The sequence below is a fragment of the Dendrobates tinctorius genome, unplaced genomic scaffold (genome assembly GCF_039654945.1).
Source record: "Dendrobates tinctorius isolate UK_male_01 unplaced genomic scaffold, ASM3965494v1 ptg000082l, whole genome shotgun sequence".
NCBI classification, from domain to species: Eukaryota; Metazoa; Chordata; class Amphibia; order Anura; family Dendrobatidae; genus Dendrobates; species Dendrobates tinctorius.
This window is the reverse complement of record NW_027361750.1, coordinates 20,649,542-20,721,630: the sequence shown is the minus strand read 5'-3', so window position 1 is coordinate 20,721,630 and position 72,089 is coordinate 20,649,542. Positions and strand designations below refer to the sequence as shown.

General features: G+C 44.0%; 1 protein-coding gene and 1 long non-coding RNA gene across 2 annotated transcripts; one reads left to right on the top strand and one right to left on the bottom strand.

Moving 5' to 3' along the window:
• Positions 1-2,744: 2,744 nt before the first annotated feature.
• LOC141097041 (uncharacterized) lies at positions 2,745-11,592 on the top strand. The gene is made up of 3 exons (XR_012233838.1): positions 2,745-2,856; positions 8,162-8,310; positions 10,499-11,592. It is a non-coding gene; the product is annotated as an uncharacterized lncRNA (long non-coding RNA).
• A 32,103-nt stretch (positions 11,593-43,695) lies between these two features.
• CYP7A1 (cytochrome P450 family 7 subfamily A member 1) lies at positions 43,696-49,465 on the bottom strand. Its single transcript, XM_073584001.1, has 6 exons — positions 49,202-49,465; positions 48,549-48,789; positions 45,783-46,387; positions 45,543-45,670; positions 45,268-45,446; positions 43,696-44,781 (listed from the first exon to the last, which is right to left on the bottom strand). Exons 1-6 carry the CDS (start codon positions 49,279-49,281, stop codon positions 44,485-44,487), a joined length of 1,530 nt encoding a protein of 509 aa, XP_073440102.1. The 5' UTR covers positions 49,282-49,465; the 3' UTR covers positions 43,696-44,484.
• Positions 49,466-72,089: the final 22,624 nt, after the last annotated feature.

Sequence of the window (72,089 nt, the reverse complement as noted above, 5' to 3'; positions counted from 1 at the left end):
CTGGTACGGCCCAGAGGGAAGTAAAGTCCTGGCCGGACACTGTTAAAGGGACTGTCCGACAAATCTTGGCCAGACTGAAGAACACTTTGATACCCGCACTGCAACAGAGATAAAATTGAGAGTGCAGGACAGTATACGGGACTACTCCCTTAATCTTCAGGAGGCACTACGGATCGTAAAGCAGGTTGACCCTGAGAGTGTGCAAGATGAAGATAGATTACTAACAGAGCAGTTCATAGAGGGACTCCAGTCTAATAACCAAAGGACACAGCTGCGCATAATGGCCCTACAAAATCCTGAATTGGACTTTGCACACTTTAAGGATAGAGCCATACGGGTGCTACTTGAACTGAATCCTAGCAGCACAGAGCCCTCTAAGCATCCTGCAATTACATACCAGCAGGAGACAGCATCCTTTCCAAAGACCTCTATTGAGACTGACAAGCCATCCCAAGATGATGATTCTGCTGCAGACTTACAGTGGGGAAAAAAAGTATTTAGTCAGTCAGCAATAGTGCAAGTTCCACCACTTAAAAAGATGAGAGGCGTCTGTAATTTACATCATAGGTAGACCTCAACTATGGGAGACAAACTGAGAAAAAAAAATCCAGAAAATCACATTGTCTGTTTTTTTTTCATTTTATTTGCATATTATGGTGGAAAATAAGTATTTGGTCAGAAACAAGCAATCAAGATTTCTGGCTCTCACAGACCTGTAACTTCTTCTTTAAGAGTCTCCTCTTTCCTCCACTCATTACCTGTAGTAATGGCACCTGTTTAAACTTGTTATCAGTATAAAAAGACACCTGTGCACACCCTCAAACAGTCTAACTCAAAACTCCACTATGGTGAAGACCAAAGAGCTGTCAAAGGACACCAAAAACAAAATTGTAGCCCTGCACCAGGCTGGGAAGACTGAATCTGCAATAGCCAACCAGCTTGGAGTGAAGAAATCAACTGTGGGAGCAATAATTAGAAAATGGAAGACATACAAGACCACTGATAATCTCCCTCGATCTGGTGCTCCACGCAAAATCCCACCCTGTGGGGTCAGAATGATCACAAGAACGGTGAGCAAAAATCCCAGAACCACGCGGGGGGGACCTAGTGAATGAACTGCAGAGAGCTGGGACCAATGTAACAAGGCCTACCATAAGTAACACACTACGCCACCATGGACTCAGATCCTGCAGTGCCAGACGTGTCCCACTGCTTAAGCCTGTACATGTCCGGGCCCGTCTGAAGTTTGCTAGAGAGCATTTGGATGATCCAGAGGAGTTTTGGGAGAATGTCCTATGGTCTGATGAAACCAAACTGGAACTGTTTGGTAGAAACACAACTTGTCGTGTTTGGAGGAAAAAGAATACTGAGTTGCATCCATCAAACACCATACCTACTGTAAAGCATGGTGGTGGAAACATCATGCTTTGGGGCTGTTTCTCTGCAAAGGGGCCAGGACGACTGATACGGGTACATGAAAGAATGAATGGGGCCATGTATCGTGAGATTTTGAGTGCAAACCTCCTTCCATCAGCAAGGGCATTGAAGATGAAACGTGGCTGGGTCTTTCAACATGACAATGATCCAAAGCACACCGCCAGGGCAACGAAGGAGTGGCTTCGTAAGAAGCATTTCAAGGTCCTGGAGTGGCCTAGCCAGTCTCCAGATCTCAACCCTATAGAAAACCTTTGGAGGGAGTTGAAAGTCCGTGTTGCCAAGCGAAAAGCCAAAAACATCACTGCTCTAGAGGAGATCTGCATGGAGGAATGGGCCAACATAACAACAACAGTGTGTGGCAACCTTGTGAAGACTTACAGAAAACGTTTGACCTCTGTCATTGCCAACAAAGGATATATCACAAAGTATTGAGATGAAATTTTGTTTCTGACCAAATACTTATTTTCCACCATAATATGCAAATAAAATGAAAAAAAAACAGACAATGTGATTTTCTGGATTTTTTTTCTCAGTTTGTCTCCCATAGTTGAGGTCTACCTATGATGTAAATTACAGACGCCTCTCATCTTTTTAAGTGGTGGAACTTGCACTATTGCTGACTGACTAAATACTTTTTTTCCCCACTGTACGTCTCCAAGTCAAGGAACTAACCAAAAGTGTGGCTGCACTCACAAAAACTGTGCAATCCCTGCAAGTGACTCTGAAGAAGATCCAGCTGGCCTCCAGTCCAGATGACATCCCGTGGCGACAACAGAGGAGAATCCCACCGACCAGAGGGAAAGACAGCTATCGTTACGACGAGGACGGACAGCCCATCTGTCGCCGCTGCAACAAGGAGGGACACCTAGCAAGATACTGTCATTTAAACAAGCAACCCCTGGGGCAAAGGGCCAACCCTCAGGAGTAAGACGACCAGGCCCACCAAATTGGCGAGACAAGTACGTAGGAGGACGACCAGTCTTGTCTGTTGTGATTGACGGTTTTCCGATGAACGTTTTACTGGACACCGGCTCCAAGGTGATACCATATGTTCTTTTTAAGCAGTACTGGGCAGATTCAGACATTACTCATAGCCCAGATAAAGACCTTACGATTTTTGCCAGCAATGGTCAGCCCTTGCCTCAGATGGGATATAAAGAGGTGACCATCAAGATTGGCCGAGTAGAATTGCAATCGCAAGGTTTGATAATAGTTGATATTGACAAACGAGAATGCCATCCTATGATCACTTTAGGCACTAATGTAATTGAAAATTGTCTTGGAGAAATTATTGCTTTGTTACAACAGGTAGCCGAGACCGCCAGCTCCAGTCAGCAATGAGTTCTGCAAAAGGAGATCAGAGCCCTGATGCAGAGACACCAGGTAGAGCTGTCTGGTGGAGAAGTCGGCAGTGTCAGAGTAAGTGATCCTTTTCCCATTGCAGTACCTCCCAGAATTGAAATGTTAATTTGGTGTCGGGCAGCAATAGGCCTAAGGGGTCAAGATTACCAAGCCCGGGTAGAACCCACGTACTCTGATAGTAGGCCCACTATCCTGACAGCCAGAGTGGTAATTGATGTCTGCAAGGGGAGAGTACAGATATGCATCTTAAATTGTGGGGAGAGAGAGGTCCAGTTACCCCGGTATGCCACCCTTGCTAAATTGTTAACTGTCAGTAACAATGCAATCGAGACACTAGAACCCTTGCTTCCATCTGACAAGGTGGAAGAGAATGGCTCTGAAGGGCAGCAGGAGGATTGGTGTCAGCAGCTACACGTAGGCACTGACTCCACCCCTTCGCACCAAAAGCATGGGGCTTACCGGCTGGCTCGAGAATTTGAAAGGGTCTTCAGCAAGCATCCTCTAGACTTTGGGCAGGCAAAAGGGGTCCAACATCATATCCCCACCGGAGATCATCCACCCATTAAAGAGAGACACCGGCCTGTACCCCCAGCACACTATCAATATGCCAAGAGTATGTTACGGGAGATGAAGGAGGCTGGGGTAATCAGAGATAGTTGTAACCCCTGGGCAGTGCCATTAGTCCTCGTTAAGAAGAAAGATGGTACTATGAGAATGTGTGTAGATTACAGGCGGATTAACAGCATTACACATAAAGACGCTTACCCATTGCCTAGAATTGAGGAATCACTAGCAGCACTGAGAACTGCTAATTATTTCTCTACCTTAGATCTCACCAGTGGGTATTGGCAGTTTCCTGTGGCAGAGGCAGACAAAGAGAAGACAGCATTTACAACACCAATGGGCCTCTGCAAGTTTAACTACATATCCGTTTGGGCTCAGCAATGTGCCAGGAACATTTCAGCGGTTAATGGAATGCTGCCTTGGACATAAAAACTTTGAAACCATTCTGCTGTACCTGGATGACATCATCGTCTTCTCCAAAACCTACGAAGACCATTTGAAGCACTTGGCCAAGGTATTTGAAGCCCTGTCAAACTTTGGCCTGAAAATAAAACCGTCCAAATGTCACCTCTTGAAACCCAAGGTGCAGTACCTAGGCCGTGTGGTGAGCGCAGAATGTGTTGCACCCGATCCTGACAAAGTCACCGTTATCCGTGACTGGCAAAGACCCAGCACTATTCATGAAGTGAGGCAATTTCTTGGGCTAGTAGGCTACTACCGAAGATTTATCAAGGACTTCACCAAGATAGCAGCACCGTTGCAAGATCTTCTAGTGGGCCAATCCAAGAAGGCCAAGAACAAAAATCTTCCATTCGAGTGGAACAAAAGGATAGAAGAGTCCTTCACCAAGTTGAAATTGGCCCTCACGGGAGATGAGGTCCTGGCCTACCCTGACTATGACCAACCATTTGTACTTTCCATTGACGCCAGCAACGTGGGATTGGGAGCAGTGCTGTCACAAGTGCAGAAAGGCAGAGAGAGAGTGATTGCCTACGCCAGCAGGAAGCTTCGTCCCACTGAGAGGAACCCCGACAACTACAGTTCCTTTAAGCTGGAGTTCCTTGCCATAGTCTGGGCGGTAACAGAGCACTTCAAGCACTACTTGGCTTCAGCAAAGTTCACCATCTACATGGACAATAATCCACTAACCCACCTTGAAATGGCAAAGCTCGGGGCACTTGAGCAGCGATGGATGGCCTGGCTGTCCAACTACGAGTTCACCATCAAGTACCGAGCAGGACATAAGAACGCTAATGCAGATGCGCTGTCCCGGATGCCCAATTCACCAGATGGGGGAGAAGATCCAAAAGAACTAGAAGAAATCGAGTTACCTGCCTTCCACCGTCCAACTGCAGCCCAGCGCTCTCAAGGAGTGAGGAATAAGCGTTTTGTCATACGAGAGGTAACGCTGAATCCATTATGAGTGGGCAGAGACACAAGACAGTGACCCAGCTGTTGGCCTCGTAAAGGAGTGGCTGGCACAAGCTGATGCACACCCTGGTCCAGATGACCGACAGGAAGCACAGCAACTATGGAAGGAGAGAGGCAAGCTGTTTATCTATGAGGGTAAACTGTGACGGAGGAACATCAACTCGCGCACACACGAACTGGTCTGGCAGGTGGTAGTCCCGAAGAGGGATGCGCCAATGGTCTTGGAGGTGTACCACAATGGAGCAGGACTCTTCGGTTTGAAGAAGTTGGAGGTCCTACTTCGCGAAAGGTTCTACTGGGTTGGTATGAGGACAGCCATTGAGAAGAGGTACCGAGAATGTGGCCCATGCAACCTGCGCAGAAAAGACTGAAACAGCCAGCGAGCCCCATTACAGCCGATCATCACAAAACAGTCGCTTGAACTGGTAGCCTTGGATTACATGAAGTTAACTCCAAGTAGAAATGGCTACACCTATGCTTTGACCATCGTGGACCATTACTCAAGGTTCTTGGTAGTCGTGCCTGTTAAAGACCAAACAGCAAAAACAGCAGCCAAGGCATTTCGGCAGCACTTTTGTCGACCACACGGATACCCTGAACAAGTGCTCACCGACCAAGGTCCAGCCTTTGAGGCAGAAGTGTTCCAGGAGTTCTGTAACATGTACGGTTGCAAGAAAATCAGAACGACGCCATACCATCCACAGACAAATGGCATGTGTGAGAAGATGAACCAGGTGGTAATTGACTTATTGAAAACCTTACCTCTGTAAGAACGAAACCAGTGGCCAGAGAAATTGCCAGATCTGGTAGATCTATATAATCATATACCGGTAAACTCCACAAAGTTCACTCCGGTCTACTTGATGAGAGCAAGACCTGGCAAGTTACCCATTGATTTAGACATGGGAGTCTTAACACCAGAGACAACATCACCAAATGCAGACTGGGATACAGAGTGGCAGCAACAATACCGCAAAGTGCAAGAATGTGTGGAGAAAAGTTTGTCCTAAGCAAGACAGAGGCAGGAAAGAAATTACAACCAACACGCTCCTGCAGTTCCCTTGGCACCAGGTGAACAAGTACTCAAAAGAAAGACGTGTTCACAAACTAGATGACCAGTGGGAGGCAGAGCCATACACCGTGATACCTTCAGACTTTAATAACACCAAAGTATGAATCATCAGTAAAGATAGAGGAGAAACCTTAGAAGCAGTCTCAAGAGATCATCTAAAGATGTGTCCTGATCAATTGAAGGACAAGAAAGAAGCCCAAGACACTCCACAGCCCATAGTAGAGGTAGAAGAAAAGATTCAAACTATACTTGGAGAATTTCCTCGGACGTGGACACAAGTAAATCAGTTCTAACCTTTCATCAGCCTACTGCACCAGATGAAGAAGAGACTCATAATGAAATGGCTCCAGTAACAGATACCACATCTGCAGAGGAATGCGGAAATCTGTCCCCTGCTAACAGCGAATCTGACAATCTCATGGTGAGTCTAGGAGTAGAGAGAAGGCAGTCTAGAATACCTATCTTACACAAGTTTACTTATAGCGTAGTGACTAATGTACCAATAGTAGACATCAGAGAACAGGTCAGGTCATCAGAAATACCTATACTGCGTAGATCCACTCGTAGTACTAGAGGTCAGATCCCTGCGCGTTACAGAGATTACATAATGTAAATAAAGCAATAAGAATGCATAGTTGTAATCGTTAAGCATGAGAGCCTACAGAGACTTACTGTATGAACCTTTTTAAGCATTCGTAATAACTAGTTAAAGGACAATTGGGCCACAGGACTATGTGTGGTCAGAGCTGCATTTGTAAATAGTTTCTCCAAAAAGGCCTTGAAAGTAAGCCGCCGGCGTGGCCGAAAAACAGGCCCATCTACAGAGTGCCCTGTAGCCACGCCCAGGGACGACACACAAAGTGGGTTAAGGCGGTTCCCACCAACTAAACTCCAGGTACAAGCACAAAGATAATTCCAGGACAGCAGCGTAAGGACTGGTCGCTGCAGTAACTGTGCTATTGTTTCTTTTTCTTGTCTGGGTTTTTGATAATTTTTACATTTTTAAGACTTTGTAGATTTTCATTAATTGTTGTTAACAATTCTTGTTATGTTTCCTAAGTCCAGGAGTACTGAACTTAACTGGGGGGGATGTGACACCCCAGAGTCCAGTTGTCACAGTGACATTGCCTCCCTCTAAGAGGTGAAGTCATGCTTGGAGGCAGAAAGGGGACCCCCATGCCGGGTAACAGAGACTACTTCTCCACCTGTGCCGGATCCCTTCCCAGGTAAGCTGAATTCGGACTGTAAGACGGACCCCCATTTGACACATAATTTTTTTTTTCCCTATTTTCCTACTGAAAATTGGGGTGCGTCTTATGGTCCTGTGCGTCTTATAGTCCGAAAAATACGGTATATGGTAATTCAATTTATCCCATATGTCTTCATAATATCTTTACTGTGTATTTCCACAGCATTCCCTTTGGGACAAATGGATTTTCAGGCATGGGACAAAACGTGGCTGACAAAATTGGAACAGGTGTTCAGCGAGGATATAACCTTGGTTTCTAATTTTAATTCTTATTCTGGTGACATAGATGAACTCATTGTTAGGCTTAAGGACCTTTTAAATAAACGTACACGTTGGTGGTGGAACAAGTCTTTCTTGGAACGTTATATCTCTAAGGTGTTAATTCCGAGGGGTTTACGGGTGCAAGTTTTTCCCTCATTCACTCTGGATGATGAATTTAAGGGCCAATGGGAGGAAACAGCTAATATATGTTCTAAAGGATTCATGCAATTATTAAAGTCAAACGAGACTGCCAATAAAGGTATTGAAAGTGAGATCACGAATATCCAGGAATCATTGGCTAAACAGATGACAGCTGAAGCTATGTCCAAATTAAACAGCCTATTGGATGTAGACTTCCAAAAGTGGGAGAAAGAGATCGTTCAAGTGAAAACAAAGAAGTATCAGAGGGATTTAAATGATTATAAAGCCAATAAAGTATATAGGTGGCGAAGAACCTCTGGAAAAAATCATAAGGGACAATCACTACAAAATAGATCGAATTCTATTTCCTCTGCTTCATCCATGGATGATGACTCCATGCTGGGAGCAAGTGGGGGTATAAAATGGAATGAAAGATTTGCATCAATGAGATTGGCAAACCCTCCTAAGGGTAAAAATGCTAATAAAAGGAAAATCACCCCACCTCAATCCATGGAGAAAAAAAGCAAGAATAGTTTAGCGGTAATAAATTTGTCCTTACATATTCTATCTGAAGCTCAGTGTGAGGTACTTAAATTGGGTTTGACATTTGTCCCTAATAACAACTTTTATTTTTTTCACTACAGTGAAGGATCTCTTTCACTTCTCTAGAAAATTGATTTTAAAAACCTTCACTCCAAGAATGATTCTAGCATGGACCTTAATAGTAGGGCGGAACAAGAGGCCTTACGTATCCTTGAAGAGCTTTTGAACGAGGGTCCCGAGACCTCTGCAGGTAATTTTCCCACATGTATTCTACCGAAGTCCACCACGTTTCCTCCCCTATCTTTGTGTCCCCAAGTGGAGATTTTTTGCAAATTAGTCATGCAGGATCTCAGGATGATTCCAACTAATAGGATACATGACAATCTAACGGGGGGCCCAGAGAAAGGCTTTGGCTGAGTTGAGATCATTAACTGATGTTGTTTTTAAGCCTGCTGATAAGGGGGGAAACGTGGTGGTATGGCCAACTAGGATGCATTAGCAGGAGGTTTTCACTCAATTGAAGAACAAGGAGGCTTATCAAATGTTGTTCTTCAATCCTGTTTCTTCCTTTCAAAAAGAGTTACATTCGATTATGGATGGGGCGCTCTCTCGAGGAGTGATCACCAAAAAGGTCTTTGATAGTTTATTTACCCAGTTTCCGGTGATACCAACATTATATTTATTGCCTAAAATACACAAGGATCCAGTGGTTCCGCCGGGGCGTCCTATTGTCTCTGGCTTGGGAGGGCTTTGCGACCCCATTTGCAAATTTATTGATCATTGCTTGCATCCTTTGGTTGAGACGCTCCCCTCCCACGTCAGAGACACTACTGACGTCCTCCGGAGACTGGATGGTTTGATTTTGGAGCCCAACATGTGGTTGGTCACGGCGGACGTCGAGTTCTTATATACTTGTATTGCGCACAGGTGTGACTTGAGGGCGGCTGAATTTTACCTTAGCACAAGTAATCTGGATGTTTCACTTCAACTTTTGATTTTGGAATTGCTCAGGTTTATTTTGACAAAAAACTTTTTCACTTTTAAAGATCATTTTTTTCTTCAGAAGAGAGGTGCCGCCATGAGCGCGGCGTGTGCGCCGTCGTACGCTAACCTCTTTTTTGGTTTTTGGGAGAGGGAGGTTTTCGGCAACGGCGCATGCGCAGCGTCCTCGGTACAGGCTTGGTATAGATATATCGATGACCTTCTGATTATTTGGCAGGGTTCAAATGAAAGCCTTTGCAATTGTATGCAATATTTGAACAACAATGGTTATAACATCAAACTGACCTATAAATGTCATAAACAGGAGGTTGATTTTTTTAGACATCCAGATTCTTGTGGATAGCGAAGGTAGGGTGCAAACTGATGTTTTTCATAAGAAGACATCTGTGAACGCCCTCCTACATGCTTCGTCCGCCCACACGCCATCCACTGTGCAGGCCATCCCTACAGGCCAGTTTCTGCGGATCAGACGCCTCTATTCTACAGATGAGCATTTTGAAAAGCAGGCCCTGGACCTTCAGGATAGATTCCACACACGTGGATATAGCAAACGGTGTGTTAAGCGTGGCTACCAAAGGGCTAAGGTGTCCAGCCGTGGCCAGCTTCTGTCGGGCTTGGGTAGATCTAGAGACGAACCATTCCAGATTCATTTTATTTCCACATATAATAACAGATGGAACAGTATTCGTAAAATCCTTAATAAGCACTGGTCTGTACTTAAAACAGAACCGGTTTTGGTTAAATTACTCCCCGAGAGACCCCTCATGACAGCAAGGAGAGCAGTAATTTGAGGGACATTTTGGTTAAAAGCCACTATGTGACTAAAACCTCCCTCCCCTTTTACACTGGGAAGCCCTGCCAGGGATGTTTTCCATGCGGGTCGTGTCTGGCGTGTCAAAATGTGGTTCGTGCCAAGGATTTTAGTACATCCGATGGTAAAAAAATCTTCCACATTAGAGAATATATTCCATGTAGCAGTGATTTCGTAATATATTACGCCACTTGCCCCTGTGGGCTAATATATGTGGGGCTGACTTCCAGGGAATTGCATGTCCGTATCAGGGAGCACGTCAGAGACATCAAGGGGGCCCAATCAGTGGATGATATAGCGTTCTTGAAAACTATTCCTCGCCATTTCAGGCTGTGTCATGCATGGGTTCCGGATCTCCTCAAGGTCCGTGGAATTGACCATATACATGGAGGCATTAGGGGAGGAGATCTGAAGCGTAGACTGGTACAGCTTGAATGTAAATGGATTATTAGACTAAACACTGACCCCGTTTGGTCTTAATGAAAAATTAAGCTTTTCTTCCTATTTGTGATGTTTTCTTTTGGCCCTTTACCTGATTCAATGATCTTTTAATTATTGTCACTGGAATATTTAATTCATTTATTTTAACCTGTGTGTTTTGTGTTTGTATTTTATTTTTCTGTAGCGGATGTCATTATGCATATAACATGTGCCTTCGTATTCCTTTTAAAACCGCCATGACATCTATTCATCTGATCAACCATCATGGATCCTGTGACCTATTATTCTGGGGACGTGTGATGATTTTATTTTTGGGCGTGCAATATGTATGAAGATCGTTGGGCATGCAACAGTGTATAATATGCATTATGGACTTATTTGTCTAATGGGGTTAAATGATTGTAACATATAATTGTGATGCTACAACTTTGTTGGGTGCTATATTGATTTATGATCTGGTTTCGCATTAAATACCCTTTGCCCTTTGATTTGCCCAAAAACAATATGGTGGTTCAGGGATCCTGCATTGGAGGATCATGGACTTCCTTCATACCGCGAGTAGCGCATGGTGGCGGCCTTCCCTCCAGCGTGCGACGCCAACAGCATCTCTAAGGGGCATTGTTCTTTATCAATCGCCTCGTGACGCCGGAAGTGACATCACGGACTCAGGGGATGCTCCGCCCCCATACACTCGGGAGACGCGGTCAGAAGCTCCATGATCTTGCGGCAGCGATTTGCTGTCAGCAGTTATGGCAGGGTATTTAAGGAGGGCATAATGGACAAAATGCGCACTGCCTCCCGAGGAAGCCACAGCGAAACAAGCGTCAGGGCATCGGTGCGCTGGAGGGGTTCTTTCATAGGTAAGAATATGGGGTTTAATTAGGGCGCAGGGGTTTGTGGCTCATGACTTACATTGTTTCTATTGTCTATGGGACTTATGATTTGCGTTCATGGCTGCCAAACTCCGTTGTCACGCTGATGTTATACATCATATATGATATGGATACATAGTCATTTACTTATCTTTTATCCTTCCCCATATTTTGTATGAGATCATAGGGTATATGGATCGCTAGTGTTTGCACTATACACTTTATTATTCAATTATAATTTTTTATGCATATTTTTGGTCTCATGTGTTACTGATACCCTTCAGTGCTTCAAGGTTATACGCTGCCCGCCTGTTCTTTCGTATGCTATTTATTGTGAGCACTTATTCTGAATTTTGTATTCACATGTGTGTTGTACTTTAATAAAGACAATTTGTATAATTTTTAAGGTTGTCTTGGAAAAAGTTTTTGACTTTTTCTATATTATAGTTAATAGGATTCAAAAAAAGCTCTCTCATTTTTCTTCATGGTTTACATTATATTTCATTGTTAGTATCATAAATTCACAGATGTACTGCCCTATATTCAAATAAAAGATGCTTCTCAGTGTTCTTGGTAGATGTGCGTTTTTTTTGTCATGCATTAAATCAAGGAGACATTCATTCTAGGGCCCAAAGGGACATTCATTCTATGTTCAGGGGGTTTCCCAGTTGTACACCTATCTCTTATTCCTTGCAGTGACCTTGGAGTCAGAGAAGCGTCCAGGCGTCTTCTCCATGTTGTCCCCATTCCTTTTGAGCGCTGTTTCCATCCATTTCAAGGATTTACCTGTCTCCCCAGCTTTACTGATAGGGTCTTCCGGAAAAATGCTCGAGTTTCCAATTGACTTCCATTATACTCGTTAGTCGATTTGTACCCATCTGAGTGTCTGACATGCTCGATTTGAGTACCGAGCACTCAAGCATTTTAGTCCTCGCTCATCACTAATAATGCCCTCTGCTTCCTCTCTACTAGTATGTTTGCTGGATGCGAAGGAAGCCAATTGGGACCTGCGTTTGAAAGTACTACTGGCCAAAATGCTCGTGCCAGTGGTGGCGATTCTGCTGCTGCTAGCAGCTCCCTCATTCTTAGTGCAATGTTTTTTTTTTTTCTTTTACACTACCCTGCCCATTCTCATTGCCACTTTTTCTTTTACCATGCATTTTGCACAATATTGTAATTAAATTTTTACAATCATTTCGGCCCCAATTATTCAACCATCGTCAAAAAGGACATGTCAAGAAATGGTAGGTAGGTAGCTACAAATACAAAAAGCAAAATGTGTCAGCATACCGCAGTATTGGTGTGTTGTGTGTAGTTGTCAAACGACTAGTAAAGTAGGAGTACAAAACAAACACGCACAGTTAAATGTCTGCCTTTTTAAAACATTTTCTTTTTACTTTTGACAAGATAGGTATTGCTAGATAGGGGCACAATCAAAAAGCCAGCAGCAGTACGCTGACTGTACTGACTAATAAAACAAATGTGCAAAACAATTGCTTGAGAAATGCACACTTTGTGTGGTTTAAAGATGCAGTAAAATGTCTGGATTTGGGGGAATTTTCTTTTGTATTTCTTAAAACATTTATCAATGCACAAGAAATTGAAAAATTCAGTACAGGCACTTATGCCTGGCAAGCACACCATCTCTGACTGACACTGATTTAATTTCTTTTTCCTGAAAAACAAAATTGTGTTGGCTTGCTTTTGCTTGTTAGTACATTATGAATGAAAACCAGACAGACTCCAGATAACTAAGAGAACATTCCCACAATCTCTCCATTTCAGAAACCTTAATTTGATTTCCTTGGCTTATCTCTAGGAGACATCACCCCTTCCACCTCATGAACAAATGTCCTGTTGTAATATCTCTTAAATGTCGTACTCTTGTCTTATTAATTCATTTGTCCTGCCTGAAGAAGGAGCCTCTGTACTCTGAAAGCTTGCAAATATATTTTTTCTGGTTAGCCAATAGAGGTATCACTCCAAGAATACTTTTGTCATTTGTGGACATAAAAGTACTTACATCGACTATTCAAGATAGAAATTTATAGAGCAAGCAGTAACCCCCATTAACTATAATTAGACACTTTTACATTGCCCATTAAATATAAATAAATTAGAAACCATTACATTAAAAATTCCTGACCTGTGTCCTCTCTCTACCTCCAATTGATTATAAGACCCTGTATTGTCCTCTCTCCCATCCTCAATGCTTATTAAGGCTATGTGCCCACATAGGCAGAAAATTTCTGCATGAAAACCGGACTCCTTCCCAGAAAACGCACGTTTTTTTCCACGCATTTTTTGTGCGTTTTCCGCACTTTTTTGCACAAAAAAGTGCGTTTTTTTCTGCGCGTCCCCAGTCTCATAGAAAATAGCTAAAAACGCAGACTTTTCTGCAAAATTAATGAGCATGCTGCATTTTTTTACCGCGATGCGTATTTTTCGCGGAAAAAAACGCATCAATATGCACAAAAAGTGCAGAATGCATTAAAATGAATGGGATGCTTCTTTTAAGCGATTTTTAAGTGTTTTTGCCAGTGAAAACGCTTAAAAAACGCAAAAAAATGCTTACGTGGGCACACAGCCTAAGATCCTGTATTTTCATCTGCCCCATTGCACCAATTGATTATAAGACCCTGTATTGTCCCCTCTCCCATACTAAATTCAAAAGACCCTGTGCTTTCTTCTTCCTCCATTCCGCCAATTCATAGCAAAAACCCTGTATTGTGCTCTCTCTCCTAATTCATTAAAAGATTTTATATTGTCCTCTCTCCAAACCCCAATTTAATATAAGATACTGTCTTCTTCTCTCTTACCCCCCAATTTATTATAAGACCCCCTCTTTATGCCTACTATGTTAAAAAAAGAAGTACTTACATCTCCAGACAATCACCCACATTGCCGCTTATATCTTCTGCTGACAGAGCACCTGCTAGATGACACACGCAAACGGAATGATGATGTCATCGTGCCATCTGAGACAAAAAGAAAGCTTTGTACAACAAGCTAAAAAGGACTTCCTGTAGCTCTGTTGATACCTTTTACTGCTGGCTGTGGATCTGCAGAAACACTCCCAGCCCGGTAGTGAGCTAATGCCGAAATAGACTATAACAAGGGCACTCTGACCTGGCATCCCAGGTTGGCCTCATTGTATTCCAACTGCACAGCTGGCATAGGTCCACCTCTCACTCTAGGTACCTGTGCAGCTGAAACGGCTGCACCAGTGGTATGTCCTTCCCTGGTACCATGACAGGTGGTATTATATCCGCATTGTGATAGTAGGTAATAATTGAGTACTTGACAGGCACTGCATTGAAAATTATTAGTATTATACAGCCATCTCTTAACTTAAAATATTAATTTGTTCCAGGAAGACCATTGTAAGTTACAAATGTGGTAACTTGAGACCATAATTCTATGTAAAACTGAGCTTTGATTTCAAAGCCCCCAAAATAGTAACTCAAAATAGGAAAAATTGAAGATTGAGCACATAACTAATAAAAAAAAAAGTGTTTGGAGCATTTTATTGCAATTGATATGGTTGCTGTTAATATTTGGAAGTGGATAATAAATTCAACTATATGACTGAAGGTGCTGGCACTCTTGAAATTGTTCCAGAAAATGAATTCTTTCTCCATGAAAATTATTGAAATTACATGTTTTGCAATACACATGTTTATTTCCTTTGCGTTTCACACAAAACCCCAAAAATGGACAGGTCAAAATTGTTGCCACCTTTCCAAAATTGTGGGTAGACAACTTTGTTTCAAACATGTGATGCTTATTCAAACTCACCTGTGGCAAGTAACAAGTGTGGGTAATATGAAGTTCATACTTGAAATCAGATAAAAAGGGAAAACGATGGCTCAGTCTTTGCATTGTGGGTATGTGTGTGCCACCCTAAGCATGGAGAAGAAGAGAACTGTCTGAGGACTTGAAAACCAAAATTTTTGAACAATATCAACAGTCTCAATGATACAAGTCCATCTCCAGAGATCTTGATGTTCCTTTGTTCATGATGCACCACAAAATGACACTGTAGCTAATCTCCCTGCTGTGCACAGCAGAGAAAAATTGATGTAAGGTAGCAGGATAGTCTGGATGGTGGATAAGTACCCCCAATCAAGTTCCAAAGAAATTCTAGCTGTCCTGCAGTCTCAGGGTGCATCAATGTCAGCACAAACTATCCATCAACATTTGAATGAAATGAAACACTATGGCAGGAGACCCAGGAGGATACAACTGCTGACAAAGAGACACAAAAAAGCTGGACTGCAGTATGCCAAAATGTATGTGAATAAACCAAAATCTTTCTGGGAAAGTGTCTTATGGACAGATGAGATCAAGATAGAGCTTTATGATAATGCACAACATTTTACAGTTTACCAAAAACGTAATGAGGCCTACAAATAAAAGAACACAGTACCTGCAGTCAAATATAGTGGAGTTTCAAAGATGTTTTGGGGTTGTATTGCTGTCTTTGGCATTGGAAGCCATGACTGTGTGCAAGGTATCATGAAATTTCAAGATTGTCAAAGGAGTTTGGGTTGCAATGTAATGCCTAGTGTCAGAAAGATGGGTTTGCGTCCTAGATCATAGGTCTTCAAGCAGGACAATGACCCCAAACATACTTCAAGAAGCACCCAGAAATGGATAGAAACAAAGCGCTGGAGTGTTCTGAAGTGGCCATAAATTAGTCTGGATCTAAATCCCATTGAACACCTGTGGAGAGATCTTAAAATTGCTATCGAGAGAAGACACCCTATAAATATGAGAGACCTGGAGCAGTTTGCCAAAGAAGAGTGGTCCAAAATTCCAGTTGAGAGGGGTATGAAGCTTATTGATGGTTATAGGAAGTGATTGATTGCAGTTATTTATTCCAAAGGGTGTGCAACCAAATATTAAGTTGAGGGTGCCAACAATTTTGTCCGGCACATTTTGGGGGTTTTGTGTCAAATTATATCCAATTTGCCTTTTTTTCCTCTTTTTTTATGTTATTCCAATACACACAAAGGAAATAAACGTGTTTAGCAAAACATGTGTAATTGCAATCATTTTCTGTGAGAAATACTTCATTTTCTGGAACAGTTTTAAGGGTGCCATGACTGTATAATTAGTATTATGTGTCTTAATATTTTGGAGACTATAATGTGCAATAATTTAACTGCTATTTTGATATTGTTGGATGTTATTGGGCACATCCTCCCCAAAGTAAAATGAAGTAAATCTATGTTGCTTCTTTCTTCATTTTCAGTACACACATTTCGGTGCACTACATTTTGACACTGGACAATTGGAAATATACAGTTTTTGTTTTACTTGGTAATTTGCATATCACGTGTATTACACTGGGGGGTTAATAGAATAAAGGATGCAGTGAAAAACATTGCTAGTTGGGTCTGTGGAAATATGGGAAAGGATGTAACTGGTTCTTTTAATTGCATATTCATAGCCTTGACGACATCAATCAGCTGAGACATGTACTGAGTATAAGCAATTAATGTTTGTAGAAGATAGAATGCAGTAGGATTGCATAAGTAGCAATATTTGCAAAAAAAAAAACTTTATTCAGATTACAAATGTCATTTAAAGTTTTTTTTTAATCAGAAAATTAACAGATTAGCTTTAGGATAGGCCATCAATTGTAACGGGAGTGGTGGAACCACTGTGCCGTGGTCCAAGGAGAGCCTGGAGGGTCATGACTAGGTGAGTGCCAGAATCTTCACTAGAGCCCCTGATGGTGGGGTTGGCTTGGCTCCTGGTGGACACCTGATGGACAGACCACGGATGCACGGCAGCTGACCCCCCAGGGACAGGTAGCTGGAATAGCTCAGAAGGAGAATACAGCTAATACAGGCAGGCACGGCAGGAATACAGGAACTACAGATGCAGATGGGTATGGCTCATATACAGATTGGCACGGCAGGTGCAGGCGAGTCTGGCTCATATACAGATTGTCACGGCAGGTGCAGGCGGGTACAACTGATATAAAGTGTTATAAGTTTGTACTAACGTTCTATGAAGCCCGATGAGGTGAGTCAGAAATGAAGACAAACATGATATATCACAGTTCAAGATGTATACATCTATTGCAGAGATATAAACTTCAGATGAAAGATGCAAACTGCGACTCTACAGTAAGCAGGCAGAAGACAGTCTCAAAGTGTGCAGATGTAGTAACACAGACCGATGGTGCGAGTACCAGTCCAGCAATGCGGGGTCCAGGGCCCAGAGCCTGGGCCGGCTGCTAAAGGAGAGCAGACCATAGCGGAGGTGGGTGCAGAGCGGGTGTAAAGCAATAGAGTCCTTCCGTGGTGCGTAGATCCAAAAGCAGGCAGGGTATCCCAAAGATTAGAAGAAGCAAGCAGGTTTCAGGTCCTTCCAGCTTGGCAGCAAGTAAGGAACAAGATACAAAAGCAAGGCATAGTGTGCAGAGTTCCCTTATGTATACAGCAGACAGGAAACAAGGAGTATCAGACAGGAAACAAGATGGCCCCCGTGAAGCCAGCAACTCCATTTTGGGTAAAGGCAGAATCCAACCGAACTAAGGGCAAGAGCAGACAAAACAGGTACACCGTCCCAGTCCTTACATTACTCTCCTCTTTAAAGATGTCCTCTGGACGATCTTATATCTGGTTTATTGGGGTATCTGCTGTGGAACTGTCTGATCAGACGAGAAGGGTGAATATTCTCCAGAGGTTCCCAGGAATTCTCTTCAGACGAGTACCCTTGAAATTTTACCAGATACTGGAGTCGTCCCCTATGAATCCGGGAATCGATGATCTTCTCCACGATGAATTCCTCCTGCCCGTCAATGAGAATTGGATCAGGAGGACCAGATGTGCGCCCGTAGAAAGGATTTGCCACTACCGGTTTAAGCAGAGAAACGTGAAAGACAAGATGTATCTTTAAAGAATTAGGCAACTTGAGTTGGCAGGCTACAGAACTCACTATGCTGCTGATTTTGTACGGACCAACATATTTCTGCCCCAGTTAAGATGTTGGGACCTTGAGTTTCAAGTTCTTTTTTGAAAGCCAAACCATGTCTCCTATCTTGTATGTGGGTACTGGCTTACGGAATCTGTCTGCTTCTATCTGCTTCTATCGGAAGTCGAGGAGGAATACTGGGATGATAGCCGTTATTAGCAAAGAATGGAGACATTATGGTGGATGCACTCTGTGAGTTATTATAGGTGAATTCAGCCAACGGGAGCAAACTCACCCAGTCATCTTGCAGGTGACACACATAGCAGTGCAGATACTGCTCCAAAGTCTGGTTGGTCCGTTCCGTTTGGCCGTTAGACTGCAGATGGAAAGCAGATGACAAATTTACCTTGATGTCCATAGCAGAACAAAGATTTTGCCAAAATTTAGAAGTAAATTGAACAGCTCGATCAGATATTACTTCATCCGGAACTCCATGTAATCGGAAAGGTCCGTTGTCTGTTAGGCCGTCGGTAACCCGGTACTGGGAATGAAATGAGCAGCTTTGGTTAATCGGTCAACCACTACTAGAATCGTGTTCTTTCCTTGGGATGTTGGCAACGCTACAATAAAGTCCATTAAGATAGACCCCCAGGGACGAGATGGAATAGGAAGAGGTTGCAATAGTTCAGTACGAGAGGAGCGAGGGACTTTTGTTCTAGCACATACCTCACATGATGACATGTACAGTTGAAAGTCTTTCTGGAAAGTCGGCCACCAAAAGAAGCGAGACACAAATTCTTGAGTTTTCTGAATTCCTCTATGACCGGCGATCTTAGAGTCATGCATTAGTTTTAATACTCTTAATTTTACTGTTTCCAGGACATACAGACGTTGTCTTTGAAACCAAAGGCCATTTTTCAAGGTTAAATTTACCTGAGTAGGTGGTTGAATCAGCAGTGAATCTGTGGTGTAGGCCTCCTTTATATCCTTTAATAGGTCTTGATTGTACAGCACACTTACGAAGTTTCGTTCTGACAGTATGGTCCTTGGAGGTGAAGCCGAGGTTACGTCATCCGAATGATTCCTGGACAGAGCATCGGCCTTCCCATTGCGAGAACCTGGTCTTTAGGAAATAATTAAATCAAACTGATTAAGAAATAGATTACACCGAGCTTGTCTGGGTTTTAGACACCTTGCCAAACTCATGAATTCAAGGTTTCGGTGATCTGTGAGCACAACAGTCTGTTGAGAGGCCCCCTGTAGCAGATGCCTCCATTCTTTAAATGCAGTTATAATCGCCAACAACTGTTTGTTCCCAGCGTCGTCATTTTTTTCTGCAGGTGACAACTTTTGGGAGAGAAAAGCACAAGGGTGTAGAAGATCTTTCTCACCTGTTCTTTGTGAGAGTATGGCCCCTATAGCACAGTCCGAGGCATCCACTTCCACTATGAAGGCCCGATCTGGGTCCGGATGCACAAGGATAGGGACCGAAGTAAATTTAACCTTCAATTTAGAGAATGCCAGTTGTGCCTGTGGTGACCAAATAAGCGGCGTCTTCTTCCGGGTCAATTGAGTAATGGGTGCGATAATCTCTGAAAAGTTTTTAATGAACTGCCTGTAAAAATTGGTGAATCCAATGAATCGTTGAACCTCCTTCACAGACCTGGGAATTGGCCACTCTTGAATGGCTTGCGTCTTGCTTGCATCCATGCTGAGACCCTGGGGAGAAATAACATACCCCAAAAATTGTATTTCCGTTTTGTGAAACTCACATTTCTCCAGTTTGATGTATAACTGATTTTGCCGTAAACGATCCAGAAACATTCTCACGTGCTGCTGGTGCTCTTCGATATTGCTGGAAAAAATGAAAATGTCATCCAAATAAATCACAACAAAAATATTGAGTATATCCCTAAAAATCTCATTTGCCAGATGTTGGAATGTAGCTGGTGCATTGCGCAGGCCAATAGACATAACAAGATACTCAAAATGTCCATAACGTGACCGGAAGGCTGTTTTCCACTCGTCCCCGGGACGAATCCGTACTAAATTGTAAGCACCACGGAGATCTAATTTTGTGAAGATCTTGGCATGTCGTACCCTCTCGAGTAATTCGGGAATTAGTGGAAGCGGGTAAGAGTTCCTGATTGTAACTTTGTTAAGTTCACGGTAATCGATACGTGGTTGAAGAGAACCATCCTTCTTTTTGACAAAGAAGATTGGAGCACGTGCTGGGGAGGAAGATGGTCGGATAAATCCCTTTGCTAGGTTCTCGTCAATATACTCTTTGAGGGCTTTCCATTCTGGCCCAGACAAGGGATAAATATTCCCAAATGGAATTGCGGCACCGGGAAGCAGTTCCACAGGGCAATCGTATTGCCAATGTGGTGGCAATTTGTCTGCATTCTTTTTATCGCATACATCTTGATATTCAATTGGTAATTCTAACTCAACTGTGACGGCTGACCTGAGTGAAGTTAATTCTCCAGATGGTGTCTGTTTACTTGGAATCTGCAATTCCTTCGTCCTCCAATCGATAGTGGGATTTTGCCCTTGTAACCATGGTAACCCTAGAATTATAGGAAAGTGAGGGGAGGAAATTAGCAAAATGACAGTTTTTCAGAATGACCCTCCCCCATTCGAATCTTCAGAGGTGTTGTTTGAAAGTCTATTGGTCCGGACACCAATGGGGACCCATCTACGGTGACCGTCTCTTCTGCGAGTGTATACCATGTTTTTTAGCGAATGCAATGTCCATGCAATTGCCGCTAGCCCCAGAATCAATCATGGCCTTACTAGTAATCCAACCGGATTGCACCCAGATCTCAATGGGAATAGTATAAAGTGTGTCCTTTCTGGCCTCGCCTGAGATCGCCGTAGCACTTATTGGAAATACTTCCCCACCCACAGGTGATGATGCTTCTGAACAAGAATCAGAGAAAACTGGGGTCTCGTCTGGCATCACTTCTCTACAAGTATTTGACTAGGAGCAAACAGAAGATACATCGGAAAAGTCACATTCAATTACCGCAGCTGCGGACTTGTGATTTTTTCCAGGACAGACCAAGATGTAGTGACCCGCTTTTCCACAGTAGAAGCATAAATTTTCTCTGAAGCGATGTTCCTTGCGTGCATCAATGGTACTCCTCCGAACCGCATCAATCTGCATAGGTTCAGACTCTGCCGGAGTAGACGGCTTGTTTTGAGTTTCCCTGGAGGAAGATGGGAGGAATATGGGATTATTATGATTGGCCTCCGCCCACCTCTCTTGCCGGCGTTCCGTGAGACGAATATCTATCCGGATACAATGATTTATCAAGTCAGTCAAATTAGCAGGTGATTCACCCCGAGCCAGTTCATCTTTAATAGTAGCAGACAAACCCCTCCTGAACATTGCATATTTTGCTGAGTCACACCATGTAGTGTCCAGCACCCACCTCCGAAATTCCATAGCATATTCCACCACAGGACGCTTTCCTTGATGAAGTGTTAATAATGCAGCTTCTGCCGTGACATTTCGGTTGGGATCATCGAACATCTGACACATGGCAGCAATAAAGTCATTTAGAGAATTCAAACATGCATCATTGGTTTCAATCAGATGATTAGCCCAGGCTAAAGCTTTGTTCGTCAGCAGCATTATCATGGTTAACACCTTGTCCCGTTAAGTTGCAAACTGAGCCGCACAAGCAGAAAAATACAACTGAGGCTACTTTCACACTTGTGTTTTTTTGCTGTGCATTTTTTGAGCACACAAACGCATGAAAAACGCATCATGCATTTGTGTGCGTTTTTTGCGGGTTTTAGTGCGTTTTTTTAAAAACGCATACTTTTTTTTGCACATACGTGCGCATTACAATGCGCACGTATGCGCACCCATAGACTATAATGGGTGTTTTACTGTAAAAAAAACGCATTGCGTGTGCATGTGCTTTTTTGGGGCAGGTCGGACGCACAAAAAATGCAACAGGATGCATTTTGTGCGCCCGAGCGCACACTACAAAAAAATGCATGCGCGTAAAAACGCATGTGTATGCGCACCTATGCGCAGCCATGTAAAAGATAGGGGAAAAAGACGCAAGTGTGAAACCAGCTTGCCACTGGTTCAGAAACCGACAGAATTTCTCTCTTTCTCCACCAAACCTGAATGGTGGGAGTTTGGGAAAAACCGGACCTGGAGCTGAAGTTGGAATGGGGGCTGGAACCGCAGCTGCAGCTGTAGTCTCCACATTTGAGAGGTGAGACGCTATAGCCTGGATAGAAGTATCAGCCACATTTGCATTGTGATTAGTTTGGGACTCTAATGCCCCCAGCTTAGTCTTAATTGTCTGAAGCTCCCCATGCAATCCTGTGACAAATGAGCACAGCTTTTTCACCCGTGTCTCCATCGTATCTGACCCAGTGAGCACCATCTTTGGGGCTTGTGCATTCTGTTATAAGTTTGTACTAACGTTCTATGAAGCCCGATGACGTGGGTCAGAAATGAAGACAAACACAGTATATCACAGTTCAAGATGTATATATCTATTGCAGAGATATAAACTTCAGATGAGAGATGCAAACTACGTCTATACTAGAGTTGAGCGAAACGAGTCGGTCATATTCAAAAGTCGGCGACTTTCGCTGAAGTCGGGTTTCATGAAACGAAACCCGACCATAGCGTGAGGTCGGCCACGAGGTCGGCGACCAGAGCGCCAAAGTCGCATTTCAAAAGATGTTTTCAGCGCCCTTTTCCAGCCAATGATGGAGGATGCACACTGTGGGCAACACGATGACATAGGCATCGGTCACCACCATCTTTGAGAAGGGCATGCAAGTGATTGGCTGGCTTTGTGTGGCGTCACAGGGGCTATAAAAGGGGGTGAACGCCGACCGCCATCTTACTTATGCCGATCTTAGCATAGGGAGAGCTGCTGCTGCTGATTCTGTAGGGAGAGCATTAGGCAGGGAGGAAGAACCAAAAGAACTGTTTCTGCTGTTAGCGATTTCCACTTACAACACAACACTTTGTGTGCAGTGACAGGGGAGGCTCTATTTTTCTGCATCAGCTCTGTTGGTTATTAGGCTGCCTTATAAGGCTCCCTGATAACTGCATTGCTGTTTGCACACTGCTGTGCAAACTGCTTTTTTAAAAGCAAAAATACTTTTCTTCCTCTTTTCTGCAGTTACCAAGCGTTCATTTTTCCACCCTTTTGTGTGTGCACTGTGCAGCAGTCCTGCTTATTAGGCTGCCTGCATCCATACTTGGACTGAGAGCATCATTGTCCTCAAATCTCTAGTGAGATCCAAATTCTCACCAATCCTATAGACACCCTCCACCTTGTCATTCACCATCCAATTTCAGCCTGTTACATTGAGGTGTAATCTCTACTTGGCCAGAGATAATAGTTCTGTGTCCTCAAATCTGTATTGAGATTCAAAATCTCACCAATCCTATAGACACCCTCCACCTTGTCATTCACTATCCAATTTCAGCCTGTTACATTGAGGTGTAATCTCTACTGGGCCAGAGACAATAGTTCTGCGTCCTCAAATCTGTATTGAGATTCAAAATCTCACCAATCCTATAGACACCCTCCACCTTGTCATTCACCATCCAATTTTAGCCTGTTACATTGAGGTGTAATCTCTACTGGGCCAGAGACAATAGTTCAGCGTCCTCAAATCTATAGTGAGATTCAAATTCTCACCAATCCTATAGACACCCTACCCTTGTCATACACCATCCAATTTCGGACTGTTGCCTTGACAATGCCCTGTCCCTCGGTTGTTTGGGCTGGCTCCTCCTTATGTCGTGCTGTTCGGGGTGGTGGCCGGACGACCGGGCGGCGCCGGCAGTGGTGGTGCCCATTATTGGTGATCATTGCCTCTGCAACGTGGCTTGCCTGGTGTGCTCGGGCCTCCCACCCCGTGCAGCGCGATGTGTGGGGGAGTGGCTGCACCGAGGGGTGGGTGTCTTTGACAACAGTGCTTCAGGCTCCGGTCGGCTTTCTGGTTATTTTCCAGGTGTATTTATTCTGTGATCCCCTCACTTGCCTTTGGCGATCACTGTCTGGTTATTTCCATATTAGGGCACGTCGAGAGGGGCGGAGACTCAGCGGTTGGGTGGCGCGGACTGTGGTGACGTCAACTTCCTGTTGATTGTTGCCGTAGTTACGCGTCTTTCCCGACATGTCTGGGCCTCCTCCCCCTCGCGTCGGACTGGGAGGGGGAGCAGCCGTACAATCATGTGAAGGAGGTGTGGCCGGCAATGACATCACACGCTGGAGGTTGCCGCTCCATCTTTACACAGATGTGTTGAATGTCTCTATCAGAAATACACTATTTAAAAATCCATTAGCCCATGTATCCAGACGCACTTATCCCCCTGGTTGAAGCTAACACGAAACGCGCGTCGTGGACCCTCACACCCGCAGGTCGTATGCTCCATGTGTATTGCACCTCTTTTGGCATTTGCCTTTCATGTTATAACATAGCCCACCTTGCACATTGTAACTCTATTTATGTGCAGCTGATTATGTAAGGTTTATAGCTTCATGCTACTCTACATCTTTCTCGAGCAGAAGTGGTGTCCATCATGGAATTGTCCAAGCATCATTTAGGGGCACAGTCTGCTCAATTATGGACAAGAGTGATAGACGGCACTTGTTTAGTACTTTAATATTTCCATACACTTTGTTAGCCTTGGCCTTCTGGCTATGGTGGAAACACCTTGTGGTATATTATCATGGTTGGACGCTAGTGCCATTAAGCTGCATCATTTATAACTTTTAGTGCAATTTTTCATGCCCTATATTGGGGATATATATATATATATATATATATATATATATATATATATATATATATATATTGATCTGCACGTTTGGGCTAATATTACTCAGGCTATTGATTCTAGCTGTGCTGGCCATATCACTCAACATTATCTTATATCATTTTGACACATAATTGCTCATAGGTGGTGTACATGGTGTTTACTATATATATATACCATCATTACAGTGCATATGCACTCTGGGGCGTGATATTGGATACTCATCTCCTTTTATTATATTTGTCTGTGTTTATGTGTTTTTTGTACTGATTGAATAAAATGGTAATATTTTATGGCTACATGCTTCCGTAACTCTTTTTTGATGATAACACCATCCAATTTCAGTCTGTTACACTGAGGTGTAATCTCTCCTGGGCCAGAGACAATAGTTCAGCGTCCACAAATCTCTAGTGAGATTCAAATTCTCACCAATAGTAGATACACCTTCTACCTTGTTTTACAGTACCATATAGCTGGTGGTATTTTGGGTACATTTTCACAAAAATGAGCAAGTATGGTGAAAGCCGCCATGGAAGTGGGCAGGGGTTGCCAGCTGGTCCCGGTGGTGGTGGTGTTGCATCTGTTGGTAGTGGCAAAAGCACAATAGCACCTAAGGCAGGAGGTATTGAGCCTGCGTCATCATCTGGCTCCACAAGGCCTCGAAGGCTCTCTTTTCTAGGAGTAGGTAAACCACTTTTAAAGCCGGAGCTTCAGGAACAAGTTTTGGCTTACATTGCTGACACAGCCTCCAGCTCTCTCGCCTCCTCTTCTGAAGTTTCAAAAAATAAAAGCACTGAGTCATCATTGGAGGCTCCTGGTCAGGAACAACACCTTTCCTTGTGTCCTGCACCCCTACCAAAAGTGAAGGATGTGGCAGACCACACTACCGATTACTCCATGGAGCTCTTTTTACATACCATGACTGGGTTAGCAAGTCAAATCGTGAATTCCCCAGTCCAAGATGAATCTGACATGGAGTGCACTGATCCACAGCCACTGCTAGATTTTTCTGCTGGTACATTCACTCAGAGCACTACATTGTCCTCGCAGTGTACTGAGGCAGAATCAGACCCTGATGAAACTCAGGTGCCCCTTCTCGCATGCCATACCACCTTACACGGTGACACAGAGGAAGGTGCACATGAAATTGAAGAGGACGTGATGGATGACCCAGTTGTTGACCCAGATTGGCATCCTTTGGGGGAAGAGGTTGCTGCTGCCAATAGCTCAGAAAAGGAGGAGGAGGATCCGCAGCAGGCAACGACATCGCAACAGCTGTTATCTGGCAGGAACGTAGCAGTCCAAAAACGTGTTACAAAAACCAAAAGAGTTGCAGGACAGCTTGGCCAGATGGTCAAATTAGCACAGCGTGCAATTTCTCAAAATGTCTTCCATAGTAGGAAGAGTGCAGTGTGGCACTTTTTTTAACAAAATCCTAAAGATCAGGCAAAAGTTATCTGTAAGAAGTGCACAAAGACCTTTAGCCGAGGGAAAAATCTGAGAAATTTGAATACCAGTTGCATGCTTAGACATTTAACCACCATGCACTTGCAAGCGTGGACGGACTACCAAACCTCACGTACCACATGTGCACCTGCTCCGAATGAAGGTAGTCAGCAACGCTACATCGCTTCCCCCACTGTAAGCCCACCGGTTAGCACACCACCAGCAGGAAATGTCGAGGTGTCGTCGCAAGGGCAAAGCAGTCATGGAATCACAATGTTATTGCTACAAAAGACTTAATCTAGGCCATCAGCAACACCAAAAACACCATCACCATCACCAACCCTCTCTCAGTCCACCATGTCCACCGCTAATTCCACCATATGCAGCTGTCAAGTCCAGCTCACCCTACCAGAGACTCTGAGTAGGACAAGAAAGTACTCATCCTCTCATCCGCGTACACTGGCTTTGAACGCCCACATTGCCAAACTAATCTCGTTACAGATTATGCCCTACCGGTTGGTTGAAAGCAAAGCTTTCCGCGAGCTCATGGCCTACGCAGTACCACGCTATGACCTACCCAGTCTGCACTTCTTTTTGCGAAAAGCCATCCCAGCCCTCCACGTGCATGTGAAAGACTGCATTGTCCATGCACTCAAGCAATCAGTGAGTGGAAAGGTGCACCTCACAACAGATGCATGGTCCAGTAGGCATGGCCAGGGCCGTTACGTGTCCATCACTGCACACTGGGTTAATGTGGTGGATGCAGGGTCCACAGGGGACAGCAGCGGTGGGACAGTGCTGCCTAGCCCACGGTATAGGAAACAGTTGGCTGTAGGCGTTCGACCCTCCTCCTCCAGAAGCGAAAGCTCATCCACAGAGCGCAGTCGCATGAGCACTCCATCCGCAGCTGCCAGTGTTGCACATGAGGTGTCCCACTATTGAACAGCTAGTGGTAAGGCTGTGTTGAAGATGATGTGTTTGGGAGACAACAGACACACCGCGGAGGTACTGGCCGACTACTTGCAGCAACAAACTGAGTCATGGCTGGGCAGTCTACATCTTGAGGCAGGCAAGGTAGTTAGTGATAACGACGGGAATTTTGTGGCAGCCATAGCCCTTTCAAAACTCAGACACATACCTTGCCTGGCTCACACCTTGAACCTGGTGGTGCAGTGCTTCCTCAATAATTATCCGGAGTTAACACCCCTGCTCCATAAGGTGCGAAGACTGTGCTCGCACATCCGCCGGTCGCCCATACACTTCAGTCGTATGCAGAAGCTGCAGCGATTGCTCCACCTTCCCAAGCACCGCCTAATTATCGACGTTGCAACAAGGTGGAACTCCACCCTGCACATGGTTCAGAGGCTGTGCGAACAGAGGCAGGCTGTAATTCATTTGTGGGAGGATACACGGGCAGGCAGTTTGCAGGCAGACATGGAGTTGTTTGGTGTGCAGTGGTCGAAGCTGAAAGACCTCTGTAAAGTCCTTCAGTGTTTTGAGGAATGCACACGGCTGGTAAGCGCAGACTACGCCATCATAAGCATGAGCATCTCACTTATGCGTCTACTCATGCAAACTTTGACGCACATTAAGGAGCAGGCGTCTGCAGCCGAGGAGGAAGAGAAGGAGGGAAGCCTTGATGACGCTCAGCCATTGTCTGCTCAGGGAAGTCTCGTGGATGAGGTGGAGGAAGAAGAGGAGGAGGATGATGGGGATGCTTATTTTGGGGAGGAGGATGCTTCTCAGGGGGCAGGAAAAAATGTTGGCATGGCAAGGTCAGGTACAGGGTTTGTGCATGACTGGAGGGATGTGGATTTGCCAGAAAGTGCTCCTCCACCCAGCACTCGCAGTGCATCATTGACACCTGGATCATTGGCCCACATGTCTGATTATGCCTTGCAGATCCTAAAAAGGAACCCCCGCATTACCACAATGATGAACGATGACGACTACTGGTTGGCCAGCATCCTGGATCCACGCTATAAAGGCAAATTCCAAAACATCATGCCACAGGAGAGCATAGAGCTAATATTGGCTACCAAACAAGCAACTCTTTTAAACCGTTTGTTTGAGGCGTTCCCAGCACACAGCGGCGGTGATGTTTTTCCAACGAGCAGTAAGGAGCAACATGGAAGAGGTGTTCGTGGTGCACACAGCCGAAGTGGCGTTGGACACAGGGGTTTCATGACCATGTTGTGGACTGGTTTTTCAAGTACCGCTCACACGACTGGTAATACTGCATCGAAAGTGACTGGAGACAGCAGTTGTCAACTATGGTAACAAACTACTTCTCCTCCCATATCGATGTTATCCCTCACCGGTCATTCCCCTTTGACTATTGGGCCAGTAAACTTTACACCTGGCCTGAATTGGCACAATATGCCTTACAGGAGCTCGCTTGCCCTGCTGCTAGTGTGTTATCTGAACGAGTCTTCAGTGCTGCTGGATCCATCCTGACAGAAAAAAGGACCCGTCTGTCGACCCAAAATGTTGATGATCTAACCTTCATTAAAATGAACCATGCATGGGTTTCAAAGGATTTTGTCCCACCCTCCCCTGCTGACACATAGGTTGCCAGAAAAATGGCTTGCTTTTGTTCTCCTCTTCCGCGGACTTCTCCAATTACTCCATTTGCAGCTGCTGAATGTCCAACATCAACATATGCCAATTTTTCCACCTCCCTAACTGGGCTGCCTTCCCCCACAGGGCCGGGGTCACCACCTGGCGCACGCACCCGTGCGAGTGCCGTTGTCCTGGACAGGTGGGTGGGCACACTCTTTGGCAACGGCACTGGCACAAGGTCCCTCATAGTAGAATCAAGTGTCTCTGAAGGTGGGGGTGCACACCCGCCGTCAGACACACCTGCGTACTATGAGGGGCCCTGTGCCAGTGCCGTCACCAATGAGTGGGCCCCCCTGCTTGCTCAGGATCACAGCACTTGCAAAGTTGAAATACTTACCTCTCCCTGCTCCACCGCTGTGACATCTTCCGCGTTTCCTGACAGTGACATTCTGGTCAGAGAGAGCGATGACATCACGTCTGTACGCCCTCTGCCTAAACAGTCCAAGTGCAGTGAGATGGAAGATGGGGATGACGAGAAGTCCAGACTAGTACAGGGATTCCCTAGCGAGGAGACTTATTTAATTGTTTTCAATGTTGGGACAGCTATTTTTGGGGAGCACTATACTCTGGAGAATGATATATGAGGCCCACCATACACTGGAGCACTCCAAAGGTGGACATCAGACACTGGAGCAGCATTTACAGTGCTCATTATGCACTGGAGCATTAGAAATGGGGCCCATTATATATGGAGCATTATTTGGGCCCATAACACAGTGCAGCTTCATCCATGGGGACCAACATATACTGTAGCATTATGTGGAGCTCATCATATACTATTTAAAACATTATATGGGACCAATGATTCTGTATGGAGAAATATATGGGCCTCATTACTCTGTATAGCGCACTATGCAGTGGCCATAATGCTGTATGGAGTAATATACTGTCCGTTTTTGGAGCTATTGGAGAATTTAAAATGGATATCAGTCATGAGATGTAAGAAGTGAAGTATTTTTCATTGTACTACACCGCTATTTCTCTGCCGTATCATAGGATCATGAATTGTGGAATGTGTTAAAGGAGCCCATTGACACTCTTTGGCCCTGGGCCCACGAAAATCTGGAGCCAGCCCTACCCCCCCACAACTTTAGCCAAATAACCCCCAGTTTTCAATGCCTAACTATTATTATAAAGTAAATTAAGGTTAACAAGCTTAAGTAATAAGAATTGATGTTTTTGGCATTAAAATGGGCACTGTAGGTGCGTTTCCTGTCCTCCACTCCCTGCCGACCTTGGTTCCCCATTGACTTACATTGGGTTTCGTGTATCAGTCAGCCTTTGACTTTTCACGATAATCGGCCGATTTCGTTCGACCCGACTTTTGAGAAAGTCGGGTTTCATGAAACCCGACTCGACCCGAAAAAAGGCAAAGTCGCTCATCTCTAGTCTATACAGATAAGCAGGCAAAAGACAGTCTCAAAGTGTGCAGATGTAGTAACACAAACCGAAGGTGCGAGTACCAGGCCAGCAATGCAGGGTCCAGGGCCCAGAGCCCGGGCCGGCTCCTAAAGGAAAGCAGACCGTAGCGGAGGAGGGTGCAGAGCGGGTGTAAAGCAATAGAGTCCTTCCGTGGTGCGTAGATCCAAAAGCAGGCAGGGTATCCCAAAGATCCCGAAGGCATAGTGTGCAGAATTCCCTTATGTATACAGCAGACAGGAAACAAGGAGTATCAGACAGGAAACAAGATGGCCCCCGTGAAGCCAGCAACTCCATTTTGGGTAAGGGCAGAATCCAACCGAACTAAGGGCAAGAGCAGACAAAACAGGTACACAGTCCCAGTCCTTACGTACAGATTGTCACGGCAGATGCAGGCAGATACGGTTGATATACAGATTGGCACGAGAGGTGCTGGTGGGTACCGCTGATATACAGACTGACAGGGAAGGTACTGGCACAGAGGTTAGGGATGAACAGATACTAGTGGAACTAGGTGGGAACCAGCGGACAGGGACCTGAGAGCACTGCCGGGGGAGAGGAGTGTAGGGACACCGACACTACAACAATGTTTGATTGAGGAGAGTCTAACACTCGGCACTCCCTCTGATCAGCTTTTTCATTTGCCACAGCAATTGTGTGACCTCTGCAGTGTCTTCAATGTTTACATTCTGCAATTAGTGTGTAAGGAGAAGACCCGGACCAGGCCTACCTACTCCGTGACGGATCGGAACTGTCAGGGCTGTCTCCCAGGTTTCACAGGGGGAAGCTTAAGGCCCCAGTCCGACCTCTGCACCTAGGACTAGGGGGCATGGCTAAGATAAAAGGGCCACAGCACGCAGGTAATCAGTTAGTTGCCACGGGAATGTGCAGCACGCAGAAGGGCAGTGTCAGGGCTTCTGCGGAAAAGCCAACTGCCAGAGAACGTATATGTGTCAGCCAGATACCCTCATTAATAAAATGTTACATAAAGAGTTACATAAAAGACGCATACACACACATACACAAAATCTGCGTCAAACGCAATTTCTGTTTATTTTACAAAAATATTTTTTTTAAAATGCGTGGCTCCCACGTAATTTTCAGAACCAGCAGAGGGAAAGCTGACGACTGACAGCTGATGTTAATAGCCTGAGAAGGGGCCTTGGATATTGCCACTCCCCCTCAGGCTAAAAACATCAGCTCTCAAGCAACCCCTGAAATGGCACATCTTATAGATGCGCCAACTCTGGTACTTAGCCTCCGATCTTCCCAGTTTCCCTGTAGCAGTGCCAAGTGGGGTAATATTTGTGAGGTTGATGTCATCTTTGTATTGACATCAAGACCGTGGCTTAGTAATATGCAGGCGTTTATAAGATATCTATCCATTACTAATCCTATAGTGATATGGTAAATAAAGACAGACACCCAGAATAAAGTCCTTTATTTGAAATAAGTATCAAATACCAGGCACACTAAAGGATTTTTGGTGCAAAAAAAATCAGAATTTTAATACTTACAGTAGCCACTAGTTACAAACGTTTCAGTCGTGATAGACCTTCATCAGTGTACTAGGGTTAATTTCTAGATGCTAGTGTGAGTAAATCACAAATAGTAGCCAAAGATCAGGTAAAGAGTGTAGCCCGGAACATAGGTGGTCAGTGACCTGCAATCAGGTATGCCAAAATAGGTATATGCCGGGTATCCTATGTCACAGGGTTGACCTCCCTGTCTTACGGTGGATACCGTGACATAGGATACCCAGCATATACCTATTTTGGCATACCTGATTGCAGGTAACTAGTGGCTACTGTATGTATTAAAATTCTGATTTTTTTGCACCAAAAATCCTTCAGTGTGCCCGGTATTTGATACTTGGTTATAAGGTTTGGGAACCTAGTGTATGGCACCTCCCTGTTTGGCTGTGCTAACATTTATTCCTATACTTCAGAGGTCTCAAACACGTGGCCTGCGAGCGGCATGCGGCACCTGAGGCAGGTATCTGCGGCCCGCGCGGTGCACCACATGTCTCACTTCCTGAGGCACGGGGAACGGCACACATTCAGGAGCGGGCTATGGCTGTTCTGAGTGCACACACAGCACAGGACCTGTGATGAGGTCACAGGAGGGTGAGTAGTCAGGGGTCACATGATCAGGGGCCTCAGTGTATGCAGGACGCTGCTGTCTGTGCTGGTTGTCATGGTGCTGGATGAAGGTAAGTTTATGTGTGGGGTCAGGAGGGGTTTACAGGGTGGATGCAGCAGAGCCATGGGTGTGTAGAGCTGTGTGTGTGTATGAGGTGTACAGAGGGGAGCCGCGTGTGTACGAGGTGTACGGAGCACAGCTGACACCCGGCACTATGTGTCAGGGGCGGTCACAGACCGCCCCCGGCACGTTAACCCCTGGCACACTGCGATCAAACACGATTGCAGTGTACCGGGGGTTTAAGGAAGCATCGACAGGGAGGGGGCTCCCTCCAAGCTTCCCTGAGACCCCCACAGCAGCGTGATGTGCAGCGCTGCTGCGGGGGCCTCCTTCCCTGCAGGTCCCCAGATTCACTATGGTGGCGGGAACCTTTGGGGGCCTGCAGGGAGGCAGCTTCCTCAGTGCCTGCAAAGCGCAAGCATGAGGAAGCCTTTTAGCGTCTTATAGCGTATGACAGCTGCCAAACATAAAAACCTGCCATAAATAGTAAATCAAACCCCCCTTTATCGCCCCCTTAGTTAAGGAAAAATAATAAAATAAAAAAAAATGTATTTATTTCCATTTTCCCATTAGGGTTAGGGCTAGGGTTAGAGTTAGGGCTAGGGTAAGGGCTATAGTTAGGGCTAGGGCTGAGATTAGGGTTAGGGGTGTGTTGGGGATAGGGTTGGAGCTAGAATTGGGGGGTTTCCACTGTTTGGGCACATCAGGTGCTCTCCAAACACAGCATGGTGTCTGATCTCAATTCCAGCCAATTCTGCGTTGAAAAAGTGAAATGGTGCTCCTTCCCTTCCAAGCTCTGCCATGCACCCAAACAGTGTTTTACCCCCACATATGGGATATCATGTTATGAATGAGTCACCGAAGGAGGAAAAAACAAAAATACAAGCTAAGTCCAGAAAACCGGAGAGGTTGGTAGCTATTGGATTGCAGACCCCTGATCCTATTCACACAACTAACAGTAGCCGTGGGGGGTTCCTACGGTGCCCTAGACCCTTCGTTCACAGCCGGAGAACTAAATAAGCCTAAAGAAAGAAAGGGGATATCTAAACTGCCCCAGAGCAGACCCCAAAGCAATAGACAGCCCCCAACATGTATTGTCAGTGAAAAGCAGATGAAAACACAAACACAGACAGAAAGACAGGTTGAGCAAACGATGGGGCCCAACTAACTAAATAGGAAAGGACAGAAAAGATGCTGGCTGCAATCTGCAAAAATTCTGCCAAAATAATGTCCAACGCATCTGATAGAAAAAAGGCCCTGAAGTCACTAGACTTCAAAATCACTATATCAGCACTCAGGTATATTCTGAAGACTGAGCAAAAGATCAACTTGACCAGAGACAAAATGGAGCTCAGCCTGTACCAACATGGGCAGGCAGAACACAAACACTAAGTAAACAGACACAATCTCATGGAAAAATAAGAGAGCAAAAACTTAGCTTTCAGAAGACAGGTACTGAACTGGTTTGCAAGAGCTCAGAGCAGAGAGGATCACCAGCAACCCTGCAGGGCATCAGCTGCCTTATATCCACTCAGTGATTCCGGGTGTCCAATCACGCTCCGCCTGTTCAGATGACAGATTTTTCACCTCCCAATCAATTTCACTACCTCTCTTCACCAGCAGAGGGAGTTCATCAGACATCAACGGTGAAGGGGAAAATGAACTCACAACAGTACCTCCCCATTGAGGAGGTGTCACCGAACCCTCATCCACGCCACCAGGGCGATCAGGATGGGCCCGATGAAAAGCACGAACCAATCTTTCGGCATGAATATCGGATGCAGGGACCCAAGAATTATCCTCCTGGCCATAACCCTTCCATTTAACCAAATACTGGAGTCTCCGTCTAGCCAGGCGAGAATCCAGTATCTTCTCAACCTCATATTCCACATTACCTTCCACCAATACAGGGTCAGGAGGTGCCACCACAGGAACTACTGGCTCAGCAAACCTCTTTAACAGAGACTTATGAAACACATTATGGATCTTAAATGTAACAGGAAGAGCCAATCGAAAAGAGACAGGATTAAGAATCTCCAAAATCTTGTAAGGTCCGATAAATCTAGGTTTAAACTTTGGAGACGCCACCTTCATAGAGATATTCTTTGATGACAACCAAACCATATCACCCACCTTAAACTGGGGACCAATGGTCCTATGACGGTTGGAAAACCGCTGGGCCTTTTCCTGGGAGAGAGACAACCTATCCACCACTTGGTCCCAGATCTGGTGCATTCTCTCCACCACAGTGTCAACACCTGGGCAGGCAGAAGACTCCACCTGCCCTGAAGAGAATCGAGGATGATACCCAAAGTTACAAAAAAAAAGGTGACATCAAAGTGGCAGAACTAGCTCTATTATTTAAAGCAAATTCGGCCAAGGGCAAAAACGAAACCCAATCATCCTGATCAGCAGAAATAAAACATCTCAAATACGACTCCAAAGTCTGGTTTGTTCTCTCCGTCTGCCCATTGGTCTGAGGGTGAAACGCAGAGGAGAAGGACAACTGAATTCCCAGCTTGGAACAGAAAGTCCTCCAAAATCTAGAAACAAACTGAACTCCTCTGTCAGACACAATGTTCTCAGGAATCCCGTGCAAGCGAACCACCTGTTGCAAAAACAAGGGCACCAACTCTGAGGAAGATGGCAACTTAGGGAGTGGTACAAGATGGACCATTTTAGAGAATCTATCACAAATCACCCAAATAACAGTCATTCTCTGAGAGACAGGCATATCAGAGATAAAATCCATTGAAATATGGGTCCATGGCCTCCTGGGCACCGGCAAAGGCATCAACAACCCACTAGAGCGAGAGCAAGGTTTAGACCGGGAGCAAGTCCCACAGGACTGCACAAAACTCCTGACATCACGAGACAAGGCGGGCCACCAAAAAGACCGACTCACCAAATCTCTAGTACCAAAAATACCTGGATGACCAGCCAATGCAGAGCAATGAACTTCAGACATCACTCTCTTCCTCCACTGGTCAGGAACATTCAATTTTCCAATGGGACAACGCTCAGGTTTGTCCTCCTGAAACTCTTCCAGAGCACGTCTCAAATCGGGCGAGATGGCAGAAAGAACTACCCCCTCACCTAAGATGGTAGCAGGCTTGGTCACAACAGGAGAATCAGCAAAGAAACTCCTAGAGAGGGCGTCTGCCTTGACATTCTTAGTGCCCGGAAGAAAAGAGACCACAAAATCAAAACGTGTGAAAAACAAGGCCCACCTAGCCTGTCTAGGATTCAAGCGTTTGGCCGACTCCAGGTAAATCAAATTCTTGTAGTCAGTAAGGACCACGACTTGATGTTTAGCTCCCTCCAACCAATGTCTCCACTCCTCAAATGCCCATTTCATGGCTAACAGTTCCCGATTCCCCACATCATAGTTACGTTCAGATGGGGAGAACTTTCGGGAAAAGAAAGCACAGGGATTCATTTTAGATGTTACCGGATCTTTTTGGGACAAAACAGCTCCTCCACCAATCTCAGAAGCGTCCACCTCTACCTGAAACGGGAGTGAGACATCAGGTTGCCGCAAAACCGGAGCAGAAGTGAACCTTCGCTTCAGCTCCTGAAAGGAAGAAACAGCCTCCGGAGACCAATTCAGCACATCAGCACCTTTCTTAGTCAAATCAGTCAATGGTTTGGCAATACCAGAGAAATTAGCTATTAATTTACGATAAAAATTAGCAAAACCCAAAAACTTCTGGAGGGCCTTCAAAGAAGTGGGCTGAACCCAATCATAAATGGCCTGTACCTTGGCCGGGTCCATTTCAATAGTTGACAGAGACAAAATAAATCCCAAAAATGAAATCCTCTGTACCCCAAAAAAGTCATTTCGATCCCTTAACATACAAGGAATTCTCCCTCAAAATCCGGAACACAGTCCGAACATGTTCCACATGAGAGTCCCAATCCTTGGAAAAGATCAAAATATCATCCAGATAGATGATCAAAAATTTATCCACAAAGTCTCGGAAAATATAATTCATGAAGCACTGGAAGACAGAAGGGGCATTAGTGAGCCCAAAAGGCATCACCAGGTACTCAAAATGTCCCTCCGGAGTATTAAACGCCGTCTTCCATTCATCCCCATGCTTAATGCGAATAAGATTATACGCCCCCCTGAGGTCAAGCTTGGTAAACCAGCAAGCACTCTTAACTCTAGAGAATAGATCAGAAATCAGGGGTAACGGATATTTAACAGTAATTTTATTGAGGGAACGATAGTCAATACAAGGCCTTAATGAACCATCCTTCTTGGCCACGAAAAAAAACCCAGCACCTAAGGGTGAAGAGGATGGTCTAATATGACCCTTCTCCAACGACTCCTTAATATAGGATCGCATAGCTTCGTGCTCGGGTACAGATAAATTGAAAAGTCGACCCTTGGGAAACTTACACCCAGGGCTCAGCTCAATTGCACAGTCATAACTCCTATGAGGAGGCAAAGATGCAGACTCATTCTCACTAAATACATCATAAAAATCAGCCAAATAGTCAGGAACATCATGCGACTGGGGAGAGGTGGAGAAAACAGGAGTGTCACTAAGGGCACACCGACAACCCCAACTCACCACAGGCACAGATTTCCAATCCAAAACTGGATTATGGATTTGCAACCAGGGAAACCCCAGAACAATGGTATCATACAAATTATGCAACACCAAAAATCTGCAATTTTCTTGATGATCTGGGGCGACCCACATTACCACCTGGGTCCAAAACTGACGTTTATTCTTCGCCAAAGGAGTAGCATCAATACCCCTCAAAGGGATAGGCATCCGAAGAGGTGTCATAGGAAATCCACAACGTTTAGCAAAATCGTAGTCCATCAGGTTCAGAGCTGCTCCCGAATCCACGAAAGCCTTAGCGGAAAATGTTGACAGGGAGCAGATCAGAGTAATTGCCAGAAGAAACTTAGGTTGAACACTACCCACAGCAAATGTGTGTGCAAAACATTTCTCTCGTTTAGGGCAGACAGAAATAATATGCGAGGCATCTCCACAGAAAAAACACAGCTTATTACACCTTCTGTACTCCTGACGTTGCGCCCTAGACAAAACTCTATCACATTGCATAGGCTCAGACATTTGTTCAACAGGTGGCAACACCTCTCATGCAGTTTTGCGTTCGCGCAAACGCCGAACAGCCTGAATGGCTAATAACATAGAATCGTCAAGACCAGAGGGAACAGGAAATCCCACCATAGTATCTTTAACGGTTTCTGACAAACCCTTCTGAAAGAGAGCTGCCAAGGCACCATCATTCCAAGTAGTAAGGACCGCCCGCTTTTGGAATTTTTGACAGTACAACTCTGCAGAATCCTGACCCTGGCTCAATGCCAACAGGGCCTTTTCAGCCTGATCAATAGCATTAGGTTCATCATACAACAGCCCTAAGGCTTGAAAAAATGCGTTCACATTAGCTAGAATAGGATCATCAGGTTTCAAAGAAAACGCCCAATCCTGAGTATCGCCGCGCAGCAAAGAGATGACAATTTTAACCTGCTGCGCGGAGCTCCCTGATGAGTTAGGCTTCAAGGCAAAAAATAATTTACAATTATTCTTAAAGTTCAAAAATTTAGACTGATCCCCAAAAAACACATCAGGAGTAGGGATCTTTGGTTCAGCAACATGTGAATGAGCAAGATAGGCAGAAATTCCCCGCACTTCAGCAGCGAGCTGCTCCACACGATCAGACAATTGCTTCATCTCCATTGAGAAGAAAAAAAAAATTCCCCCTACGGCCTCAAAGATATAGAGGAAAAAAAATATACACAAAAAAAAAAATTCTGACAATTTTTTTTTTTTTACAATTCTTTCCTGCTATTGAGTACCCTAGAATCTGCGGTATGGCTGGTGATTCTGTTATGAATGAGTCACTGAAGGAGGAAAAAACAAAAATACAAGCTAAGTCCAGAAAACCGGAGTGGTTCGTAGCTATCGGATTGCAGACCCCTGATCCTATTCACACAACTAACAGTAGCCGTGGGGGGTTCTTACGGTGCCCTAGACCCCTCGTTCACAGCCAGAGAACTAAATAAGCCTAAAGAAAGAAAGGGGAAATCTAAACTGCCCCAGAGCAGACCCCAAAGCAATAGACAGCCCCCAACATGTATTGTCAGTGAAAAGCAGATGAAAACACAAACACAGACAGAAAGACAGGTTGAGCAAACGATGGGGCCCAACTAACTAAATAGGAAAGGACAGAAAAGATGCTGGCTGCAATCCGCAAAAATTCTGCCAAAATAATGTCCAATACGTCTGATAGAAAAAAGGCCCTGAAGTCACTAGACTTCAAAATCACTATATCAGCACTCAGGTATATTCTGAAGACTGAGCAAAAGATCAACTTGACCAGAGACAAAATGGAGCTCAGCCTGTACCAACAAGGGCAGGCAGAACACAAACACTAAGTAAACAGACACAATCTCATGGAAAAATAAGAGAGCAAAAACTTAGCTTTCAGAAGACAGGTACTGAACTGGTTTGCAAGAGCTCAGAGCAGAAAGGATCACCAGCAACCCTGCAGGGCATCAGCTGCCTTATATCCACTCAGTGATTCCGGGTGTCCAATCACGCTCCGCCTGTTCAGATGATAAGTTTTTCCCATCCCAATCAATTACACTACCTCTCTTCACCAGCAGAGGGAGTTCATCAGACATCAACGGTGAAGGGGAAAATGAACTCACAACAGTATCAGCCTACTCAGGAAAAATTTCAAAACAACTTTTGGGGTCCAATTTCTCCTGTTGGGGACTACATTGGGGACTAAAAGATCATGTTTGTGGAAAAAAATATGATTTTTTTATTTTCAAGCCCGGGGCGTTATAAACTTCTGTGAAGCACTGGGGTTTTTAAAGTGCTCACCACACATCTAGATAAGTTCCTTGGGGGTCTAATTTCCAAATGGGGTCACTTGTGGGGGGTTTCCATAGTTTAGGTACATCAGGGGCTCTCCAAAAGCAACATGACTCCCGCAGAACATTCTATCGAAGTCTGCATTCCAAAACGTCACTACTTCCCTTCCGAGCCCCAACGTGTGCCCATACAGTAGTTTTCTCCCACATATGGGGTATCAGCGTACTCAGGACAAATTGGACAACAACTTTTTGGGTCCAATTTCTCCTGTTACCCTTGGGAAAATAAATAAATTGGGGACTAAAAGTTCATGTTTGTGGAAAAAATATGATTTTTTTATTTTCACGCCCGGGACTTATAAACTTCTGTGAAGACCTTGGGGGTTCAAAGTGCTCACCACACATCTAGATAAGTTCCTTGGGGGGTCTAGTTTCTAAAATGGTGTCATTTGTGGGGGGTTTCTACTGTTTAGGCACATCAGGGGCTTTCCAAATGCGGCATGGCATCTGGTCCCAATTCCAGCCAAAAAAGTCAAATGGCGCTGCTTCCCTTCCGAGCTCTGCTATGCGCCCAAATAGTGGTTTGCCCCCACATGTGGGGTATCAGCGTACTCAGGACAAATTGCACAATAACTTTTGGGGTCCTGTTACCCTTGGGAAAATAAAAATTTAGGGTGAAAAGATCATTTTTGTGGAAAAAATGTGATTTTTTAATTTTACGGCTGTACGTTATAAACTTCTGTGAAGCCCTGGGAGGTTCAAAGTTCTCATCACACATGTAGATAAGTTCCATGGGGGGTCTAATTTCCAAAATGGTGTCATTTGTGGGGGGTTTCCACTGTTTTGGCACATCAGGGGCTTTCCAAACGCGACATGGCATCCGATCTCAATTCCAGCCATAAAAGTCAAATGGCGCTGCTTCCCTTCCAAGCTCTGCCATGCGCCCAAATAGTGGTTTACTCCCACATATGGGGTATCAGCGTACTCAGGACAAATTGCACAATAACTTTTGGGGTCCTGTTACCTTTGGAAAAATAGAAATTGAGGGTGAAAAGATCATTTTTGTGGAAAAAATATGATTTTTTAATGGTACGGCTGTATGTTATAAACTTCTGTGAAGCCCTTGAGGGTTCAAAGTTCTCACCACATATCTAGATAAGTTCCTTGGGGGGTCTAGTTTCCAAAATGGGGTCACTTGTGGGGGGTTTCCACTTTTTAGGCACATCAGGGGCTCTCCAAACGTGACATGATGTCCAATCTGAATTCCAGCCAATTTTGCATTGAAAATTTCAAACGGCGCTCCTTCCTTTCTGAGCTCTGCCATGCGCCGAAACAGTGGTTCCCCCCCACATATCAGGTATCAGCGTACTCAGGACAAATTTCACAATAACTTTTGCAGTCCAATTTCTCCTGTTACCCTTGGTAAAATTAAAAAAATTGGACCTGAACTAACTTTTTGTGAAAAAAAGTTAAATTTTCATTTTTTAAAACATTCAAAAAATTCCTGTGAAGCACCTGAAAAAAATTGGATCTGAAGTAAATTTTTTGTGAAAAAAAGTTAAATGTTCATTTTTTTAAAACATTCCAAAAATTCCTGTGAAGCACCTGAAGGGTTAATAAACTTCTTGAATGTGGTTTTGAGCACCTTGAGGGGTGCAGTTTTTAGAATGGTGTCACTTTTGGGTATTTTCTATCATATAGACTCCTCAAAGTGACTTCAAAAGTGATGTGGTCCGTAAAAATAAAATGGTGTTGCAAAAATGAGAAATCGCTGGTCAACTTTTAATCCTTATAACTTCCTAACGAAAAAAAATTTGGTTCCAAAATTGTGCTGATGTAAAGAAAACATACGGTATGTGAAATGTTACTTATTAAGTTTTTGTGTGCCGTATCTCTGTGATTTAAGGGCATAAAAATTCAAAGTTGTTAAATTGCGAAATTTTCAAAATTTTCACCAAATTTCCATTTTTTTCACAAATAAATGCAAGTTATATGAATGAAATTTTACCGCTAACATGAAGTACAATATGTCACGAGAAAACAATGTCAGAATCACCGGGATCCATGGAAGCGTTTCAGAGTTATTACCTCATAAAGGGACAGTGGTTAGAATTGTAAAAATTGGCCCGGTCATGAACGTGCAAACCACCCTTGGGGGTAAAGGGGTTAATGAAGCTGTGAATGCACATGTAGAGCAACACTCTATTCCAATGGAACAGTTCAGAAACTCACTCATTGGATCAGTGGTGGGACCCTCAGCAATCAATAGGTAAGGAGTCAGACATATCTTGCAGAGAGATAATAACTTGGCAAAATGGAGATATCCTTTAAAGCTCCTGAGTCCTGAGCACCAATGCAAAATCCCAAATACACAGATTTGCATCTACAGTGTGCCATTTGTGACACTGATATCTTCTTACAGTGAAATTGGTCTTTGTACCCTCTACACCCAGGGTTGTACTTAGAAATCCTGGTGTCCTAAAGCAGTAGTCCTAATTGACCCCCCAACAAAAATAGAAAAACAACACAAAACAAAAATTAATATTTAGCGAGGGTTACAGAAGAGGATATTTCACAACTTAGCTACCTTCCTAATGAAGCTCCTTAGCGTTCCTACACACTAAAATACCCCTTTCATAAACCTCATGAATTTTGGTGGCAACAAAAGTGCCCCTGAAACACAGTATGATACCTCCACATTGAATTTCTCCATTGTACCCTCCACGTGCACAGTATGATGGCCCTATTATACCCCCGCCTCAAAGTATGATACCCCCATAGTAACCCCAACAAAGTATGATTGCCCCGACACAGCCCTCCACACAATATGATGGCACCCACATAGTTTTCCATACAGTGTAATGGCCCTCCATACAGTATGAAAGGCCTCTAAACACTATGATTTCTCCAGCACAATGCTTCAAACAGAATGATGGAACCCACACAACCATTAGCACTGTATAATGGCCCATACATAATATAGTGACCCCCCATTCGTCCTCCAAACAATATAATGGCTCACCTTATAGTTGTTCAAAAAGTATACTGGCCCTCACATAAACCTGCACACAGTATTATGGACCTCACAAACCTTCTGCACTGTATAATAGCTCTGCAAATAGTATAATAGTCCCCATATAGCCCTCCAAATAGGATAATGGCCCCTACATAGCCTTCGAAATAGGATAATGGACCCCCCACATAACCCTCTAAATAGGATAATACATTCTCACATAGCACTTCAGATAGTATAATGGCCCCCACATAGCCCTCCAAAAAAGATAATGGCACCCAAATAGCTTTCCAAATAGGATAATGGCTCCCCAAGTAGCCCTCTTAATAGGATAATGCCTTCTCATATAGAGCTCCAAATAGGATAACAACCCCCATATAGCCCTTCAAATAGGATAATGGCTTCCACATAGCCCTCCAAATAGGATATTGGCCCCCACATAGTGCTCCAAATGGGCTATTGGCATCCACACAGCCCACCAAATCAGATACTGGTCCTCACATAGTCCTCTAAATAGGATAATAGCCTCCACATAGCCCTCCAAACAGAATACTGGCCCCCACATAGCCCTCCAAATATGATACTGGCCCCCACATAGCTTTCCAAATAAGATAATGGCCCCACACACAGAGCTCTAAATTGAATAATGACCCCCCACAGTGATAAAAATGCTCACTTCTCCCTGTTCCCCCGCTGCTCCGGTCTCCACATTTTGTGATCTGAAGCCCTGCACAATGGGGGCAATATAGTGAGTCAGCGCACCCAGTATGCTAAGATATCTGTTGAGGGCAGAAGAATGTACTGCAGTGTGCAGGCACCGGGAGAGGTCAGAGAGACCCAGCGCCTGCACACTGCAGTACTTTTCTCTGCCCTCAACAGGGCAAATAAGTACGCCTGCACAGGAGCGCGATGCCGGGAGCCATGAAGCAAACAGGAGGGCAGGAGATGGGAAAAAGATGGGAGGTGCTGGACCTGCACCTGCGACACCCAGCGGACCGGACTGTCCCCCTGGGTGTTATCTACAGCATTATAGAATGGCCGTATCTGATATCGGCGAAACCTGTTGACAGGTTTGCTTTTGAGAGAAAGATGTTTCTTTTTCCTGTATCAGTATGCTTCCCCTTCATAAAGTGTTCAGTTCTTATTGTCATATAAGCTGAGCCAGAGCACAACAATGATTCCAATAATGAAATGCATGTATTAAAAACAGGAAATTAGTTTATTTACAAGTAATGATATTACAGAACAGAAATAAGTCCAAGGTTTGTATATAACAGGCATATTTTCTATACAAATGACAGAACTTTATAATACAGTACCCGGTTGCGTAATAGTAGTTGAAATGTAGCAAACAGTATAATACAACAGATCCATTCATTAAGTCATTGAACAGAGGAAGATTTCCGAAATATGAAATCAACAATTATTATATACAATGGGATTTATAGTTAAAACACTATAAACACTTATAGCAATAACACAAAATCATGTCTCACAGTACACAATATAAAAAGATACCTACAAAATATACATCATTTTACCAACTCCAAAAGGCTCTGTTCATGTTACTGCCAGGTTTCTAATTTTTATGGCAAGAATTGAGTAGTCTACAGCATTACACAAAAATGGAAACAAGATGGACCCCATGGAAGCATTCATCACTGTCATGACTCCATAATGGTTATGTGACAAAGTCCGTATCCAGCTCTTAGGGGCTGCTTTGTATATTCCACATTAATTCAACCTTCCATTTTATGATGAATATACAGATTTTATTACATGAAATAATGGTGACTATATATATCATGTCCCTGCTTATGTAATAAATATGTTCTGTATATCCTCATTTATGTTAATGAGAATTAATAGGTAAAACGTTGGGTTCCATGACCACTTGGAAGATATCTTACAATAGTCATCAGTGGGTTCTGCAGGGCACAGGCACCTGAGGGGTTCTGTAATTATCTACTTTGGGCAGATTAATTTATTAGACTTTTAGTTTGTATTTGAAATCAACATCATGGGTTGGCTGTAAGATGCCTAGGCCTGCACGGGACTGATCTAGAGGTGGGCATTTTACATTTTTATCCACAAGGTCCATCTCGAAGTAGGAAATCATCAGCGTCACCAACTGTTTGATCTCATGCACTGCAAATTGTCGTCCAGGACACTTGGTTTTCCCAGAACCGAATGGCAGGTAGTAATATTTTAATTTCTTTCCTTTAAGGTAAAAATCTGTCTTTTCTTTGCCATTGTCATCCAGGTACCGATCATATTTAAATGTCTGAAAAATAAAGATATAGGAACATAAGGACAAAAGGAACAAAAGGACAAATCTGATATTCATAAAAACGAACTCTTATTCAACCAACAGCTATGTCTCCTGAATTGCCCATAGACGTGAATTTTCAGCTCAGCCGAGTGTTCATGTATTCTCTATGGGGAGAATAAGCCCGTGCCAGGCTCATCCGGCAAAGGCTTATCTGCAGTGGTTGAAAAAAATTAAAACAGCCCAGACCTTATCTCCTCTGACATCATCTGAAGAGAGAGAGTAAGTAGGATCCCATACACATTAGACATCTGGAAATTGTTTGATTGTTTGGCTCAGTTTTATCTAATGTGTACAGTGCCTTTATTCCTTCTTTATACTCCCTGTTCAGAACAAAGGGCCATTATGGCCACATTTTCTATATATATCTAATGTTAAATGGAAAGTTATATGGTACTGGAACTCAAATAATGGTAAGGAAATATACAATGTAATACTTACAAAAGGGTCCACATATACATCAGGATCCAGGTGAACAGTCTGGGGGTAGAAAGCAACAATGTCATCTTTACGGATGGAATATGCCCCCTTTTCTTCCAGTTGCAGGGTAAAGTTTTCCTTGGCCACTCTGACATTGAGAGATGCACTGGATAGCCTCATTGATTCCTTGATTATGCTGTCTGTTTAAGAAACGACAAGAAGAAATATAATTAAGAGATTGTTTTAATATTATACTCAGAAAAGCATGGATAACCTATCACCGGTGTAAAGATTACCTAAAACAGGCATATCATCCAGTTGATGGCGATTCAGAAAAATGTGCTTGTCAAAGGTCACTTTCTGAGAAGCGTTTTCCAAAACTTGGCTGATTTCTTCAGTGGCTGCCTTCATGGCTTTTGGGCATCTGTTTAATCATAATAAAATGTTATTATTCAGAAATGAGCAGATAATATACAACATTTGGATGGTACAATGCAAGTAATAGGGAAGCAGTATATATAGGAATCCAGTCTTACCTAAGGAGGTAAAAAACACACCAGAAAGCTGCAGGAAGGGTGTTAGCGAGAGATGCCCAGAGGAGCGCCAAGTGTGTCTTTGCCTTTTCTGAATCATTTAGAGTGGAAACGGTGTCATTCAAATACATCCTAAGGGTGACAATGTCTGAGAGGTTGATTCTTTCTCTAAGTTTTTCATGAAGCAGACCATTTGCTAGTTTCTCCCTGGCATTGTGAGCTGATTTGAAGACATGTATGGGGAGACCTGCTACTAGCGCAGGGAAGATCTTGTCAAATTCTTTGAAGTTTTCAATGGCATTGAGTATGAGGGCTCTTTGTGCTTCCTGTCTAGCTAGACTCTTGTCGTTCTTCGCATTTAATTCTTTGCCAAAAAGAGTCAAGTAACTGGATTCAAACATCACTCGGTAACAGAAGGCGTAGAGACCATCGCTTTTCCATTCACTTGCTTTGGATGAAATAGTCTGCATCATTGTGTGTTGAAGATTCTCCATCATGGCGGTTATAATAGCATCCAGCGCATCTCCCTGCATTGTCTTGTTAAAGGTTTCGTGTATATTCTCAGTGGTTCTACCATCAACGGGATTCATGCTGCTGTGTCCAAATGCCTGGTAAAGAACACAGTTTATTCTAGTTAATATACCATATGGACGACTAGCGAGACAAAGCAAAAATGCTCAAAAACAAATCTAATTAATATACAATCACAACAACAATAAAGCAAAAATACTCAAAACCAAATCTAATTAATATGTAAGTATGACAATAACGAAAAAATACTCAAAGGAAAATCTAATTATTATGTAACTATTTTGACCGATGCAAAATTTTTGCATATTGGTCGTCGGGGGCACAGGCAATTTCAGAAAAGGCAAGTTGGTCAAATGTAAATGTATTTCATGAGCTGATGATCACAGACAGGTATTTATATATTCCTTCATCCCTGAGGAAGGAATCCGAGATTCTGAAAGGCGTAGGATTAGCATTCAAACCCCTTGAGCGTTCAGCAGCGCTCCCTAGCCTGTCACGTGTTAACCCACATGTCTGTGACGTCACGCAAGGTCCTGCAGTGTTTCTGCACCTTGCAGGCTTCTCCAGCGCGGCTCCTGTGTTTCACACAGACAGCTGATACAGATCTACAGACAGACGTTAGTCACCGGCCGGGAATACGTCTGTTCTTAATACCTTGCTCACTCTCTGGCTCAAGACTTCTGGATCTTATCTCACCGTGGAATTTTTATGTGAAGGACTACCTGATTTCTTGGCTGACAAGGATCGTTCTTGGGATCTCAGCATCAGTATGCCCATGCTTGCATAAAAGGTAATACATCTGCTACTTTAACCCTGTTTGGGGACACTATTTTTGGGCATATTAAATTGCCTTACAGGATTTAACCCTCTAGGTATATAGCATATATTTTTCCTATGCGCTCTTAAATTTTCAAGAGAAGATCTATCTGATTCCTGGTGTCAGCATTTCCATGTTTGCATATTAGGGAATCTATATACCATTTTAGCCCTATTTATAAACATTTGTTGGCGTATAATTTTGTCCTATTTGATTTAACCCTTCAGGTATACACTTTAGCGCGAGTTTTTATAGTTTTTTTTTCCTTTAGGTATTTATATATGTAGATTGGCAATACAATAAATTGCTTTGATAAGTAGAGGCCAAAAAATGTTTTCCGGTTGAGGTGCCACCTGAAGGTCATTGTGTCTTTCTGCAGGTTTATGAAAATGAATGTTTAAACTGTATTTAGTGATAAAATCGTGAATGTGTGGTTTGTTTGGCTGTTTTTTTGCTGAAAGGAGCAAGTTTACCTTTCAAATGGTGTATCATGTGTGTGTGGGGCGAAGTAATCCCCAAAAAAGCTGTGCATGTATACAAATGTATTGGTAGTATGCTTTGGGGTACTGTTGTGCCACCTGCAGGTCATTTTTCCTTACTGCAGGTTTATGAAAATTAATGTTTAAACTGTATTTTGTGATCAAATCATGAATGTGTGGTTTGTTTGGCTATTTTCTTGCTGAAGGGGGCAAGTTTACCTTTCAAATGGTGTATCATTTGTGTGTGTGGGTATAGTATGAACGGGGATACAAAGGAATCACTGAAAAACAGTGTTTAGAAATAATAGAATAGATTAGGACGACAATAAAGCAAAAAGACAAAACCAATATCTAATTAATATATAATAAGTACGAAAAGAAAGAAAAAATACTCAAAAGCAAATCTAATTATTATATAATAAGGTCGAGAATAAAGAAAAAATGCTCAAAAGCATATCTAATTATTATACAATAAGGATAACAATAAAGAAAAAGCAAAAATACTCACAAGCAATATTGCAAGATGAGTATAAAGAATCAACTGGGACTATACGCAGTCACTAATGATTGCATTGACACATGCCCACTGAACGATGAACATGAACAATGCCAAATTACCCAGAAGCTTTAGATTCTTCTATTGGATGACTGCTGTATAAATATAATGAAGTACAAAAATATTTCCAATTATTCAGACTTTGATCTAGACGAGCAGTTACCGGTTTCTATCCAGCTATTGTATATCGTATTTAATAAATTCTGAAATATTTATTCCCAATAAAGAACTGTAAATTCCGTAAGTGTATGAAAGGCTAGCATTTACAATTACAATCAATAAATTGATACAATGTAACTACGTGGCTTCTTAAGATAACATTGAAATGGTTAATATCTGATAATAGAATATTGCACTGTAAAATAAGTCGTTATCTCATCCTTTACCTTGGCAGATGTTGCATAGTGGAATTTCTGCCAATCGAAGTGTCGACCATGACGCATTACTGCATTAAAGGAAAATGGGTCAGTCACAAAATGGACAAATGTTCCAGCAATTTTGCAGGTGAAGACATCTCCGTATTTTTTCTGCCTTGATCTGAGAAACTCTAGAGGGTTGGCACCAAATTGCAAGGCACATCCGAGGTAGGGAATTAAGCCATTTTCTAGGGGTGGCTCTCCTGGTTGCCTAAAATGATAGAAACAAATATACACATGTATATATTAGCACAGTGACCTATATAATCACACTGAATGTTGATTTTGCTGGGTTACAAAGCCATTATTTACTTAACTTGCTTTTTTCTGGCCAAATACATGTTGTACTGACCATTACACAGAGGGTCAACGAAACAGATGAAGTCAAATATTTGATAAAGGTGGACACCAGTTATTGGCACGTTACTTAACTTTTTTATTTTTGCATTATTTGTTTTATTAAATAATATATAGATAAATTAATTATTTTTATTGGAACTTAAAACCAATAACTGAAGTGGAAATTTCTATCTAAACATTTGGTACAAAGCATGTAATCATTAGATATCTAAAAGAATAGTATTAATAAAGTAATAAAACAACAAATCATTTGTGTTTCTTACCGTCTTCTAATGCCAACGATAAGCCAGAAGAAACAGCATAAAGCCACAACTAATCCCCATATCAGTGAAATAGTCAGCATCTTCTCGGGTATAGCCTTGATATGGGCAGGAATGTGGAGCACACTTTTAGCTAAAAGCCAAGAGCACTGCTGCTGCAGGATAGCGGATGCCACTTATATAGACCCAAAACTAAAGGGGGCCGTTTGAGTATTGAACTCTAGTAGCCATGAAAAAGGTATTAATTAACCTTTCCACCAATGGCATGCTTGCTTTTGTAGCCCATACAGGTATCTGTAAAAATTAAAAGAAAAAAAAAATCATCCTAGACCATTGCAGAAATGACCTTGACCGTAGTCCATAGGTATGTGATGAGTTTCCAGAGTAAGCAAAGAGTTGTAATAGTAGATAATTTGAAGGTCTCTGGGGTGTGTGCTTAAACTCTCATGCAAGTATACTACATAGTGACTATAGTTCAAGTCCAGCGGTTACTGTAGAGCAAATTCAAAGAAAGTCATGCAGGTCTACTGTGTGTCTTTTCCTGTGTGTGTCTGTCTATACTGTACGTGTATATTTCTAACATGTACAGTTGGCAAACACCTAGATTTCTTTATTATGTATTTTAAACCATTTCCAAACAAATTTGATATGGTGAAAGGGTGGATTACTGAGCCGAATAGGACATTAGAGAAGATGGTTTATGTGACATGAAATAATGTTTAGGTGGGTGGTATTTGTCAAAGTAACATCCAAATAAGCGTCGGTCAGAGCAACACACCGCAAATTACAAATTACATGTGAAGACACAGTATATAAATATGAAATCTCCACTGGATAGGTGATAAGCATCACATCACTGGGGGTCCAACTGGTGGGATATTAAAAATTCCCTGCCTGATATTGTATATTGTACGGGAGGCAGGAAAACATTTTCAATTCACAGATAAGTCAGAGGAACCAATGACTCTGTATATGCTTGGCTTTTCTGACAAGCAGCTCAATCAAGGCTGCCATCGCACTGATGTTCCATTCAGCAGATTATCCACATAGAGTTTATCCACCGCAGGTGATGCTTGTGGTACTCCTCACTGCCACATATAGACACCCTGGTCCTCACTAGGGAATCTGTGCAAAACATCAAAGACCATTATCTGACCATGCTGTTGTGGCGCCCCTGAGGCTCAGTCGCCACAGAGGTACTGCACCTTCTCCTAAGGTGTAGTGCCCCACCATCCAGGTAAGGTGGGAACTCCTTTCCACGCTCCAACACTCACACCCCACACACCAGGGTAGTTCTGCACAACCACATTGCGGCTCAGTGCTTAGAGAGTAGCAGAGCACCTTCCCTGCTTGGAACACTGGACATGCTGGGTGGTGGGTGGAGTTAGAATACATAAAAGACTGGGAAGGTTTAGAATTAGGGGGTCAGTCTGCGAAGGCAGTCCCTTAGGGGAGTCCATGAGGGAAGTCTGAGAAGTAAGCCACTCGGAGAGGAGTGGGGATCCCTGGAAGAAGGGATGGAGGAAGGAGTGCTGCAGCTGCCTCAGTGACCTGAGCCAGCTGGCACGGGAAAGGAAGCAAGGAAGAAGGACACTGATCTGTAACCTAAGCATCCATAAGAAAGTGAGAATAGTACGGAACAAAGGATGTTATGAATGAGTCACCGTAGGAGGCAAAAGCAGAAATACAAGCTAAGTCCAGAAAACCAGAGAAGCTGGCAACTATCAGATTGCAGACCCCTGAACCTATCAACACAACTAGCAGTAGCCGTGGGGGGTTCCTACGATGCCCTAGACCCCTCAATCACAGCCGGAGAAATACATAGGCCTAAAGAAAGAATGGGGAAATCTAAACTGCCCCAGAGCAGACCCCCAAAGCAATAGGCAGCCCCCAACATATAATGACGGTGAAGCAAGATGAAAATACTAACACAGACAGAAAGATAGACTGAGCAAAGACGGGGCCCCAAAACTACCTAGATAGGAAAGGACAGGAAGGCTGCTGTCTGCAATCTGCCAAAACCCTATCAAAGACATAAGCCAACCAGCTGATATGAAAAAGGCCCTGAAGCAGCTAGGCTTCAAAAACTGAATCAGCACTCAGGTATTTTCAGAAGACAGAGCTAAATGAATTCAGCACACCCCAGCAGGGAATGGCAGAAATCCAGAAAAACAAAGCAAAAACAAAGTCAAAGCACAAAAGCAAAAGGCCGAGCAGCAAACTTAGCTTTGGAGGAGCAGGAATTCAGACTGGTCTCCAAGGATCCCACAGAGAAATCACCCGCAGGGCAGAAGGGCGTCAGCAGCCTTATATCCAGTCCGTAACTCCACTCAGCCAGTCATCATAATCAGCCTCAGGTGTTTGACAATCAGGCTCACTACCTTTCTTTACCAGAAGAGGGAGTTCCTCAGGCCTCAGTAATGAAGGGGAAAACGAACTCACAACAGTACCTCCCCCTTGAGGAGGGGTCACCGAACCCTCAACCACGCCACCAGGGCGATCAGGGTGAGCCCGATGAAAGGCATGCACCAATCGTTTGGCATGAATATCAGAGGCAGAGACCCAGGAATTATCCTCCTGACCATAACCCTTCCACTTAACCAAATACTGGAGTCTCCGTCTAGCCAGACGGGAATCCAGTACTTTCTCTACCTCATACTCCATGTTACCTTCAACCAATACAGGGTCTGGAGGTGCCACCCCCGGAACAACAGGTTCAACAAACCTCTTCAACAAAGATTTATGGAACACAGTATGGATTTTAAATGTGACAGGAAGAGCCAAACGAAAAGAGACCGGATTAATAATCTCCACTATCTTGTAAGGTCCAATAAATCTAGGCTTAAACTTAGGATAAGCCACCTTCATAGCAATATTTTTTGATGATAACCACACCATATCACCAACCTTAAACTGGGGACCAATGGTCCTATGTCGGTTGGAAAACCGCTGGGCCTTCTCCTGGGAGAGAGATAACTTATCCACCACTTGGTCCCAGATCTGGTGCATTCTCTCCACCACAGTGACAACACCTGGGCAGGCAGAGGGCTCCACCTGCCCTGAAGAAAATCGAGGATGAAACCCAAAGTTACAAAAAAAAGGTGACATCAAAGTGGCAGAACTAGCTCTATTATTCAAAGCAAATTCAGCCAAGGGCAAAAATGAAACCCAATCATCCTGATCAGCAGAAATAAAACATCTCAAATATGACTCCAAGGTCTGGCTTGTTCTCTCTGTCTGCCCATTGGTCCTAGGGTGAAAAGCAGAGGAGAAGGACAACTGAATTCCCAGCCTGGAACAGAAAGTTCTCCAAAATCTGGACAAAACTGGACTCCTCTGTCAGATACAATGTTCTCAGGAATCCCGTGCAAACGAACCACCTGTTGTAAAACAGGGGCACCAACTCAGAGGAAGACGGCAACTTAGGGAGTGGTACAAGATGAACCATCTTAGAGAACCTATCACAAATCACCCAAATAACAGTCATCCTCTGAGAGACAGGCATATCAGAGATGAAATCCATTGAAATATGGGTCCATGGCCTCTTGGGGACAGGCAAAGGCATCAACAAACCACTAGAGCGAGAACATGATTTAGACCGGGAGCACGTCCCACAGGACTGCACAAAATTCCTGACATCACGAGACAAGGAGGGCCACCAAAAAAACCGACTCACCAGATCTCTAGTACCAAAAATACCTGGATGACCAGCCAAAGCAGAGCAATGAACTTCAGACATCACTCTCTTCTTCCACTGGTCAGGAACATACAACTTTCCACTGGGACAACGCTCAGGTTTGTCCTCCTGGAACACTTCCAGAGCACGTCTCAAATCGGGCGAGATGGCAGAAAGAACTACCCCTTCGCCTAAGATGGCAGCAGGCTTGGTCACCACAGGAGAATCAGCAAGGAAGCTCCTAGAGAGGGCGTCTGCCTTGACATTCTTTGTTCCAGGAAGAAAAGAAACCACAAAATTAAAACATGTAAAAAACAAGGCCAACCTAGCCTGTCTAGGGTTCAAGCGCTTAGCTGACTCTAGGTAAATCAAATTCTTGTGGTCAGTGAGGACCACGACTTGATGCTTAGCTCCCTCCAACCAATGTCTCCACTCCTCAAATGCCCATTTCATGGCCAACAGTTCCCGATTCCCCACATCATAGTTACGTTCAGATGGAGAGAACTTTCAGGAAAAGAAAGCACAGGGATTCATTTTAGATGTTACAGGATCCTTTTGGGACAAAACAGCTCCTGCACCAATCTGAGAAGCATCCACCTCTACCTGGAATGGAAGTGAGACATCAGGTTGCCGCAAAACCGGGGTGGAGGTGAATCTTCGCTTCAGCTCCTGAAAGGAAGAAACAGCCTCCGGAGACCAATTTAACACATCAGCACCCTTTTTAGTCAAATCAGTCAATGGCTTGGCAATACTAGAAAATTTTGCTATAAATTTCCGATAAAAATTAGCAAAACCCAAAAACTTCTGGAGGGCCTTCAAAGAAGTGGGCTGAACCCAATCGTGAATGGCCTGTACCTTGGCCGGGTCCATTTCAATAGTTGACGGGGACAAAATAAATCCCAAAAAAGAAATCCTCTGTACTCCAAAAAGGCATTTAGATCCCTTGACATACAGGGAATTCTCCCTCAAGATCCGGAACACAGTCCGAATATGTTCCACTTGAGAATCCCAATCCTTGGAGAAGATCAAAATATCATCTAGATAGATAATCAAAAATTTATCGACAAAATCTCGGAAAATATCGTTCATGAAGCACTGGAAGACAGAAGGGGCATTAGTGAGCCCAAAAGGCATCACCAGGTACTCAAAATGTCCCTCCGGAGTATTAAACGCCGTCTTCCATTCATCCCCATGCTTAATGTGAATAAGATTATACGCCCCCTGAGGTCAAGCTTGGTAAACCAGCAAGCACCTTTAACTCTGGAGAATAGATCAGAAATCAGGGGTAACGGATACTGATATTTAACAGTAATTTTGTTCAGGGCACGATAATCAATACAAGGTCTTAATGATCCATCCTTTTTGGCTACAAAAAAAAAACCGGCACCCAAGGGTGACGAGGATGGTCTAATATGACCCTTCTCCAACGCCTCCTTAATATAGGATTGCATAGCCTCGTGCTCGGGTACAGATAAATTGAAGAACCGACCCTTGGGAAATTTACACCCCGGGCTCAGTTCAATTGCACAGTCATAACTCCTATGAGGAGGCAGAGACGCAGACTCATTCTCACTAAATACATCATAAAAGTCCGCCAAATAATCAGGAACACCATGCGACTGAGGAGAGGTGGAAAACACCGGAGCCTCACTAAAGGCACACCGACAACCCCAACTCACCACAGACACAGATTTCCAATCCAAAACTGGATTATGAATCTGTAACCAGGGAAACCCCAGAACAATAGTATCATGCAGATTATGCAACACCAGAAATCTGCAATTTTCTTGATGGTCTGGGGCGACCCGCATTACCACCTGGGTCCAAAACTGGGGTTTATTTTTAGCCAAAAGAGTAGCATCAATTCCCCTCAAAGGGATAGGCGTCTGCAGAGGTGTCATCGGAAATCCACAACGTTTAGCAAAATCCAAGTCCATTAGGTTTAGGGCTGCTCCCGAATCCACAAAAGCCTTGGCGGAAAATGTGGACAGGGAGCAGATCAGAGTAATAGCCAGAAGAAACTTAGGTTGAACACCCCCAACAGAAAACGTGTGTGCAAAGCGTTTCTCTCGTTTGGGACAGACAGAAATAATATGCGAGGCATCTCCACAGAAAAAACACAGCTTATTACGCCTTCTGAACTCCTGACGCTGCTCTCCGGAAAAAACTCTATCACATTGCATAGGTTCAGACATTTGTTCAACAGGTGGCAACACCTCTCGTGCAGCTTTGCGTTCGCGCAAACGCCGATCAACCTGAATGGCTAATGACATAGAATCGTCAAGACCAGAGGGAACAGTAAACCCACCATAGTATCTTTTACGGCTTCTGACAACCCCTTCCGAAAGATAGCAGCCAAGGCATTATCATTCCAGGTCGTAAGTACTGCCCACTTTCGGAATTTTTGACAGTACAATTCTGCAGAATCACGACCCTGGCTCAATGCCAGCAGGGTCTTTTCAGCCTGATCAATGGCATTAGGTTCGTCATACAACAACCCCAAAGCTTTAAAGAATGCGTTCACATTAGTCAGAATAGGATCATCTGGTTTCAAAGAAAACGCCCAATCCTGGGGATCGCCACACAGCAAAGAGATGACAATTTTAATCTGCTGCGCGGAGCTCCCTGACGAGTTAGGCTTCAAGGCAAAAAATAATTTACAATTATTTTTGAAATTCAAAAATTTAGACTGATCCCCAAAAAATACATCAGGTGTAGGAATCTTTGGTTCAGCAGCATGTGAATGAGCAAGGTAGGTGGTAATTCCCCGCACTTCCGCAGCGAGCTGCTCCACACGATCAGACAATTGCTTTATCTCCATTGAGAGAAAAAAAAATTCCCCCTACGGCCTCAGAGATATAGAGGAAAAAATATACACACTTTTTTTTTTTCTTTACAATTCTTTCCTGCTATTGAGTACCCTAGAATCTGCGATATGGCGGGTGATTCTGTTATGAATGAGTCACCGTAGGAGGCAAAAGCAGAAATACAAGCTAAGTCCAGAAAACCAGAGAAGTTGGCAACTATCAGATTGCAGACCCCTGAACCTATCAACACAACTAGCAGTAGCCGTGGGGGGTTCCTACGATGCCCTAGACCCCTCGATCACAGCCGGAGAAATACATAGGCCTAAAGAAAGAAAGGGGAAATCTAAACTGCCCCAGAGCAGACCCCAAAGCAATAGGCAGCCCCCAACATATAATGACGGTGAAGCAAGATGAAAATACTAACACAGACAGAAAGATAGACTGAGCAAAGACGGGGCCCCAAAACTACCTAGATAGGAAAGGACAGGAAGGCTGCTGTCTGCAATCTGCCAAAACCCTATCAAAGACATAAGTCAACCAGCTGATATGAAAAAGGCCCTGAAGCAGCTAGGCTTCAAAAACTGAATCAGCACTCAGGTATTTTCAGAAGACAGAGCTAAATGAATTCAGCACACCCCAGCAGGGAATGGCAGAAATCCAGAAAAACAAAGCAAAAACAAAGTCAAAGCACAAAAGCAAAAGGCCGAGCAGCAAACTTAGCTTTGGAGCAGCAGGAATTCAGACTGGTCTCCAAGGATCCCACAGAGAAATCACCCGCAGGGCAGAAGGGCGTCGGCAGCCTTATATCCAGTCCGTAACTCCACTCAGCCAGTCATCATAATCAGCCTCAGGTGTTTGACAATCAGGCTCACTACCTTTCTTTACCAGAAGAGGGAGTTCCTTGGGCCTCAGTAATGAAGGGGAAAATGAACTCACAACAAAAGGAGAATAGAACAGAGAAGACATGGGTTGGAAGGAAGCACCCTGCCTATAGGTTCTAAGCGCAAGGCCGGGGCCCGGTCCGTGAGGTTGTATGGACACATATGGTTCTGCAGCAGACACCGGTGGAGTAGTTGGCTGTAAATGCACTACTCCCATCTAAGACTTGAGGCACAACAGCATTTGGATAGAGAGCCGGGGCTCAGGAGAAGCGAGTCCCCGAAGCAGGCAACAGCTGTCTGCCGTACAAGGAGAGTTCTTGGGAACATCTGATGAGAGGAACTCCAGTGTAACTCAGTACTAGGAGATCTTCACACTTTAAGGCGCTATAGAGGAGACGTTCAGAAAGGTACATGTTGACGGAGTGTTGGAGGGGAGCTTACCATCTTGCCTGGAGGTTGACTGAGTCTCTGACCCGGAGGACACGGCCCGGAGGCAGGCACCTGTGTGCACTACAGACTGTGAGTAAAGCTTTGGAACTACAAGCCCCGGTGTCCTCCATTCATTATCGCTCCTACACCCTCAGCACCACTACATCTGGGTACCAGCTCCTACACTGCCTGCGCTTCTCCTCATCCATTACACCTACACTGCCCTGGGGCTACAGCTCCACCTGTGGGGAGCTTCACCATCTTGGCTGCAACACACCACCAGCCCCAGAGGATCTGCAAGCAGCGTCGGCTTAACAACTCACTTGCCGAACACCACAGGTGGCGTCACAAACTATTCATTCAAACTACAATACAAATTTCCCCCATTACTTGGACGCCCAGGGCCACGGACCGGGTGGCCGCTACTGTGACACATCCCGCTGACACCGGCCCGATACCGAGTACCCCGCAGCCCTGGGAGGGCGACCCACTGTGGTCAGTCTTGACCAAGAGAAGGCATTTGATTGTGTTTCTCACAAATGCATGGGCAGGGTGCTTTAAAGGATTGGACTAGGGAAACATTCCACTTTTATGTTAACACTAACTGAAGAGCCCGACGCTGCCCGGGCATAGTAACTAACTACGGTTAGTTATAACAAATTATAATGATTATATCTATATATGTATATAAAGCTGAGTGTAGAGCCCCACCCATTCCGCATAGCCACATTCACTACAATATCCCACATCATCCCGTCAGCCAGAGCTACCGGACTACTACCCATAATATCCCACATCATCCTGTCAGCCAGAGCCACTGAACTACTACCCCTAATATCCCACATCATCCCATCAGCCAGAGCCACCGGACAACTACCACTAATATCCCACATCATCCCATCAGCCTTAGCTACCGGACTACTACTCATAAAATCCTACATCGTCCCATCAGCCAGAGCCACCGGACAACTACCACTAATATCCCACATCATCCCGTCAGCCTGGAGTCAGAACCAGAGCGCTGAGTGAAACGGTCCTAACTTCCATACTGGGGATCCCTTTGAGAGGCCTGGCGTCAGAACCAGAGCACTGAGTGGATTTGCCCTGACTTCCATACCAATAATCCCTTTAATAGAAGCCTGAGGTGAGAATCAGAGTGCTGAGGGATTTACCCTAACTTCCATACCAGAGATCCCTTTAAGAGAGGCCTGAGGTCAGTACCAAAGCACAGAGTGGATTTTCCCTCACTTCCATACCGAGGATCCCTTTAAGAGGGGACTTGAGTCAGAACCAGAGTGCTGAATGGATTTGCCCTAACTTCCATACTGGAGATCCCTTTAAGAGAGGCCTGGGGTCAGTACCAAAGCGCAGAGTGGATTTTCCCTCACTTCCGTACCAAGGATCCCTTTAAGAGAGGCCTGGGGTCAGAATTAAAGCACTGGATAGATTTGCCCTGACTTCCATACCAGAGATCCCTTTAAGAAAGGCCTGGGGTCAGTACCAAAGCGCAGAGTGGATTTGCCCTAAATTCCATACCAATGATCCCTTTAAGAGACCCTGGTGTCAGTACCAAAGCACTGGATGGATTTGCTCTGACTTCCATACCAATGATCCCTTTAAGAGGGAAGATGTGCCTACAGGATGAAGGATGTGTGATGGGCATATAGGCACGGGAGGGGGGATTCATTTCTGTCATGTGATCTCTGCTCCTTTCAGGGGGCAGACAATGGCTGGGAGCTCATGTTCCCAGGGATGCTATATTTCTCCCACCATGTCAGTGTCTGCTGAGGTGTTGTCAAGTGGGAAAACTGTTGGTCATAGCAACCAATCACAGCTCAGCTACTTTTAACCAGCTCTGGTGAAATGAGAGATGCTTAGTGATTGTTTGCAAGGAAAACTGTTGCTCATAGCAACCAATCACAGCTCAGCTTCTTTTGAACAGCTCTGGTGAAATGAAAGATGCTTCGTGATTGGTTGGTGATACACACACACATTCATTTTTATATATAGAGATTATGTAAATGTAATAAGGGCGACCGGGATGATAGTCCTGACCAAGTTCACCCACAAAACACACTCCACAGACACCCCAGCCCCTTGCACATGACACAAAGGTCGGACACAGCTCCTCTCATGAGTTGCCTCTTTCTCCCAGTCATGGTAATCCAGGTAATTAAAGCCCATGATCATAGCTGCGGTCCAACAGGTCTTTAATAGACCAGTGATGACCAAAAAAGGGGATACAACACTGGCTTCCTGCTCTCTTCCTGACACTGGCCATGGCCGTATCCACCACAGCCACAATAGCCGAAATCAAGCAGTAGTCCACTTGATGGGATCTGGACGCTTTTAGTCCTTTCAGCAGGGGCCCTTCCAAAGTCCAGGGGCCGTGTTGCGGTCCTTAAGTCCTTAGTCTGGGGCAGCAGATTCTGCTCCTTCCTGGGATCTGGCAATGCCCCGACTGCTCCGATACACCTGCCCCGGGCCAACGTTCCTGGGCTACTGACTGGAAGCAGCAGCTTCCTGTTCTATAGTTGCTGCTGACTCAGCCCAAAAAATTAAGTAGTTCCTTTCCCTAAGCTAACACATTTAGCAAACATGGAGAGACAGTATCAGACATTACAAACAAAGCACATACATTACACTACTGATACACACATTGCACAGTACAGAAACAACAAGACATTAATAAACAGGCACATAATACAATGAAGTGTACATAGGAGAGAGAGGGGCAGAAGGGGGTTCCTGCCACCTCCTTACACCAATATCAAAAGAGTGACCGTCACTTCCAAACAGAAATCAGGTGTGTTATCATGCAAACATGAAACTTGTGAAATCTAAATTGCATTACTCCTCTGGAAAAAAGGTAAAAATTTAGATTACTTAGCCCATAAACTAGCCAATTTATGTATACCCAGCAGCAGCGATAAAGCAATTCTCGTTGCTGGGATAAGTCACATGAATTGGCAATCAATGGATCCGCACATGGGCTCAAGAGGTAAGAGGGCCCATGATCACCTTCAAACCGGGTGGAATTATGCATTTTGATGAGCGTTTGGACTGCAAAGGACCCATATACAGTAGTATTCTTGCATTGGGGCCCTTTACGGTCTGTGTCCGCCGATGTAGTAAGCTGTGTGTTGATTGTACAACTCTATAGAATATAATGGAATTATTTAAAGAATAAGTAATAAGTAATCCTAGTTAAAGGAGATAACTCTCTTTCATATGTGAGGAAACGTGTGACCACTGCAGATTATTTAGATGGCTTGGGCTTAATGTAGGGAATGCTCTAGAGTTACACGCCAGTACTGAGTATGGCATTCAGTGGCCTCTGGTCATACAGTAATCACACCTGTTATCTGATGTGATAAGACTACGCAGAATATGAAAACGTGTATAGCTCTAAAATGAATATGACTGGCCACAAAAAGATATACGTGGAAGGATGACATACTATAACTTCCTCATGCAATTATGTAATGAACCTAACACTTAAATAAAATGAAAGAAAGCCAAGTACAATGCATTTTAATGAAATGATTAAAATATTTGCAATTCACACTAAAAGGAGTGTAAATAGCTATAGTGAAGGTTACTATTCTTTATTTGTATCGCAAGAGGTTGTCTTGTTTTATTATACTGATGACCTATTATCAATATCAGATCAATAACTGCGATTGGCTCCGGTGGCCTTGCACATTCAATGTCTAGCGGCCACTGACGAGTACTGTGCCAACTTTAGGTTGGATGATTTTCCCATATGGAATAAAGAAATAAAGTTTATAATGACTAATTCATACACTAATACAAGCTCCAAATAATGTGGTACTCCAATAGGTGTGCTAAATGTCAACCAAATAACATTGTTTGCCTAAATGATAATGTTATACGGGGCAAGAAAATTTAAAAATTAGGGAGGTTCAGAAAGAACAGCACAAACTGTCCGTTTTACAGCATTTTGCTTACTGGTACATTATTTAGCTTACTTGCAGAGGGTGAAATAAGTATTGAAGACGTCAACAATTTTCTAAGGCTACTTTCACACTTGCGTTTTTTTGCGCTGCGTTTTTTGCGCATGCAAACACATTAAAAAAAGCATACATACGCATACAAACATGTTTTTTTCAGCATTTTTTGTGCGCAAGAAGAAAAAAAACGCAGCATTTTTATGCGTTTGCATGTGTTTTCAATGTGTTTTCAATGCGTTTGCGTTTTTTTGGACATTGTTTGTCTTCCCACAAAAAAAATCTAGATAATCTTGCAACACATGCCACCAATGGGACATCAGTGGCGGTGTGGTATGGTAATATATAGACCCTGTCTACAGCCGTATTCTTCACATTTGCTTTATTTTTCTCGTGTCAACATGGATCTGCGCTGGAAGAGTTTTCACTTCAACTTGAATTTGGACATCGCGATGGCTAGGGCTATGCAGTTGCTTGCCATGAACAAAAGAAGAGGGAGAGACAGCGAAGACGGCAGCGGCGGCGTTTGTGGATACATCTGATTGTTAATCTCCGGGAGAGCCGTGGGGCGTACCACACCCTCTACTGCGAGCTACAGGAAAACCAGGATAAATTTACAGATTATATCCGGATGTCCCAAGAAACTTTAAGAGATTTGCTTGCTCGATTCCAAGAATCCATCCGGAGACAGGACACACAGCTCCGTCGTGCGATTCCTTCCGAGGAACGGCTCCTGGTGACATTACGGCACGTAATATTTAAAAACCAAGGGGGGTGTCTGCATTTTTTTTTTGGGACATGTATCATTCAAAACCTGGCCTAATTATTTTTCGTGAATGTACTAATTTTTTTTTGTTTTAAAAAAACCATATACAGAAATATTAATTTTACTTCTTTCTCTGTTTCACAAATTCCTGGCGACTGGAGAGACCCTATCTTCACTACACTTCCAGTACTGTATATGAATCTCCACCTTGTCTGGAATTGTTGCGGACACCTGCCGGGCTCTCTGGAACGTTCTTTGTCCAGAATTTGTGCCCCTGCCCACCGTTGAAAAGTGGATGGAAATTGCTGACAAATTCTGGACAGTATGCAATTTCCCCAACTGTTTGGGAGCGGTGGATGGGAAACACATACGGATCATCAAACCCAAAAGAACTGGATCGGAGTATTATAATTACAAAAAGTACTTTTCAACAGTACTCATGGCCATTGCGGATGCCGGATGTATGTTTGTAGCAGTGGACATTGGAGCATTTGGCCGTGGTAATGACTCTCAGGCTTTTAAAAACTCAGACATGGGCCGGAAGTTGTATGGCAACCAATTTAATTTCCCTATGCCACGGCCTCTTCCCCACACCGAAGCTCCGCTACTGCCCTTTGTAATGGTTGGGGATGAGGCTTTTCAAATGTGTGCAAACCTACAGAAATCCTACTCCAGCCGTGACTTGGACCACACCAAAAAAATCTTTAATTACAGGCTGACCAGGGCCAGAAGAACTATAGAGTGTGTTTTTGGGATTCTTGTCTCCAGATGGCGAATTCTCGGCACAGCCATTAATCTTAAACTTGAAACAGTGGATGAGGTGGTGAAGGCCTGTGTGGTTCTACATAATTTTGTGATGGCTAAAGAGCACCCGACCTTTGAACTCGATGATGCTGCTCCTAACCCATTGCCTGAATTCACTCAGCACCCTCTCAGGTCATCCGTTGAAGTTGGCCAAATGAGGGACCAATTTGCGGCCTACTTTATCTCTGATTTAGGACGGGTGCACTGGCAAGTTGAAATGGTGTAAAAATGTTTTTGTGTGTGTGTGTATTAATAAAAAAACAGTTTTGATACCTGTACCGAGTGCACTATGTCTTTTTACACTCCATTAAAATAAACAACTTCCTATGTATACCTGTGAATTAATGATGTTCTCACACCTGGGCAGGTAACTACACATACGAGATAAACTGCAGCATCGCTAGTTTTCGTGAAATATATTGGTACGTAAGCGACGCTGCAGGTTAAAAATCATATGTGTATTAACCTGCCCATGATTGATAAATAGGTATGATACTAGGCCTGGGTATTGGCGATATGACGTGTATTTTACCCATCAGTTGATTGAACACACACTTAATAAGAGTATGTTGTTAATTACAAGGTATATCTATCATCCCCCTGGCCTAGTATAACAATAAGTGAAATGAGGATGGTAAAAACAGCTCATCCTCAAAACACTTAATGACACCTTGCAAAGTTGAAGGCGCATTGTGTATACGGCGCAGTGTGTGTAGGCAGCGCAAAAAATATTAATCAAACTTTGTTATGGTAAACCAGAAATTCAAATTTATTTTTAACCAAAAAAATTATAAAAAACTTTATTTATTTCAGCGTTTGGTGGCAGATGGTTGCAAGTTGGGGGTGTGCAGTGAAGATGAACAGCTTATAGTGGATGAAGGTGTTCTAGGGGAAGGGGCAACAAAACTTGTGGGGGAAGGGAGGCCAGTGATGGGAATGGAACTAGACACACTAGGAGGAGAGGACAGAGGTTCAGCGACAGTGGTCCTAACTGTTTTTTGTCTCCTTAAACTGGCCTGCCTGGACCTCCTTGGGCCCAATGCCCGCCTTGATTGTTGGCCCCATCTGGAACTTGGGGCAAATAAGGAATGTAGGTCCCCCGTCTGCTGCTGTGGCTGCTGCTGTGCCTGCTGCTGCTGATGCTCTGTGGTGGCGGTGGCAGTGCTTGTCCTTGCTGGAGGACTGGTGGCGGCAGTGCTGGTCCATGTTTGCGGAGTGGTGGTGGCAGGGATAGTACATGTTATAGTGATGGCAGCAGGGCTGTTCCACGTTTGAGGAGTGGTCACAGTGGCTGTGCTCCAAGCATGCATGGGGGTGGCGGTGGTGCTCCAGACAGGAGCAGCGCTTGCCATGGTGGTGTTGGTGAAGTGACCAGCAGCACTCAAACTTGTGGTGGTGTAATGGTGGGTGTCCTGGCTTTGAATAGAGGTGTCCGTGCAGTGGTATGCAGCACAAGTCGGTAGTGAGGTGAAGCGAGTCAATGGTGGCACAGTTGGAAATGACACCACTGACTGCTGCCCATACCGATTATGCTGCATAGCCTGCAAGAAAGCATTGTTGCAGGCCTGCAGCACACTCAGCTGTTGCTCAGGACTAAGGTGTTCCGCCATGCCCTTTTCAATTTTACTAAAAAAAATGGTGCGCTGGTCTGTTGAGGTCGGCCTCCAGATGGTCAAGGTGCTGTTCAACAGAGTGGAAGTGGTGTTCCATGTGGTTAAAACCACGTTTCCACTATGTCTGACAGCGACTTGAGGCTGGCATTAAAGGCCTCGCTCAAGTGCATAAACTCGGGCAAGACATTCCTGTCCAAGGCCCTCTGCCGCTGGCGGGTAGTGCCCGCATAACCAGTGGCAGAGACCTGGGACAGGGAAACACCTGATTGACCAGCTTCCTGGTCAGCAGCTGTCCGTGTTGCAGACGTGCAAGGTGCTTCCTGGCTGTCGGATGGCTGAGACGGGTCCGAGGTCGTCCGATGAAGGACCACTCCAGGGCCAGGTTGCAAGGTGCTGCTCCAGGTGCTGTTGAAGAAAGGAAAAACATTACTAATATGCATTTACAAGAAGCATCAGCTGTGGAATAGAAAAACACAGATTTAAAAATAAAAACCCAAAAATTATAATACTTACGCTCTGGTGGCAAGGACCGGTCTTAGGAACTGCAAAGCTTGATTGATAGTACTGGTATTTTGTTCTGGTCCTTGCCGCTGAACCCCTGTGAACCTGCCCCTCAGCACGAACATCAGTGTTGAAGCGGTCCTTGATCGAGCGCCAACGTGTTCAGACTTTGTTCACTGTTGGAAAAACAAACAAACAAACAACATTTAACAATTGTGTATGATGCACAATTTTATGCTATCACTAAACCCAACAGTGCCATCACGAACAAGAGTCAATGCTGCACAATACAGCAATACAATACCCAAAGCAGTCACTGTTGAGCCAGATGACACTGTTGGGTTTCCTGCTAGAATATATCTAGCACGAAACCTAACAGTGCCCTCACGAACAAGAGTCTATGCGGCACAATACAGCAATACAATACCCAAAGCAGTCACTGTTGAGCCAGATGACACTGTTGGGTTTCCTGCTAGAATATATCTAGCACGAAACACAACAGTGCCATCACGGACAATAGTCACTGCGGCGTAACAGAGCAGGGAAATACTTACTAAACGCCTTTTTGGAGGTTGCAGTGGCGCTGTCTCAGCCATCCATCAATGCTGCGGCCACCTCATTCCATAGCCGCCGGGTCACCACATTGTCCTTGTACAGCCGGTTACGGCTGTCCCACAATGGGGCACGCTCCTGGACCAGGTGGATAAGGTGCTCATTATGCAGGTAGACGTCTTCATCCCGTTGTGGAACCTAGACAAAAAACATTCATTAGAATATTCGAATTTTGTGTGAATAAAAAGTTAAAAAAATCCAGATAAAAGGAAAGATAGAAGATAAAAAATAAAGGACATTACAAATCATTTGATACTTACATTCCGTATCACCACCGGGACTTGGCTTGGCTGCTCATGCTGTTTGCCCTCACTAGTCGCGTACGCTGAAGATGACGATGTCTGATAAAAAAATAACAAATGTTAGAGATTTTGAGAAGCAGCAAATATACTTACCAAACGTACGGAAATAATCACCTCACGGTCTGCTTGCGCCAGTTCCTGCCGGGATGGTGAATATTCAGATTTCGAAGACATACTGCATGTAAAAATAATACAAAGCATTAGTACATATCCAATTTAAAAGGACAGGCATACATTTTTAGATGTAGTAATACTCACATTCTTGCAGCTGAAGCTGGAATTGAAAATGGTGTTTCTGTTGCAGTCTGTCTGCTCTCCAGGCTGTCTCTGTAGTTGTGGTACAGTTCTGGCAGACACCTACTTTTATATAGACATGAAGTTTTTGTAGTTGAGGTTTTTTATAACTTGTCTAGCCAATGGTCACCTAAAAAACGCATGCGCAAAAAAACGCATACGTGCGCATGCCAATGTGCACGTATGCGCACCCATAGACAATAATGTAGATTTTTTGCGCAAAACGTGAGCAGGCGTTTTTTCAAGCGGTTGGGCGGACCAAAAAATGCAACATGTAGCATCTGGAAATTATGGACGCACACCGAAAAAAACGCAGCGCACGAAGAACGCATACATGCGCATGCCAATGTGCACGTATGCACACCCATGTTAAAAAAACGCATGCGCAAAAACGCAGCGCAGAAAAATGCAAATGTGAAACCAGCCTAAGAAAATATATTTCTAAAGTTGCTATTGACATCAAATTTTCACCAGATCTCAGTAACAACCCATCCAATCCACACAAGCAAAGAAATCAAACCATAGATCTGAATAGTGTGTGTGTGGAAGAATGGGCCAAAATCACACCTGACCAATGCATGAGACTAGTTTCTCCATACAGAAGGCGTCTTGAAGCTGTCATCATCAACAAAGGCTTTAGTACGAAGTATTATATACATTTCAGTAAGCGTGTTCAATGCTTTTTCCCTGTGTCATTTCTCGTTATTACACATAACTTAATTTATGGACATCTATGGTTTGATTTCTTTGCCTGTGTGGATTGGACGGCTTGTTACCGACATCAGGTGAGAATTTCATGTCAATAGCATCTTTATAAATATATTTACTTAGAGAATTGGTGACGTTTCACCCGCTGTATAGAGCACCTTCATATTGCACATCATATCCACTTTACAGGCATGATCATCGTTGTTCCCATTGGGGCTCACAATCTAGACTCTCTATCAGTATGTCTTGGAGTGTGGGAGAAAACCGGAGAACCCGACGCAAAACAGGAAGAACATACAAACTCCTTACAGATGTTTTTTCTTGGTGAGATTTGAACCCAGGACCCCAGTGCTGCAAAGCAAGTGTTAACCACTGAGCCACCGTCAAGGGTCAAGTGTAGTTAGGTACCATACTTTTAGGGATTCTTATATGGCAAACAGTAGAAAACTACTACTATAGTCAGTAGTGTCACTTGAGTCCAATGGGCCCCGGAGCAAACGTTGAAGATCCCCCAATAGCATGTTAGTCAGATGTCCAGGCCCCTGCACCATTCTAGATCCTATAAAGTCATATATGAATGCTCCTCCCAATTAAAAAAAACGTAATAGATGAAATGTATAAATCTCAAAGCAAACACAACAGTAAGACCATTTTCCAAGTAATACTTCTGAATAGTAGTTATACAGTTATAAAATATCACCCTATTGTTACAGAACAAGTCTGCTGTAGAAAAAGTAATATACCAATAATAAACCACATAAATGGGATAAATACACACCACAATGATCATATATTATCACCACATAGTGTCCGAGTATTACCACCATCCTGTTAGTTAATTCCACAATACAAAGACCAATGTGTTAATAATGCCACATACAATAAACTAATACCACCTCACCATAATTATATATTACTACCACATAGTAACTGAATAATAGCACAATTCAGAGCACTAACACGATTATTACCACCAGTGACATTATACACAGAAGCTCTGTCGATCAAGTAATGTATAAAACATACATTAATAGCGCCCCCATACTGTAGTAGTGTTCACCTTTTTTGACTAGATACAGTTGGAACATCCCATATTGTGGGTCCATAAAGTAATAATGTAGGGTGCCACTATGGGAAATATTATTAATGTCCCCCATACAGTAATAGTGTTCCATCAATTGACCTGCTACAGTAATTATATTTGACCCTTGCTGCCATAAACTAATAATGTATATTCCTAATTCTGGCCCGAACAGTAGTGCACCCATCGTACCCTTCCTATAATGAAGTTCCTCACCATGGCCCCATTCTCTAACTCAATCCCTCATCCTGTAACCCCACAGTCCCACCATCCTAACACCTTTCTTTAATAATGCCGCTCATTCTGTCCCCTTTCTTTAATAATGTTTAGCATCCTGGCCTATTTATTTAATGATGTTCCCCATTCTGTCCCTTTTCTTTAATAATGTCCCTCATTCTTTCCCCTTTCTTTAATAATGTCCCTCACAGCAGCTCATTCATCATTGGTTCTCAGCCGGGAAGGTCGCATCTTGGCCCCGTCCAGGTTGAAAACTGTTTATCCCCAGACATGTATTATGGCATAGGACAGAATGACAGACAGGTGAGAGATATTGTTGTTTTTTATCTTTGTTTTATTACAGAAGATGAGGGCTTCAATGGAATGGGCGTTAGGTGAGTATAACTATGTTTGTTATTTTAAAATAAAAAAAGTAAAAGTGTTTTGTTTTATTTCAGATAAGACTTTATACTTGTATTGTTTATTTACAACACAACTATAGTATTAGTAATGGGTAAGTGTCTTAAAGACGGCTCTCCATTACTAAGCTGTAGGCTAGATATCATCGGAAAATACAAAGGTGACATCAACCCCCAAATATGAACCTCACTTGCCACCACTACAGGGCAAGTGAGAGGAGCCAGACTAATAGATGAGCCTTTTCTGGGCAGCTGTGGGCTGCTATTTTTAGGCTGTGGGGGGCCAGTATCCATGACCCCATACCAGCCTGAGAATACCAGCCCCCAGCTGTCTGCTTTAACTTGGCTGGTTGTCAAAAATGGAGGTGACCCCACACCAGATTGTTTAATGATTTCTTTAAATAACTAAAAAAATTGGAGTGGGGACCCCTCTATTCTTGATAACCAGCGTTGCTGAAGCTGACAGCTGAGCGTTGCATCTCCCAGCTGCGTTGTCTGGCTTGATATCAAAAATAGAGGGGAACCCACAACAGTTTTTTCATTTATTTTTTTATAGCGCAGGCGGCGGCTGAAGAATACTCCCATCACCCACTCCTGCTCTCGCAGTTATTAGTGGCAGCAGGCAAAGGCTGATGGGAGCAGTAGTCCCATCAACTGACACTAGTGAACGAAGGTACATTTTTTACCTCTAATCATAGCTGCAGGCTCACCCTGTCATTTGATAGCGTGGGAACTGCGAATGTCTGACCAACGGTAATGATTTTACCTCTGATCAGAAGCAGTGTTTGCTGCGCTGTCATGCACATGACAGCATGGCAAACACTGGATGTTCAGGGCCCCATTCTAGTGAATGAGGTCCAGGTTTGGGTTCCGGGTATTGTTTTGGTACCCGAACTCGAACTTTTTATAACTCTTCGGCCGAACCCGCCAGTCCCAAACATCCTGGGGTCCGCCCATCTCTAAGGCCAGGTTCACATTACGTTTAACCAGCCCGTTCAACGCATAGCGTTGACGGGCTGGTTAAATGGTATAGCATAACGTGATCGCGTTATGCTATACCCGCTAGCGCTGATGATTCATCAGTGTTAGCCGTGACGGAGCCTCAGATGCTGCAGCCCACGTCCGAGGCTCTGTCACTGAATGATGGCACATCGCGAACGCTTGCCGCTTTACGGCATGCGTTGCAATGTGCCCGACAATGGGGGTCTATGGCAATGTTAACGGACTGCGTTACACCGCGTTATGCCACGGTGTAACGCAGTCCGTCTAATGGACTGCCATAACGCAGTGTGACTCCGGCCTTATACCAAAGGTTTATCCCCTTCCCGACCTTCACCGTACTAGTACTGCTCTGTAGGAACTGCATTTCTGCCCACAGCAGTACTACAGTAGTACGGTGGCACAATCACTGCGGCCTCATGCTGAGCGCCGCGGAGACCAGTTGCGCTGTATGTGACAGCTGACACCCCACAGCAATGCCCACGATCAGTGCTAGCACCGATAATGGGCATTTAACCCCTTTTATGCCACTGTCAGTACTGACAGCGGCATAGAGGAGAATCGTGCAGGGAGGGGGCTCCCTGCGCCCTCCCACCGGAACAACACGATACGACTGCGTTGTTCCGGTGGTCTCCATGAAGACCCCCGGCTCCAAGATGGCCGTGGGGTCCTTTCTAGGTCCTTCAGTGAGGTGGCTTGTCAGCGCTTGCTGAGAGCAGGTGCCGGCAAGCCTCCTTCATTACCTGTCAGATTGCTGATCTGACACTGTACTATGCAAAGTGTCAGATCAGCAATCTGACTTTACATAGTAATGTCCCATACTGGGACAATGTAATAAAGTTAAAAAAAATTATAATGTGTAAAAATATTAAAATCCCTCATGTCCTTGTATAATTCCTATATAAATGTTGCCATCTCTTCTCAGTATACTGTATGCCTGATGAAGGGGCCTTCTGAGCCTTGAAAGCTGCAAATATAATTTCTCTGGTTAGCCAATGAAGGTATCACTCCTTGAATTAAAAAAAATTCCCCAAATAAAGAAAAAAAATCAAATAAATATTTTACCAATACATATATTTATGTAAATAAAAGTACACATATTTGGTATCACCGCTTCCGTAACGACCTGACCTATAAGGCTGGGTTCACACGTAGCTGAATTCCTGCGGAAGTTACCGCGAGAAATCCAGAATTCCATTCCGTGGGAAAATCGCATTTTAAATTCCTGCGATTTTCCCGCGGAAAAACTAGCGATTTGCAAGCGTAATTAGCTTGCAGAATGCTAGCGTTTTCCAAGCGATCTGTAGCATCGCTTGAAGAACTGATTGACAGGTTGGTCACACTCGTTAAACATAGTGTTTGACTAGAGTGACCAACTTTTTACTATTGAGGCCGCCTATGCAGCATCAGTAGTAAAAGATAGGATGTAAAAAATAATAAAAATTAAAAATCGGGTTATATTCACCTTCCGACGTCCTGCGCAGCATCCCCAGGCCTTCGCGATGCTCCGGCAGGTCCCGTTCCCAGTGATGCATTGTGGCAATGACCTTTGATGACGTTGCGGTCTCGCGAGACCGCTACAGCATCGCGAGATGCGACGTCAGCAAAGGTCATTGCAATGCATTACTGGGAACGGTAGGTGTCGCGTGTATCGCTGAAGCCTGGTGACGCTGCACGGGACGTCAGAAGGTGAATATAACCCGATTTTTTAATTTTAATTCTAATTTTTACAGGGACATAGTACCCAGAGCCCGGAGGACAGTCTCCTCTCCTCCACCCCCTGGGTATCATCCGCAAATGTTCTGCTTACTTTTCGCATGGTGGGCATAGCCACATGCGGAAAGTAAGCAGAACAATGCATTCCTATGTGGGCGGAACTGCCACGATTCTGCAAATTAATGAGCATGCTGCAAATTTTTCCGCGATGCGATTCCGCTGCGGGAAAATCTGCATCATTAGCACAGCATTGCGGAATCCCATAGGATTGCATGGGATGCTGTTTTTTTGCGTTTTCGCTGCAAAATCGCGCAGTAAAAAACGCCGCGAAAAAACCTGATCATGTGAACACAGCGTTAAACTATCCCACTAGTTAACCCCTTTAGTGAACACCATTAAAAAAAGGCAAAAAAACAATGCTTTATCATCATACTGCCAAACAAAAAGTGGAATAACACGCAATCAAAAAGACGGATATAAATAAACGTGGTGCCACTGAAAACGTCATCTTGTCCCGCAAAAAACAAGCCACCATATAGCTCCATCACCAGAAAAATAAAAAAGTTATTTTTTCTATGAAACAGTTTTTATTGTATAAAAGTGCCAAAACATAAAAAAATTATATAATTGAGGTATCACTGTCATCGTACTGACCCGAAGAATAAAATTGCTTTATCAGTTTTACCATACGCGGAGCGGTATAAACTCCCCCACAAAAGAAATTCATGAATTGCTGGTTTTTGTTCATTCAGCCTTCCAAAAATCGGAATAAAAAGAGATAAAAAATGTAATGTGCCTGAAAATGGTACCAATAAAAACATCAACTTGTCCCCCAAAAAACAAGACCTCACATGACTCTGTGGGCCAAAAGATGAAAAAATTATAGCTCTCAAAATGTGGTGATGCAATACCTATTTTTTGCAATAAAAAGAGTCTTTTATTGTGTGACAGCTGCCAAACATAAAAACCCGCTATAAATAGTAAATCAAACCACCGTTTATCATCCCCTTAGTTAGGGAAAAAAATAAAAAATAAAATAAATGTATTTATTTCCATTTTCCCATTAGGGTTGGGGTTGGGGCTAAAGTTAGGGTTA

Bases quoted from the DNA above. Each gene is read 5' to 3' on its own strand.
- CYP7A1 (XM_073584001.1), bottom strand. From the start codon at position 49,281: ATGCTGACTATTTCACTGATATGGGGATTAGTTGTGGCTTTATGCTGT. The intron at 48,790-49,201 runs GTAAGAAACACA...CTATCATTTTAG, and splicing joins ATCGTTGGCATTAGAAGACG to GCAACCAGGAGAGCCACCCC. The intron at 44,782-45,267 runs GTAAGTATTACA...TTTATTTTTCAG, and splicing joins ATGTATATGTGGACCCTTTT to ACATTTAAATATGATCGGTA.